Source organism: Lactuca saligna, chromosome 5, assembly GCF_052625555.1.
Source record: "Lactuca saligna cultivar CGN05327 chromosome 5, ASM5262555v1, whole genome shotgun sequence".
NCBI classification, from domain to species: Eukaryota; Viridiplantae; Streptophyta; class Magnoliopsida; order Asterales; family Asteraceae; genus Lactuca; species Lactuca saligna.
The window spans coordinates 224065613-224137701 of record NC_136421.1 but is presented as its reverse complement, the minus strand read 5'-3'; the positions used below and the strand labels follow the sequence as shown (position 1 = coordinate 224137701).

At 36.8% G+C, this 72089-nt stretch overlaps 1 protein-coding gene and 4 long non-coding RNA genes across 6 annotated transcripts; 2 read left to right on the top strand and 3 right to left on the bottom strand.

Annotated features, from left to right (window-relative positions):
• The first annotated feature begins 34929 nt into the window (after positions 1 to 34929).
• LOC145045404 (uncharacterized) lies at positions 34930 to 40198 on the top strand. 2 transcript variants are annotated; one of them, XR_013681817.1, is made up of 3 exons: positions 34930 to 35033; positions 35128 to 35229; positions 39704 to 40198. It is a non-coding gene; the product is annotated as an uncharacterized LOC145045404 (long non-coding RNA). The 2 variants fall into 2 exon arrangements; XR_013681816.1 differs by lacking the exon at positions 39704 to 40198 and adding an exon at positions 38317 to 38884.
• On the bottom strand, positions 35601 to 37157 carry LOC145045405 (uncharacterized). The gene is made up of 3 exons (XR_013681818.1): positions 36465 to 37157; positions 36096 to 36375; positions 35601 to 35922 (listed from the first exon to the last, which is right to left on the bottom strand). It is a non-coding gene; the product is annotated as an uncharacterized LOC145045405 (long non-coding RNA).
• Positions 37326 to 37998, bottom strand: LOC145045406 (uncharacterized). The gene is made up of 3 exons (XR_013681819.1): positions 37867 to 37998; positions 37635 to 37734; positions 37326 to 37533 (listed from the first exon to the last, which is right to left on the bottom strand). It is a non-coding gene; the product is annotated as an uncharacterized LOC145045406 (long non-coding RNA).
• A 587-nt stretch (positions 40199 to 40785) lies between the features above and the next one.
• On the top strand, positions 40786 to 42018 carry LOC145045786 (uncharacterized). Its single transcript, XR_013681883.1, has 3 exons — positions 40786 to 40903; positions 40974 to 41349; positions 41649 to 42018. It is a non-coding gene; the product is annotated as an uncharacterized LOC145045786 (long non-coding RNA).
• LOC145045784 (flavanone 3-dioxygenase 3-like) lies at positions 40874 to 42312 on the bottom strand. The gene is made up of 3 exons (XM_078994102.1): positions 41867 to 42312; positions 41519 to 41766; positions 40874 to 41447 (listed from the first exon to the last, which is right to left on the bottom strand). The coding sequence occupies exons 1-3, from the start codon at positions 42293 to 42295 to the stop codon at positions 40874 to 40876; spliced, it is 1251 nt and encodes a 416-aa protein (XP_078850228.1). The 5' UTR covers positions 42296 to 42312.
• Between the last annotated feature and the right edge of the window lie 29777 nt (positions 42313 to 72089).

Below are 72089 nucleotides of genomic sequence, written 5' to 3'. Positions count from 1 at the left end.
TGGAGTTGGATCTTGATGTAGTAGGCTGTCTGTGTAATACTGGTACATCATACTCACGAACAAATCGTCTTTGTCGTTATCATCATTGTACGGATGGGCCGGATCAAATTCATTTATAGTTGGTTGATTTTTGTGTTTGTGTTTTGAGTGATATAGAAATAGAGATAGATATAGAGAAATATGTGTAGTAAAAAGAATGAGGTGTGTGTGTGTGTGTGTGTGTGTATACTAGCAATGTACCCGCGCAAAGCGGCGCGGCGTGTAAATTCTTTCGGTGATATGTTTCCTCTACAAAAATGTTATATTACAAAAGAAAGTACATATCAAAGACAAAATAATCAAACTATGTTGTTATTTGTTACATGATACATCAAATAACCGATAAAAACAAACTGGTCAAGAAGACATAAAATATGAAATGTTTAAGCCATTCAAACAAAAATAAAGAATTATAAGAATACACAAAATATGAAAATCTGTAATAACACATGACTAATTATATATTATTAATCGTGCAACACTTCTTTATACACCACATTTGATGTATAAACTTCATCACCTTTTAAATTTTCGTTAGACTTCATTAATACTTTTGTGTCCCTAGTATAAACAATATTATGTAAAAAAACTTAAAGTTTGTCTTCTTTATGATTTAATTACTAACTTTTGACTTTTATGCTATAAATTTGGATATGACGGTTAGTTTTTTTCACTATCATCGATTAGTTTCAATAGATGATTAGCTTTCTTTCCGCAGACGTCAAATATATTTATTTGAGTGAACACTTTTCTTTTGGCAATGATTATCTTCCTTATTTTTAATATGAATGTCATCAAATCAAATGAAAGTCTTAAACTCTTATATATTTAGCTTAGTCTTTTCAATAGTTTAACATCATAATATCAATGTTAAATGCTATATACATACATATATATATATATATATATATATATATATATATATATATATATATATATATATATATATATATATATACATTCTCAGTTTCATTTCGGCAACTAAATTGTCTGTTTTATTTCAAAAAAATATTAGTTAGTTATAATTTCTTTTGCGGACGGTGAATAATTTTCTTTCGAGGAATCATCTATTTTTGTGAATTATTTGACCATTCATAAAAATATCATATCTCAAATAAATATACAATAAATAATCAAATATGATTTATAATTAAGATTAATATTTATTAGTTACGTGTTGGTGTTAATTTTATTAGATGGAGAAAAGAAGTGTAATAATAATAATAATAATAATAATAATAATAATAATAATAATAATAATAATAATAATATAAACTTGGTATTACTTTAACAAATAGTAAACTAATGGAAATAAATACAATTGGACTATATATTATAATTTAAAAGTATACATTTATTTGACAAAGAAAACATTGTGAAGATTGCATCCTTTGACTTTGAAACAATTATAATATTTATTTTTTTATAACTAATCTCATACATACTATAATCACAATGTGTCGAAATTAATTACACCATATTTGACATAATTAAAGTGGATTAGAGATGCAGTTACACAATAAAAAAAAATTAATTCATACATTATTCTTTACATACGAGCATGTTAATATTCATGCTATGGAAAGTACCATTTTTAATATATTTTGACAACCTTTAAGTTATAGGCTTATCAAATGTCTTATATTTATGTAATAACTATACATTCACAAACCATATTTTTACAATTAATAATATAAAATTATTTTTGGTCCGTAGTTTGCAACTTCAACTCACAATGACCGGATGCTTTTGATACAAAATTCATATTTAAAAACCTCAATTAAACAATATTGATCCTATAATCAAGAATTCACAATTTAAATTTTTCAATCTACACTCTACTAACAGTTTAACATCATATATTGCTAACTGTACCAGTATTATGATGAAAATAGTTGAATATCCTACAAACTAAATCATGATCTGCAGAGAGCGCTAACTCCCTTCCAGGGATGGTTCCACTATGGTGCCCATAGTGGCATCGGCAACCCCTTATTTTTCCGGATACAGTGTAAAAATTTTCAAATTTTTTGTTTTTTTCTACATTTGTGCCACTACGTAAAAGGAAAAATGTGCCACCGGTAACACCTACTACGAAATCTTGGGTCCGTCCATGCTCCCTTCAACAATATAGGTGCAAGTTTCCCACTTTCTTCTTGGCTTATACATTATTTCGACTTCGTCCTTCCTGCATTTCACCCATCTTATCTTTAAACACACACACACACATATGTACATCGACAAATACACACACAAGAGACACACCCACACTTGTATACTTAATACAAACACCACACACACACATCAAACTTCATAACCCCGAAAAACCAAAGATCATCAAAGACTTGTTAGTGGCATCAAAAAAACAAAATCAGCTGATAGAAATACAAGTGACAAATACAGCATACGCCCTGCACAATTCCCCAATTAGCAGCGAGATTTATCTAAAAAGCTAGTGAGACAGTTGATACATATGCTAAATGCAAGTCAAAGAGCACTACATTAGTTAATGGCGTTTAAATTATTGAAAAATATGTAAGATGCATGAAAAATGACTACGCAAACTTACAGAAGGGTAACCATGCCAAATGTCCACTTATAAAGTTACATGACTATGCAACTTTATTCGATTGTCCAACATGCATAAAAAATGAGAGATAACATTCGAGTTCAAGTAACCCTTATTGCTTCCTAGAATTTTTCATCTCAGAATTCTTCGATGAATATTTGCAAATTTCTAACCTGGGAAATCAAACAAAACATTACAAATCAGATTTTTCTTCTTCAAATCGAAATTTAAAAAATAAAAATTGATGGTAAGGCAAAAAAAAAAAGGAATTAAAAGCTGAGATACTAAAGGGTAAAAGTGATGATAATCATAAATGAATTGAAAAGAACATGCTTACAAGTTCAATGCTTGGTCTTCATTTCAAAATGAACCAGAACCCAAAATCCAAAGCATCTACAAACATGATGAAGATTCAAAAGCTGGAAAATCAAACAACATATTTACAGATCTTGATTGTTCTTCTTCACTTCAAGAATCAAAAAACAAAAATGATAGAAAAAAAATGGAAATCTAAACCTAGAATATCAGAGAAAAAGTATATGACAAATCAAAAATAAACCGATAGGAATAAACTTACGGGTTAAAATCGTGTTTCGTTCATCATCCATGGGATGTTACGTTCCAAATTTTTGGACCTAAAAAGAAACCTCCAAAATTAACACAGTAAGAAAAAAAATGAACCCCTCAAAACATCGATCTTCTTCATGAAGTTTAGATCTATTTTTTTTATAACTGTTAGTCTTCACTGTAGCACCTGGTTCCTGGTATGTAAATCTTAATTGAGTATTTTCCATTTTAAGCCTTGGACTCGGCGAGTCATAGGTCCGACTCGCCGAGTAGGGACGGGACCCGGGACACGTTTAAGTTGGCGACTCGGCGAGTCACCGCTGTTGGATGAAACCCTAAGTTTCAGGGGTTTGCACCCTATTTAATCCCCCTTTCCGCCCCCAAGCCAGCCCCCATTCACCCTCAGAGCCATACACCTCGTTCTAAGCCTTGTTTTGTGGATTTGAAGCCATTTGTTGTGTCCTCTTGAAGATTGGAGTGAGTAGGAAAGGAGATCAAGAAGAAGAAGAGGAGGTCAAGCACTTATGAGCTATTTTAGAGTGTTCATTAAGGTATTGATCGTTTTCCTCCTTGTCTTCATGCTTATAGCCCCATTAAAGTCCTTCATGACTCATTTTCCAAGCTTGTATGTGCATCATATTTCAAAATAAGTTGATTGGCCTCTAGATCTAAGCATGGTTGAGCTCCAGGAGCTCAGATCTACTACCTTTATGAACTCATATTGCATGAAAACCTTAGATCTACTCTTTTGGTGCATTTTGAACCCTAAAAACCCCATAGATGGATATTTACACGTAAAGTTGGAAACTTTACGTGTTATTCATGCTCTAGGAGCCCAGATCTACGAATGGCATGGACTGGATTTGAGCAAAATCGCATTTATGGCTCTTGCATGGAGCGGACTCGGTGAGTCGCTCATCTGACTCGGCGAGTCTAGTTGCGAGTCTCCGAGATTGTCCCCTTTTTGTTGTGTCGAGTTATGTAGTGAGTCCAGGGTGGACTCGGTGATTTGGAAGCCAAAACTCACCCATAATGGAACTCGACGAGTCGATGCCCAGACTCGGCGAGTTCAAGGCAATCTCCTTAGATCAAGATCAGACTCGGCGAGTTATTCATACAACTCAGCGAGTCACAGTATAACTTGTTCATCGGATGAAGATGAACTCGGCAAGTAGTTCATACAACTCGACGAGTAGGATGAAGGACTTGAACATCAGTTTGGAAGGAGAACTCGTCGAGTCGACGCCTAACTCGATGAGTAGAAACAGAATTTAGGTCAGTCGTTTGGACATGGACTCGGCGAGTCGGGTCAACTGGAAGTTGACTCTGACTTTGACTTAGGGCATGATCAGGGGTAAAATGGTCATTTTACCCAAAGTTCAGTTAGCAGTTTTTGCTTAAGTGTTTAGTGGGAATTACAGCCGGAGGATTTCCGGAGCAGCAGCAGCAGCAGTCACACTACTCCCACGAAGATCAGCAGCTACTCCGAGGTGAGTTACCTTCCAGTAGCGGTGGGTCTAAGGCCACAATGTCGGCCCACCAGTAGGAGTTGTATGTTAGATGATTGTCTTTATGATATCATCTAGGTTTGCTACTACCTAATATGTTATATGTTGGCATGATATGTTGTATGTGATAGTAGTAGAGTTCGGTTGTTAGGACCGAAGGGTAGTCAGACACCCCAGATATGTCTGATATTACGTTTGTGTTATGATATATGTGATGGTAGTAGTAGGGGTGAAATAGTCCCCGAGGTTCGGTTGTTAGGACCGAAGGGTAGTCAGCACCCCAAAATAGCTCGACATGGGTAGTTCACCACCCCAGAATGGCTTGACACGGGTAGGACGACACCCCAGAATGGCCGCACGGGTAGTCGGCACCCCAGAATGGCCGTACCGGGTAGTCAGGCACCCCAAAATAGCCTAGCAGTATGTATGACATGTATTGTATGGTATGTGGTACGATGGGGGAACTCACTAAGCTTTGTGCTTACAGTTTACAGTTTTGGTTTCAGGTACCTCTTCATCGAAGGGGAAGGAGCTGGCACGGTAGCGGCACATCATGCACACACACTGGTTTCCGCATTTATTAGATTTCTCTGGAATTTATACTCTGATGTTTCGACTGGTTGTATGACTTGACTTTTGAACATGGTTTATGTTGTGATGTAGTTTGATCAAACAATGTTTTTATTTATTAATGTTTTCTAAAGTAATGTTTTAAAAACGAAATTTTTGGATGTGAAAATTGGGTCGTTACAAGTTAGTATCAGAGCCCTGGTTTGAGGGATTCGGACACACCTTCGGGGGTGTTTGAACTCAAATCGAGGGTTTAAAAGATTTTGGAAAGAGAAAATGTTTTCTAAAAGGGTTAAGTAAAGGGTTTTAAGAAAGAACAATGTGTGTGATGTGCGCGACCGGCCAAGCTCAAGTAAGTATTCCCCAATGTACCCATACAAGTTATTTATGTTCATCAGTTTATGTAGAACAACATGCTAGAATAGGACTAAGGATCTAGGAGTGATGCCTTATGTGCCTGCTTTATGTGCTTCAGTATATGAAAGAGCTGCATGCTAGAGTTGAGTAGACAGCAATAGGGTAGCCTGTTAGGGTTATTCCTGATAGTACGAGTTTAGCATTGTATGCCAGTTCAGTTCTCTCTTCGAGGATAGAGTTGCTTGAGATTGTTTTCTTATGTCCAAATGTTGTTTGCTTTGTGCTATGTGGGCCATGAAGTGATGGGAGTTAACTATTAGGTGAATACGTTTAAGTCACATGTGATCAGGGTTGAATAATCTCAGAGTGTTGGATTTGACTTTATTGCGTAGCTCTTGTTTGAGTCTTAACCGTTGTAGAGATGAGTCCCTTACTCGAAGGATTATCCGAGTCTCAACACATGTGATTGTATTCAGGTAATAGTTAATTGGCATCACCAAGAGGCCTTCAGCAGCTGAGGACTGGGTTGGGTGGAGTTAAAGGTTTCCTAGGGTAAGCCTAGGATAATGAGTAGCAGTGATCAGCGGTAGGGGAAGGGACCTGGTCGAGTCAAGGCGGTCCTTAGGGAAGGTACGGATAGATGTGGAAGGTAGTATGGGCCCGTACTACTGAAAGCAGAGGATCCGTACCGAACCGAGGAAGGCTAAAATTTATCTTATTGTGAAGATAAATTTTCTTATTACTTGTTTTCTTTCGTCCCTCTAATTCCTTTCGTCATGGTTAAGAAAAGTATTCATTCTCAAGGTAGTGTTGCTACCTCTCCCGAGAATGATTTAAGCGATCAAGCAATTTTAACTTATGATGAGGTTTGCTCTTTTGACGATGAGGATATAGAATCGTTGAAAGTCATTGGGGCTTTTCCTTCCAATGTAGTTTTTCGTCCTTTCGAGGCTACCGTCCAACCTGATTTTGTGTCTCCGACGTGGGTTTGTTTTCCTAAATACTCATTTACTCTAGGGTTAACCTATCCTTTTACGGGCATCGTTCGTGATTTCTTTCTAACTACCCAGATTTCTTATATCCAAACTATGCCTGTGGCTGGAGGATCCTTTTTTGGATCGACCAATTAAATCAGTCCAAAAATATGGACATTGGATCATCTGATTTGGCTCTCATTTATGATCTTTCGACCTTTGGTTCTTCCCGTTTCCTGCTATGAGTTAAGACGAACAAATCCCACATTATTCTGAAGTCTAAATAAAATGATGGCGCATGGAAGGAAAAATACTTCTTTATGAGACGTGACTCTGTAACACCCATAAAAATCATGTCAAATTTAAACTTTTTAAAACATTTAAAACCAACAGTCATTACAAATTTGTTTTCAAAATAATCTATATCAGAGTCTCCTAGAAACAAAGTCATAAAAAGTGAGAAGCGGTACGGTCACGCCTTTGTCTTGCCACGGTCCCCTGATGTACCTGAAACAATAAAGTGAAACTGTAAGTCTGAGAGATTAGTGAGTTTCCCCAAAATACTCATACACACAATAATACACATATAATCATAAACATACTATGGATCCAGTCAACCATCGGGTTGGAATACCCCAGGCCCTCAACCATTTGGTTGGAATGCCAGCATACTATGGGTCCAATCATCATCGGGATGGAATACCCCGGGCCCATAACCAATATGTTGGAATGCCCACATACTATGAGTCCAATCATCCTCGGGATGGAATACTCACGGTCCACAACCAACAGGTTGGAATGCTCAGGTCTATTGGCTTTCGCACAAAGTAGATAAGCCTCAATCACAAACAAACATGTGCACATATAACAAATAATCATATAACAGTCTATAGACAAACAAACCAAACTAACAGATCATAATAGCATAGCACATCCTATCTACCAGGATACTTATTTAACGGATCATATCAACATATAGCATCCTATCTACTAGGATACTGATCTAACGGATCATAACGACATATAACATCTCATCTACCAGGATACTGATTTAACAGTGTTGGAATAGTGTCTAAGGCTGCAACTATATTTGGAAAGTACTTAACCCGATTGAGCATGGTCCTTTTGGGTTGCCTTCACCATAGCAACTTGATAGGATGATTTACAATGAGAGTTGAAATATTATAAGGAATAATAATATTGTTATTTGATTAATATAAGTCATAAATTAATTAGGAATTAATTTGGTGACTTAAGGAGATTAGTTAAATAGAAGGGCATAAACTATCAAGTGTATGATAGTTGTACTTTAGGCTATAATTCCTTATGGATAATGAGGTGGACGATTTTAGGGGCTTAGGATAGACCTAAAATCCATCCAAGGCTTATCATGAAGGGGATTAGGATTGCTTAGGGTCTAAGTTATCCAATTAGGGTTTAAAGGTAAAACCCTAGGAGCCTTACAAGTATAAATAGACCCAAGGTGTCATGGAAATCGGCACCCCTTGTTACTAAAGGAACCCTGGCCGATTTCTAAGTCCCTCCCCACTCTCTCAAATCATCCACTTCCTAGTTGGTGTTTGTATGCCATTAGAGGAGTGACAATTGTGACTCTAAAGCTCCAAGAACAAGAAGATCAAAAAGTGATTCAAGGTAAACTTATAACTCTGATTTCTCTTTGTAATTATGGTTGAATAACCATTAGAAGTCTTGGATTCATGCATGTTCAATTAGAGAAACCTAGATTCAAGCATTAGGGTTTGTATGTGCACATAGGAATGTTCATATGGCCAAAACCCATTAGTGGTATCAGAGCCTAGATTGGTTTCTATTGAATTGATGCATTGGTTGCTTGTTTGATGCTTGCAAAATTCGAACTTTGTGTTCCTGCCTGATGAACTCGGCGAGTCCCATAGTGGACTCGGCAAGTAGGCCTCAACTCAGCGAGTCCATTGTGGTACTCGGCGAGTTCGAGCGTCAGAAAGAGATAATTTCGGGATTTCTTGCTGTTTATCCTTTGGATACTTACCTTAATCATATTAGGTTAATATAAATCCAATTTTAAGATATATTTGAGTATATCCTTGACCTAATTGAAGATATTTATCAATTAATTAAATATTAGTTTCCTTATGTGATAATTGATTAATTATTTTAATTAAATTGATAAATTGTTTTGCAAGAAATAATTAAATAAATCAAATATGGATAATTATGTGATTAAATGTTAATTTAGATTATTTGTTATTTGATCCCCTATGTTTTGAAAAGTTTAAAACCTGCCCTCAAGTTTTGAAATTTATGTTTTGTGATTAAAAGTTTAATTTGGACAATTTAAATTTCAAACCCTAGAATTTTACAAGTTTAAAATTCAACCCTATACTAATATAATATTACAAGATTAATATATATATATATATATATATATATATATATATATATATATGTATGTATAATTAAAATGCTAGTCTTACCGTTAGTAGGCCTCATTCACGAAGTCGGTCTATAAGGTGGGTATAAGGTTGTTGCCTATAAAATGGCGCTTAATGGGTGTACACTCACACCCACCACTTGCTTGATCGGTGGAGGGTCGTTAGCCGAACGGGTAGGATATGGAAACCTCATCTCCTCATTAAAAGTGTAATATGAAATACAAAGTAACTACATGTTTTCAAAAATTCCCAATCCTAGTTACTTTAGGAAAAGTGAATTGATACAATCCCATGAAATTACACTTTTCACCCTTGCTAAGAAGTTAGTGGAGCGTGTGTGGTTTACCGGAACACTAATTGGTTCTAAGCAAAGGTGGCAAAGGATGATTCATTGTTTATCATAGTTCGATGGAGTGTGTGTGGTTTACCGACACATCGAATAGGTGATTGTTACAATAAAGGCACCATGTGGATTTGCATGGTAATTCACACCCACTTTGTGATCCTCGGTATCCCAGTCACAAACGAGAGGGGCATATCGAGATTTAAACATGCCATTGAAAAGTTTCAATGAATCTCATCCAAACCTAGGAATTCTCAATACATTTAGAACTTAAAGTTATGTTTTCATGGTGGAGAATTAGTGAATCGTCATTCACTTACCTTCAAATTGTTTGCATGTTAGATTACAACATTCTTTTTCTAATATGTAAATATTGTTGTTGGATCCTAGCCCTAATTTTCTTATTGGGTGGTAATTAGGGATCCAAATTCTAATTTATCTTTGTCCTTTCTATTTGTAGATGTCAAATGCGAACAACACTGCTGCTAGCTCGTTCACATTGATGAGCCTTTTCCAAAAGGTGATTTTCAATGGAACGAACTTTAGCGAATGGATAAGATACATTTGCACGATTGCTCGCTACGAGGACAAGGAGTATGTCCTCGATGAGAAACTCGAGAAGATCAATCCTGAAATCACTACTCCGACTGAAATCACCACTTTTGAAACTCATGAGCATGATGCAACGAAGGTTCATTGCATCATGATAGCCACTATGAACTCCGAATTCCAAAAGTCCTACGAGGACATGTATCCGTACGAAATGCACCAAGACTTGTTGGAGAGATACCACCAAAATGTGAGGCAAGAACGTTACGAGATCTTCACTAACATGATCTCCGCTAAAATGGGTCATGGTGAATCTCTACCCCGTGCACCTGCAAAAGATGCAAAGGTATGTCGATCGTCTTCGCAAGTTAAATGTTGACTTTGGGGAAGACTTAGCAATCGACATGGTGCTTCACTCCTTGCCTCCGTGTTACAACCAATTTAGGATGACCTACCACATGAACAAAGAAGAGGTCACCCTAAGTAAGCTCCAAGGTCTCCTTAGGGTTGCTGAGAGCAATCTCAACGACAAGTCCGTTGCACCCACTCCCAATCCACCCGTTGCTCCTGTTTTGGCCATTGGGCAAGGAGGAGGCAAGAAGAGGAAGGCTCCATCTAAGAGCCACCGCAAGGGAAAGTCCCGAGATGGTTCCTCCTATAGTGGGACAAAAGTTGATCCCGCTAAGCCTACTTCTAACCCAAAGGAGGCAGAGTGCCACCATTGCCACAAAATAGGGCATTGGAAGAGAAGCTGCCCAGAGTACCTACAAGCTATCAAGGAAGGAAAGATCAAGCCGTCTTTCGCAGGTATATATACAATGGAATCTAATGATGCATCTCATGCTATTTCTTGGGTGCTCGATACCGGGTGTGGTTACCACATTTGTTCTGAATTGCAGGGACTAAGAAGAAATAGGGATGTGGAGCATGGAAGAATAAATCTAATCATCGGGAATAGAAGATCGTCGCCTGTGACCAAGATTGGAGTGTATTCTCTAGTTCTTAGGAATGGTTTATGTTTAGATTTGAACAATTGTTGTTATTCACCAGAAATGGCAAGAAACGTCATTTCATTTCATGGTTTGTTTAGACAAGGATTTAGATTTTCTTTTAATAATGAGAATGGTTCTATTTGTGCTTATCTAAATGGTGTCTTATATTTTGAAGCAATACCATGTAATGGAATTTATGAAACTGTTATGATTGTAGATAACCTAGGAAATGATGTTTTATGCATGGATTCTTCCAATAGTATGGATAGAGCATCCTTGTGGCATTGTCGTCTTGGACATGTCAACAAGAAGCGCATAGCCCAACTCCAAAAGGATGGAGTGTTGGAGTCATTCGACCTTAAGGAAGATGACACATGCGAATCTTGTTTACTTGGAAAAATGACCAAGTCACCCTTCACTAGCACATGTGAAAGGGGTGAGGGTTTATAGGACCTAATACATATCGATGTATGTGGACCGTTTAGATCAACCACAAAGGATAACAACCGCTTCTATGTGACTTTTACCGATGACTATAGTAGATATGGGTATATCTACTTAATCAAGCAAAAGTCAGAAACATTTGAAAAGTTCAAAGAGTTCAAGAATGAAGTGGAGAATCAATTGGGTAGGAAAATCAAGATTCTTCGATCCGATTGAGGAGGAGAGTACCTAAGTCTTGAATTCCATGACTATCTAAAAGAGTGTGGAATAGTTTCACAATTGACGCCACCTAGGACACCACACTTGAATGGTGTGGCAGAAAGGCGTAATCGAACCTTGTTGGACATGGTCCGCTCTATGATGAGTCGTGCTTCACTATCTATCTCATTCTAGGGGTATACCTTAGAGACTGCCGGCCATATCCTTAACCAAGTCCTTACTAAGAAGGTTGCCAAAACACCTCACGAGATGTGGACAGGGAAAGCTCCCTCGTTAGCACATATCAAGGTTTGGGGTTGCGAGGCTTTCGTAAGATGAGATACTCATGACAAACTCAAACCTCGTAGTGAGTGACGTATTTTCATCGGCTACTTGTAGAAATCCTTTGGATATCTCTTCTATAGACCGAAGGACAATGTTGTCTTTGTTGCGAGGAGAGGAGTTTTCCGAGAGTGAGAACTCATAAGCCAAGGAGATAGTGGGATGCAAATCAAGCTTGAAGAGATTCAAGAGTCGATAGATGAAGGAACATCTACCGCTAGCCCTCAACCCGAGGAGGAAACTCCGGTTGAACCGATTGACGAGTCCTTACCTCTTTGACGTTCCAAAAGAGTTAGAGTTTAACCCCAGTTATATGGTTTTCATATTACTACCGAAGTGGACACGTATATTAGTGATAGTACACTAATAAATCTAGATGAACCTAATAGTTATAAGGATGCCATGGCAGGCCCGGAGTCTGCAAAATAGAAAGAGGCAATAGACAGCGAGATCCAGTCCATGTATGACAACCAAGTTTGGAATTTGGTTGATAACGTGCTCGGACGTAAGACCGTTGGGTGCAAATGGATCTTCAAGAATAAGACCGACGTGGATGGAAACGTACACACATATAAGGCGCGATTGGTTGAGAAGGGCTTTACTCAAACTCCTGGAGTTGACTATGATGAGAGCTTCTCACCAGTTGCGAAGATAAAATCTATTAGAGTGATGCTAGCAATTGCTGCATTTCATGATTATGAGATTTGGCAAATGGATGTCAAAACCGCTTTCCTTAATGGAAAGTTGGCTGAGGATGTTTACATGGCTCAACCAGAGGGTTTTGTCGATCCGAAGCATCCAAATAGAGTGTGTAAGCTTGAAAAGTCCATTTATGGACTTAAGCAAGCATCTCGCAGATGGAATCTTTTCTTCGATGAGAAAGTCAAAGAGTTTGGATTTGTACGAAGTGAAGATGAATCATGTGTATATGTCAAAGCCAGTGGGAGTATAGTTAGCTTTCTTGTTTTGTATGTCGATGACATATTGCTCATAGGAAACGACATCCTGACACTGCAGGAGATTAAGTCCTGGCTCGGAAAGTGCTTCGTTATGAAGGACCTTGGAGAGGCTTCCTATATTCTGGGAATAAGGATAGTGAGAGCACGAAGTAAGAGACTAATAGGACTTAGTCAGAACACTTACTTAGATAAAGTACTAAAACGTTTTAGTATGGAAAACTCGAAGAAGGGAGAATTACCGATACAATATAATGCCAAGTTGAGTAAGACTCAAAGTCTGAGTACCGAAGCCAAAATAGCAGAAATGAGCCGAGTACCATATGCTTCCGCAGTTGGCTCAATCATGTATGTTATGACTTGTACTCGCCCTGATGTAGCCTTTGCTTTGAGCATGGTTAGTAGATATCAAGGGAACCCTGGCAGAGCCCATTGGATTGCGGTGAAGAATATCCTTAAGTACCTTCGGAGGACCAAGGAATGGTTTTTAGTCCTCGGAGGGAGTGATGACTTGAAGGTGCGAGGGTATAGTGATGCGAGCTTTCAAACCGACAGGGACAACTACCATTCGCAGTCTGGCTGCGTCTTTACCCTGAATGGAGGAGCAGTAACTTGGAAAAGTTCCAAACAAGAAACCGTAGCTGATTCAACGTGCGAATCAGAGTACATCGCAGCGAGCGAAGCATCGAAAGAGGCAATATGGTTAAAGAACTTCATTGGTGGTCTTGGAGTTGTACCTACCATAAAGGAGCCCATGGAGATTTTCTGTGATAATTAAGGAGCGGTTGCCTTGACCAAGGAACCAAGGGATCATGGTAGATCTCGACATATCGACAAAAATATCATTTTATAAGACATCATGTTGAAGAAGGACAACTCGTAGTGAAGAGGATATCATCAGAAGATAACCCAGCAGATCCGCTTACGAAGGGACTGATTAGGGTTAAGCACTTGTAGCATGCTAGGAGCATTGGACTGAAGGATGATATTTGTATAGATTAGATAGTGTTAGAAAAGCGTGATAGATAAATGTAATTAACATTTGATGATTAAATAAAAGAGTATTATTTGTGAGTAATGTTACTGTCTTATGTTAATTGTTCAACTATTGTTTCACTTTGCATGTTTTGACTTCCAGAATAATTGAGTCTATTAAGAATAATCGAATTATTCAAATTGTCCACAATCGTTCATATGTTGGAAGTAGGTATGATTGAAGATTGTCATGAATTGGTGTGTAGATTGTCTAAATGGTATTAGACATAGAAAAAGTTTGCTGCAACGTTCATGAGTGTTTATGAACTAGTTTTGAGCATTGGAACAAACCCGCGCTTGCTGGAATCACCTTATGGAATGTGACAAATGTTGATCGCAAGACGATAATATCATATGGTCTTAAAACCTAGATATATGGTTTGTTATTTGTTAAGTGGTTGTACATTGATGGTGCGAAACCGCATCAGTAACTTGATGTTGTAAAACGCATTATTGTGTATAGTTGATTAATGAATAAGTAAATGCATATAATTCAAAGTTTATCTGTTACTTTTATCCTAAGAAGGTAAAAGCGATATCTCGGCCGCTCGATGATTTGATTAGACTTATGTGTCGGGCCCGGTCAGAATTAAATTGATGTGTTCGATTAAGTTCTATGTCGAATAAATCTGAGATTGAGAAACCAAATGCTAGACAATTGGTTCCATATGAATGTCTGCATGATATCTATACAGAGGACTATACGATCCCTTATCTAAAGGAAAAAATTGATTAGATCAAAGTTTGACAGCGTCTTTGAGAGCTACGATTGCTAATCGGTGTATATAGTTACTAGACTTATCCAAGTGGGAGATTGTTGGAATAGTGTCTAAGGCTGCAACTATATTTGGAAAGTACTTGACACGATTGAGCATGGTCCTTTTGGGTTGCCTTCACCATAGCAACTTGATAAGATGATTTACAAAGAGAGTTGAACTATTATAAGGAATAATAATATTGCTATTTGATTAATATAAGTCATAAATTAATTAGGAATTAATTTGGTGACTTAAGGAGATTAATTAAATAAAAGGGCATAAACTGTCAAGTGTATGATAGTTGTACTTTAGGCTATAATTCCTTATGGATAATGAGGTGGACGATTTTAGGGGCTTAGGATAGACCTAAAATTCGTCCAAGGCTTATCATGAAGGGGATTAGGGTTGCTTAGGGTCTAAGTTATCCAATTAGGGTTTAAAGGTAAAACCCTATGAGCCTTACAAGTATAAATAGACCCAAGGGGTCATGGAAATCAGCACCCCTTGTTACTAAAGGAACCCTGGCCGATTTCTAAGTCCCTCCCCACTCTCTCAAATCATCCTATTGCTAGTTGGTGTTTGTAAGCCATTAGAAGAGTGACAATTGTGACTCTAAAGCTCCAAGAACAAGAATATCAAACAAGTGATTCTAGGTAAACTTATAACTCTGATTTCTCTTTGTAATTATGGTGGAATAACCATTAGAAGTCTTGGATTCATGCATGTTCAATTAGAGAAACCTATATCCAAGCATTAGGGTTTGTATGTGCACATAGGAATGTTCATATGACCAAAACCCATCAAATAGATCATACAATACTCGAGCATACAACATATCAGGATATCAATCCAAATGGGCCGACCTTGGTGCCTTAGACCCTTAAGTATAGTGAGGATAACTCACCTCGTAAATCGTGCCGAAGTACTGAAAATCTCTTATTGCTATCTCACTGGAAATCCCGAACTACAACATAATAGATACTAAGTCAATACAAAATAACAATCTTGACTACAGTCCACACAATCCATCATGTCTTTTTTCTCTATTGGGCCAAGGCCCAATGCCAAATCTAAAATCTTGAAAGTCCTTATGCAAAGCCCATTATTGGCCAAATTTACCAAAGTGGGCCCAACTCCCTAGTTGGGCATAATCCTAAGATCCATTATCAAAATTTGGCCCAAAACATCTTATTCATAAAGTCAAGCAAAGGTCCAAACTCAATTAGCCTATAAACAGCCCAAACCCGAAGCCCAAATGTCAAAGGTCCAATAGAGGATGTACGCGGGGCGTATACATATGGTACGTGGGGCGTACTCATCCAGATGTTTGACCACCATTAGGGTGGTTGACCCAGTACGATGGGTGTACTGGATTTATGTTGGGCGTACACCAAGTTTTGCCAAAATCTTATTAAGTGCTTAATGGCTTAAGCACTTAAGCCAAAATTTCAGATCCAGTGACCTAACATGCCTAGGACCCATAAAGTAACGAACGTTATCACTTTGGACGTCCAGAAAACTCTTAATACTTGGTCTTAATTCATTAAGACCCTCTTACTCCATGCATGGGACACATTAAGCTGTTAGGACCTCATTTTTATCACTCAAAGCCCTTTCAAGAGTCTCAAAGGACATTCATTTTCGTCCAAATCACACCATGCACCATCTTGGGACTTTTTGGGACAAGAAATGGTTCTTTAAAGCAAAATGGAAAGATCTATACATATATGCATAAAGTTTGAAGCTTTTTACCTTCTGGAGCTTCTAGGGCACAACCTAACTTTAGATCTACAAGCTTAATCCTCTTCTTGAACTCCTTGATGCAACACCTTCTTCTTAAAACACTCAAGAAACACTCAATAAGCTCAAACACTCAAGGAAATGGCTAGGGTAAGGAAAGGCTAGGTGCTCATAATGTTGCTTATATAGACCCCAAACCCAAAATATTAGGGTTTCATCCTGACATTATTACGCCCAACGTACACAACTTTACGCCCAGCGTACTAAAGTGGACCTTAGTACGCTTAGCGTACTCTTATGTACGCACATCGTACTCCTTCTTGGCCCAAGGTTGCAACTTTGGCCCTTAAACTTATCTTGACTCTACACATCCAACCCCAAGGATTATAAATGACATGGTAATGATAGAGGAGGGTTTGGAAATACATGCAAAAATCTTGGGATGTTACAATTCTCCCCTACTTGACCTAGACTTTGTCCTCAAAGTCTGTTGTGGTAAATAGACCCGAGTAATGTTCCCACATCTCGGACTCGGGCTCCCACGTACACTCGGATCCCCTCTGATGCTCCCACTGTACCTTTACCAAAGGTATCTCCTTGTTTCATAGAAACTTCATCTTCCTCTCTAGTATGGTCACAGGCCTCTCCACGTAATTCAAGCACTCATCAACCTGAATATCATCTAATAACACTACTGCCTCTTGATCCACAACGCACTTTCACAATTGCGAAACGTGAAAGGTGTTGTGGATCCGACTGAGATCCTCTGGTAGCTCTAACGTGTATGCCACCTTGACAACCCTGATAACGATCTTGAACGACCCAATGTATTGGGGACCCAATTTCCCCTCTTCCTGAAGCGAATCACACCCTTCCAGGGCGAGACCTTCAGGAGTACCATGTCACTAACATGTAACTCTAACTCAGATCGGCGTTTGTCGACGTAACTCTTCTACCGACTCTGAGCGGTCTGCAGTCGCTATCTAATCTGTTGAATCTTCTCGGTAGTCTACAAGACAACCTCCATTCGTCCCATCACCCTATGTCCAACCTTACCCTAAAAAACTGGGGTGCGACATCTCTATCCATACAACAGCTCAAAAGGCAGGGCACCAATGCTGGAATGATAGTTGTTGTTGTAGGCGAACTATGTAAGGGGTAGGTGGGAATCCCAGCTCCTACCGAAATCAATGACACATGCCCTCAACATATCCTCGAGGGTCTAAATGGTCCGCTCACTCTGACCGTCGGTCTGTGGATGAAATGTTGTGCTAAACTGCAGCCACGTGCCCAGTTCCTTGTGGAACTTCTGCCAGAAATGGGAGGTAAATCTAACATCTCGGTCCGTGGCGAGCAACGATCTCGTGGACTGTAAGGGTATTTTGGGATTGTAATGAGTCGAAGTCTTTTTTACCCTTCGTATGGATTATAATATATTTTACTAAGGAATTGTATTCGAAGCTTAATGTTTAGTCCTTAGTATATTTTTTTGTGCGCTTTTCTCTCCTATAAATAGGAGTGTTAACTAGAGTTAGATAGAAGTCTTTTGATAGAATTATCTTTTGTACTCTGTAAAAACATAAGAGCGTAATAGAGTTGAACCAGAAATCATATTTACATCGATGTTCTAATCTTGAAATCTTACTTTGATCATTAAACTTTGATTCATTACATACTTGATTCCTTGTTTCATCACGGACATACATGTCGGCCAATTTCTCGGCCAATGAACTCTCCCGTATGTCCAAGAAATAGGCACTCTTGGTCAATCAATCCACGATGACCCATATAACATCAAACCCCTTTGTCATCCTCAGGATCTTGGTAATGAAGTTCTTCGTGATCTGCTCGCATTTCCACATGGGAATCTCCAGGGGCTGTAGCTGGCCATGCAGCCTCTAATGCTCAACCTTGACCAATCCTACAGATCAAGCACCTCTTGACGTACTAAGTGATTTATCGCTTCATGCACGACCACCAGTAACTCAAACTCAAGTCCTGTTACATCTTGGTGGCCCTCGAGTGAATAGAAAAGTGAGACTTATGAGCCTCCTCTATAACTATCTGTCTGACACCACCAGACATCGGAACCCATACCCGACCGCATCAGGTCAATAATCCTCGGGTATCCTACACAAATCGGGTGTTCTCACCCCTAATTCTCTCCAATTTCCAGTTCTCTGGTCAAATGCCCTCAACCTAAGCATCTCTGATCAAACTCACCAACAGAGAATCCACCCCTATCCTCGTACATATCTCTGGGATGGAAGACCATGCTGACTTGCGGCTTAGAGCGTCCACCACCACATTCGCTTTACCAGGTGGTAAAGGATCTTGCAGTCGTAGTCCTTGACTACATCCAGCCACCCGCGCTGCCTCATGTTCAGGTTCGGCTGATCCATGATGTGTCTCAGGCTCTTGTGTCCGTGTATACGGTATAACAGACCCCATAGAGGTAATGTCTCCAAATCTTGAGAGTGAATACCAACGCTCCTAACTCCAGATCATGCGTAGGGTATCTCGTCTCATGCGGCTTCAGCTGTCGCGATGCATATGCTATGACCCGTCCTCTCTGCATAAGGGCCACCCCCAAACCTGTGATGGATGCATCACAGAACACCATAAAATCCTCAACTCCCTTCGAGAGAGTCAAAACTGGAGCCTCGCACAAACGCTATCAGAGGGTCTCAAACACCCTCAGCTACTCAGGGCCCCACCAGAAATCCACCCCTTCTTCTTCAGATGAGTGAAGGGTACTACAATCTTGGAAATATCTCGTATAAATCTTCGGTAGTACCCTTCCAGTCCCAGAAAACTCCTGATATATGAGGGAGATCTCGACACCTCCCACTGCATGACTGCCTCGATTTTGGTTTGGTCGACCAAAATCCCCTCCTGGTTAACGAGATGCCAAAGAACTGGACCTCTCATAACCAAAACTCACACTTTGAGAACTTGGCATACAATCCTTCTCGTCTCAGAACTCCCAATAACTCCCTGAGTGCTCCTCGTGTTGTTCTCGGGTCTTGGACTATACCAAGATATCATCTATAAATACGATAACCGAGCGATCAAGCATCGGTCTGCAAATCTAATTCATCGGGTCCATAAATACGGTTGGCGTATTGGGGAGCCCAAACTGCATCACCACGAACTCGTAATGTCCATAACGGGTCCGAAATGCGGTCTTCTCCACGTCCTCACTCTGACCCTGAAAGACCCTCACTTTCATAATATTAAAACAATTGTTACTCATAAACATGCTACATGCATATTCACAAATAGTATTTTACATTGATAATTTATTTACAAACGACTGGATACAAACCGACTAAGTTTAAGTTTATTACAAAACTACCCAGGATATTGTATATTTTATACATACTAAAACTTAAATACAAAAGTAATAGTATAAAATATTTTAATTCTTCCAACAGTATAAAGCTATATCGGATGCTTATTGCCTGCAATATATTAAAACATTGAGAGGGTAAGCGGTGACGCTTAGCGAGTTCAATAATAGATACAATATAACGTTATGCCATATATATATACTTCAATACGGTAGAAGCAAAAAGGAACAAGGAACAACAAAGGCATATGTGAATCATGTGTCAAACTTTCCATATCAATCAATGACTTGATTCAAAGATATACAATCAATGAGACATAACAATTTCAATACTTGATATACATCAATAAAGCTTCGACCCAAATGGAACAGAAGACATATAATTTCTGATTAACATTTTTGGTAGATTTCAGGCTTATAGCCCTGTCTAACCATTTGCCAACACCATGAAAATGTGCACTCTTAGTCAGGCGGTCGACAATTACCCAAATGTTATCATGCTATCTAGCAGTCTTTGGTAATTTGGTAATAAAATCCATCGATAGTTCTTCCCATTTCCATACAGGAACACTAAGACTTTCTGGAGTTCCGTAAGGTTTTTGGTGCTCTATTTTGACTTGTAAGCATACTAAGCATTCCTGTATATATCTTCCAATGTCTCTCTTTAATCCTGGCCACCAATAGTCATCCCTTACCTCATAGTACATTTTACTTGTACCAGGATGTATTGACAGCTTAGACTTATGAGCTTCATCTAAAATCTTCTGTCTTAATCCACCAAACTTTGGAATCCATAGTCGATTCTTAAATACCTTCAATCCTCTTGGATCATCAAGTAAAACATCAATATAATGTACCATCCCTTCTTTCTTCACATTTTCTGGTTTTAAGGCCCCTTATTGCCATTTCTCTAGTTCATCAAGAATAGTGAACTTTACTGTAGTGTGAGTAATAGTATAACACATACTATTACGATAAACTTTTCTGCTAAGAGAATCAACAACTACATTGGCTTTTCCTGGATGATACAAGATTTCACAGTCATAATCCTTGATTAGCTCCATGGCTCGTTGTTGTCTCATATTCAAAGTTTGTTGACTGAATATGTACTTGAGACTCTTGTGGTCAGTAAACAATTGGCATTTTGTACCAAAAAGGTAATGCCTCCAAAGTTTTAAGGTGAATATGACAGCAACGAGTTCGAGATCATGAGTGGGATAATTCTTTTCATAACCTTTCAGTTGTCTTGAGGCATAGGCTATCACTTTACCATGTTGCATCAACACACAACCGAGTCCCAATCTTGAAGCATCACTATATACGGAGAAATCATCATCACCTTCTGGGAGTGATAAGATTGGAGCATGAGTCAAAAGATCTTTTAGAGTTGGAAAAGCTTTTTCTTGGGCTTCACCCCATTCGAACTTTACTTCCTTCCGCATAAGACTCGTGAGAGGTACGACTATACAGGAAAAGTCTTTAATGAATCTCCAGTAATATCCCGCAAGACCCATGAAACTGTGAATTTCAGAAGCATTACGGGGCACTTCCCAATTTTAAATAGCTTCGATTTTAATGAATCTACAGATGCACCGTCACCAGAAATAACATGGCCAAGAAATTGAACTTGGCGAAGCCAAAAATCACATTTCGAGAATTCAGCGTATAATTTCTCTTTTCAAAGAAGTTCTAAGATTTCACGAATATGAATGGCATGATCAGATTCATACTTCGAATAGATTAGAATATCATCCATGAATATGATGACAGATTTATCAATCATCGGGCGACATACGCGATTCATCATATCCATGAATATAGCAGGAGCATTTGTCAAACCGAATGGTATAACAAGGAATTCATAATGCCCATATCGAGTACGAAAAGCAGTCTTCGGTACATCCTGCTCGTGAACTTTCAACTGATGATAGCCAGATCTCAAATCAATCTTCGAGAAATAGATAACACCCTGAAGTTGATCAAACCGTCCTTCATCTTGACAAACAATACCGGAGCACCCTAGGGAGAGGTACTCGATCGGATAAAGCCTTTGTCAAGTAATTCATGTAGTTGGATCATCATTTCTTTCATCTCGGTGGGCGCAAGATGATAAGGAGTCTTCGCAATCCGAGCAGCACCAGGCACAAGGTCGATTCGGAATTCTAATTGGCTATCCGGAGGAAGTCCAGGCAGATCATAGGGGAAAACATCAGGATATTTGTTAACAACGGGAACCTCATTTACAGTTTTCTTCTCATCTTTCGAGGTATCAACTGTATAGGCCAGATAGATAGAACATCCCTTCGATATGAATTTACGAGCTTTTAAGACATAGATTATTTTAAGCTTTTAGGTCTTTGTTCATCGTAGATGTAAAGAGGATTCTTCCCTTAGATAGGAATACGTAGTATCTTTTCATAACATAAGATTTTAGCATGATTCCTTGACAACAAATCCATGTCGAGAATAATATCGAAGTTGGGCAAGGAGATAGGAATCAGACTGGCAAGAAAACTATAGCCTTCAATTTCTATGACACAATCCATATAAATTTTATCCGCAAGTAATGATATACTTCCCGCAATATCTACGTGAAATGGTTGCGAAATTGCATAGCAAGTAATTTGAAAAGAATGTGCAAATTCATGAGACACAAAAGAATCTAAAGCACCGGAATCAAATAAGATGTGAGTAGGTCTAGAGTTGACAAGAAATGTACCCATCACAATATTCGGGTCCTCGCGTGCCTCCTCTGTGGTAATCTGGAATGCACGACCCTTAGCTTTTGGCACCTTTTCCTTTTTAGTTGGAGTATCCTTTGATTGTTGAACAGGGACTTGACTTCTCGCCGGTTGTTGAACAGAAGCTTGACTTCTCGTCATCTGACTAGTAAAAGTAGGGCAAAAACGCTTCTTGTGACCAATATTACCACATGCATAGAAAGTAACATATTTTTCTTGGGCAAGATGGCTTTATATGACCCTTTTCTCCACATCCATAACATACAATGGATTCCTTGTCTATTTTGCATTGACCCAGATGATTCCTTCCACAAACATGACATGAAGATGATTGAATAGAAAAAGATTATGATCTACCGCATCCACGAGAGGGAATTTGAGTTTGCATTTGATTACCAGGATTAGTCCGAATGGATTGAGCTTGTAGAAAAGAAGGAACAGGAACAGTTCATTCAGTACGTGGATGCTTCGGAATAGTAAAATGGCGCCACGTATTTCTAAGTCATGCTCACGCTTTCGAGCATACTCTATAGCTTAATCAAACGATAGAGCATCCAGGTTTATCACAAAATCACTGATTTCATATCGTAACCCTTCCAAGAACAACTGAATTTTATCGTTTTTGGTTGGTATGTACTTTGCAGCGAATCGTGCTCGTTTATTGAACTGAGTCTCATACTCATTCACAATCATTCCTCCCTGTTTAAGCTCGAGGAATTCCTTCTCCAATCTCCTCTTCATGTCTAGAGGACAATACTTCTCTAGCAAACGAGTTTTAAACATTTCCCAGGCTAAATTCTCCTGGTCAAACCCGTTGAGAGCTTTATATGTTGCTTCCCACCAGACCAAGGCTTCTCCGATGAGCATTGCGAAAGCATAATTATCCTTGTCTTCATTATCCATATGAGAAATACGAAACACTTTCTCTGTGTTCTAGATCCAAGTAAGAACAATAATGGGATTAAGAACACCGGAAAACTCTGTAGCACCACTACTCTTGAAATCTTTGAACGATGGATGCTTCACCTCTCCTTTCGAAGATTCTCCAGTGGCTTTCTCTTTTCCTTTATCACCATTCTTTTTTTGTTCTTCGAGAGTCTGTCGAATAACATCGGTAAGTTTACCCAAGAGTCGCTCCTCACGAGGAGATACTGGAGTATTCACTTCCTCGGGTTGAGACCTCCACTGACATCAGGGGTATGGCTACTAACCTATTCAGCCATTACTCTGCAATATGGAGTAACATCGTATTTTAGAATATTAGGGTTATCATTATTTATTATCCTACTTAAGTATTTCCTAAGGTTTGTATCCATATAATTACAATGAACTAGTTCGTATATTGAACTTCCAATAGTTTAAGTCTAAATTCTAATCCGTGGTACTTAGTTCGCTTAAACTAATGCTCTGATACCATGGTTGAAAGACCCTCACTTTCATAATACTAAAACAGTTGTTATTCCTAAACATGCTACATTCATATTCACAAACAATATTTTACATTGACAATTTATTTACAAACGACTGGATACAAACAGACTAAGTTTAAGTTTATTACAAAACTACCTCGGATATTGTATATTTTATACATACTAAAACTTAAATACAAAAGTAATAGTATAAACTATTTTAATTCTTCCAACAGTATAAAGCTATACCGGATGCTTATTGCCTGCAATATATCAAAACATTGAGAGGGTAAGCGGTGACGCTTAGGGAGTTCAATAATAGATACAATATAACGTTATGCCATATATATACTTCAATATGGTATAAGCAAAAAGGAACAAGGAACAACAAAGGCATATGTGAATCATGTGTCAAACTTTCTATATCAATCAATGACTTGATTCAAAGATATACAATCAATGAGACATAACAATTTCAATACTTGATATACATCAATAGAGCTTCGGCCCAAATGGCACAGAAGACATACAATTTCTGATTAACATTTTTGGTAGAGTTCAGGCTTATAGCCCTGTCTAACCATTTGCCAACACCATGGAATAGAAATCATTCTCTTATGGAGACATGTTCTACATGGCCAGAGGCTACATACCAGTACCAATGTGAATCTAATTCTTTTCACTGATCACATGGTCAAAGGTATTTCCTTGCTATTAAAATTAACGAATAAAAATAACACGGAAAAATAACCCGGAATAACAACACTGAAAAGCACATATCACATATAACACATAACATACAATTGTTCCTATATATTAAACTCACCTTAAAATAACCGGGGGTTAAAATAGTAATTTGAGCAGCACTTCGGCTCTAAATAAGACTTTCTTCATTAAAAACCGAGATATTTATTGAAAAATAGACCTTGTGAGAGTAGAGCTTCAAACCGAAAAGATAAATTTCTTGGGCTCTTCGGTCACTTCGGGACGTATTCTGGGCTTTAAAAACAATACTGGGGCTTCGGGGGATATGGAAATACTCAAAATATGGAAAGAAGGGCCAAAAATGGCAATTTATTGAAATTAGTTGGAAGGTCTCGCAGGCAGGCATCCCTTTTATAGGGTGGAATCCGAAGTCGACCAAGAAGTGAGTCCGCAGCGAAGCTGCTCGGTGGCAGCCTTATGCGAGGCATCTTACGGGACGTCTTAGACGTCTCCTAGGATGCCGAAAGGCACGTCGCAAGGTTACTTGACCGAAGTTCGGTCCAATCAAAAGGCAACACGTGGCTACTGTTCATGCGAGATGACGCGACCTATCCGGATAAGAGCCTTATCCTTGTGAAAATTCTCGAAAAATGTGCCAAAATCTTCTAAAATTCATAACTTTTGCATACGGGCTCCGTTTTTGACGTTCTTTATATGAACGCATAGGTAAAGTTATGCTCTACAACTTTCAATTAGAATTCGTCGGCTAATTTTGAATTTATTTTTAATATTATTATTTTAACAAACTGGGAGAGGAAAATCCGCTAAAAATTCATAACTTCTTCATTCGACGTCCGTTTTTCTCAGAATTTTTACTGTTGTACTAATATGACGAGATCTTTGATTCTCGTTTAGGTTGTGTCGGCTAAATATCACTCGATCTAAAATTCGAGTTTTTAGCTATCTACTGCTACGCTAAAACTTAGAAAAATCATAACTTCCTCATACGAAGTCAGATTTTGGCGTTCTTTTTATTGAACTTCTCGGTTTAACGAATATTAAGACTTTCATTTAGATTACTAAGGCTAAAAAGTATTTTATCAAAAACTTACTTTTTATGTCATTCGGCGTTGTGCCGGTTTTGTCGCAGATCTTTGATTGGTCATAACTTCTTCGTTATAACTCGGATTTCGATGAGGTTTTCGCCAAAATGCTTCTAACGAGATTATCTACAACTTTCAATAATAAAATTTTACTTATTTCAAATTTTATATTTTTGCTAAATTTCACTATTTGGATTTTAATTGGAATTTCACAAGACTTCCAATATTTTCTGAGTAATTCTAAACATAGTTTTACTTCATTTCTAGTAAAAACTATCTGTTAGAATTCAATACTCGAATTCACATAGTATTTCACAATATTATTCATTATAAAACACGATTTCAAAACGTGTATGTTACAAGCAAAAGATATGGAGTTGTTTGTATAACCATGGAGTTCAATCTAACCTTCGTTTTGGGGATGAGAAAGGAATGGATAAATAAATGTCTCATGATCAAGACTCAAGAGATTGTTGAAGTGAAAACAAATGAATTTTGCATGTCTAATGGATCTAGTCTCCAAGACAAATGTGAAAGAGAATAAGTGTGACGAAGAAGAAAAAGAAAGTGAAGAAGGTTTTCTACTAAACTCTGATGATGAAGTTGTTGCCTATTATTCCAATAATAGGGTGAAAAGGTTCTACAAGAATCCAATTAATGGGAATTTCAAGAACAATTCAGATAAGAAGCCGATAAAAAACACATGTGCATGACAAAAAGGTGTTGAGAAAGTAGATAAGAAGGAAGAAGAAAATAAGATTGAGAAGAAGTTGAAAGGTGATTCCGGTTACAACTGTAAATATTGTAACGAATACACTCATCTTGTGAAGGACTGCATGTTAAGGAAGAAGGATGAGAAGAAGGAAAAGTAAAGGATGAGGCCTACTAGTCTATGAAACTAGAAGAACTTCGCACAAAGTCCAAGAATGTTCATTAATGGAGAAGGGTGCTAATGATAATTAAGGAACATATCAAATTTGGTCCTCTAGCTCTGATGACGTGGAGATGCGTCATCCAACACATGGAGCCTTGTTCGCAAAGTATGAAGAGGGTCAATCTAGAGGAATGATTTTGGTTGGTGATGTTGAGGAAGATGTTAATTGGGAAAGCATGGAGAATGAGAAAGGATAAGTGAGTGAAGAAGATGATGACGAGCTATCTGGAAGTTGTTTTGTTATGATTGCTCCAAAGTCACCATTGACTGCAAAGGTACGTGATCTTCTTATTTCTATTAATTTCCCTTTGAATTCTTATCATGCTATTTTATATGTGACAACCCGAAATTCTGCATTGTAAAATCAATCAACTCAATCCAAAAGTTAGACTTGTTTCTGCTAGCTTTTTGCCATAGTAAAGGTATGTTTAAGAGTTTCTAATCTTAGTGTAATGTATGAATGGGTGTTAGAATGTGTTTACTTGAGGTTGGAGGAATTGACTCAGTCTGGAAAACCACTCATAAGGTGTGTACGACCGTACACATGGTTCACGACCGTACACCACCTTCCATATATATATTGGAATGACCTCTTTTCTCCTCACTTCTTCTACTCCCAGCCGTGAACACTCCAAAGCTCCAAAAACATAAGTATTTCAACCTTAACCTTGTTATACCTGAAAGACCACTAGATCCAAGCCCCGATTCTTCATGTTTCAGCATCACCTTCATGATCTTGAAGGGTGTACGGTCGTGAACCCTTCATAGGTTCATTGGCTGTACACACCCAAAAAGGGTTCCAAATCATAAGAAATCCACCCTTGACTTGTTGTTTACCTCATTGCACGACTAGGCCTTGATTTCCCATCCACAGAACCAACATTTCACGGCCTTGTTCAAGATCTTCAAGGGTTCACGGCCTTAAACCCTTCATAAGATCTTAATGGCCGTAATCACGTCAAGACCTTCCAAATTGAGTGCTTTGTTCATCTTCTTATTGTACATTAGACACACTAATTTCCCCATGGATCAATTATCTCTTTTCATGTCTCTTACATGAGTGTACGACCGTACACTCATTAGCTGTGAACCCATGGCCGTAAATTCAAGTGTGGCCATGAATACACCTCCCTTTGGCTGTAAACTCCCTTTAGTCAATCACATGTGATTGTAACACTTAGTTTCAAGTGTTCCTTAGTCCCTTAGGTTGTTTCCCTAAACTCCCTTTAGCCATTATATGTCATTTAGGACTCGTTTATGTCTCAGGAATTCATTTGTGGAACTTCTTATCCTTACTCAAATCTGCAATTGAATCACCTACATAAGGTGAGTTCATACCCTTATAATCAATCTTTTAAATGTTTTAAATGCTTTTAAGGGGGGAATACAAGTTAAACACAATGATAATTGTGTAAATGTTTATTTGTGATAACCATCATTTCAAAGGATTTCTTATGCTTTTATAAGTGATCAAATCATTTCAAAAACTCTTTTAAAGTTATGTTTTATTGTTTATAAAACTCCATTTTTAAAGTATAATTATAAATCAGTAGTTAATTGAGTCTTTTCTACAAATCAGAGACAGTTCAAAACAAACATACTAGTAAGCTATAATAGGTATAGTTTAGGGGTTCAGAACATACTATAACGAGAAACAGAAAGAACATACTATAAAGAGAAATAGGGAGGAACATACAATAACAAGAACAAGATAACATTAGTGTGAGTTTACTTCACGACTTAGCAATATACTTGTTAGGTCGTGTTTTGTAACTAGAGTCTCCTGGAGGGAGAGTATGAGTTTGTGTATAGATCTATACGAGATTGACACCCACACCTTGTTGCTAGCTACAGTAGGACTTGCAAGTCTACGAGTGATAAATATGTAACACATGATTCCTGGTATGCCTATTATTCAAGTATTTTGTGCTTTTCTCTGGGACTCGACGAGTTAGAGGCCCAACTCGTCGAGTAGAGTTGTGACATGCGGACAGTTTAAGTGACCTACTCGACGAGTCGGGAGACTGACTCGGCGAGTAGGTGTTGGTTGAGTGAAACCCTAAATCTGAGGGTTTGCACCCTATTTAAGCACCTTATCTCAGCTTCCATCTCCCTTATCACTCTCGGAAGACATCATATCGAAACCCTAGCCGTTCTTATTGTGTTTTTGAGCCTTATGGTGCTACTTCTTGTGTTTGAAGCTTGGAAAGGAGAAGGAGACGTGTGGGGCCAAGGGGAAACAAGAAGATCCAGAGTTTGGAGCTCATTTTCAGCTTATTGGAGGTATGAAGCCGAACCTTTGTCTATAGATCTTGATTTTGGGCCTTTTCCTTACATATTTCTAAGCCCTAGAGAGGTGGTATTCAGGATTAAGTGTTGGAGGCCAGTGTATGCTTTAGATCCAGGGCTATTGGGGGGGGGGGGGGGTAGGGGGTTATGTCACAAAGGTGCCCACCTTGCTGCCATGAACACCCCATGCACCTTGGAGGCCATCTTTTATGGCTTTTTGGGCCAAAGACCTCTTGCATGTGCACCAAGTTTGGAACTTTACTTATGAAATGGACATTAGGGGGCCATATCTATGTTTTTGAGGTGTTAAGGCCCATCTAAATAGATTGTATAGTGTTGGTCAATGATGGACTCACCGAGTTGTTCTTGGGACTCGACGAGTAGCGGTGTAATGACCACCAAATCCTTTCTGTGGATGGACCAGTTTTTTAGGAGGAAAGTCCCGTAGATGCTTAGACGCGAAAAGGGACTGGGAATCATGGGACTCGACGAGTGTATGAGCTGACTCGGAGAGTCCAAGGCAATCTCCCAATCTTTGAAGATGGACTCGACGAGTTGTTTATACAACTCGGAGAGTCGTAGACTGGACACGTTCTTATGAGGGAGATGAACTCGCCGAGTTGAAGAAAGAACTCGGCAAGTCGAATGAAGATGGTCCTGATGGTTTGAATGAAGGAAAACTCGACGAGTTCTCACTAGAATCGACGAGTGGCTTCGGGATTGGATCGGTTTAATGGAGTATGGACTCGACGAGTTGGTAGACCAACTCGGCGAGTCAGGTCAACTAGGCGTTAACTTTGGCCAGTGTTAACTTTTCCTGGTTTTGGTATTGACCCTGGTTAGGGTTGTATGTTCTACTTGATGATTTGAGGGTTATCATGTAGGGATTGAGAATTCGAGGAGAGCCGACCTTCACGCTAATGACAGTTCAGACACTACACGATATCGAGGTGACTTACCTTCTCGTAGGAGTGGGTCTAAGGCACCAAGACCGACCCACTAGCAATTATTTGTTGGGATGGTTATCTTTGTGATAACTGTCTGGTCTGATTATTCGATATGTGAGTATGCTAGACTGCTAGATATGTGACTATGCTAGTTTTCTAATTGCCATGTTATATGAGATATTATCAGTAGAAGGGGACCAGTCCCCGATTCGATCGTTAGGACCAATGGGTAGGTCGACCACCCCAAATATGTCTAACAGCATGATTATGATATGATGTTATGTGTTAGTAGTAGGGGTGAAATAGTCCCCGTGTTCGGTTGAGATAGACCAGAGGGTAGGTCAGCACCCTAGAATAGCTTGACATGGGTAGGTCAACACCTTAGAATGGCTTGGCATGGGTAGGTCAGCACCCCATAATGGCTTGACATGGGTAGGACGGGCGCCCTAGAATTGCCCGGTAGTATGTATGCTATGTGATTATATGGCATGTGGTATGATGGGGGAACTCACTAAGCTTTATGCTTATAGTTTCAGTTTTGGTTTCAGGTACCTCTTTGTCCAAGGGGAAGGAGCCGGCGGTGTAGCAGCGCTTCACACACGCACACTTATGATTTCCGCTTAGAGTTTTCTGGGATTGTACTCTGATATTTTGTTATTTAAGATGATTTGGTTTTGAAACATGATACTATGGTTTTATGTATTGGCATGATTTTGGCAATGTTTTGATGAACCATTTTATAAATCACCTAATCAAAAGTGAAATATTTGGCCTCGAATTTTGGGATGTTACAAAATATCACATCAGTTTTGGCACCAGTAGGTCGTCATGTTAAACACGTGTCATATCAGTATGGTTACAACCACATCACATCTTAACCTTAATTAACAAACTGGTTTTTAAGGTAGTTAGTGGTCAGTAGTTACTTTTTACAATACTACTATACACTTTCTTTTTCCCATTTCCTTCATATAGTAATCACCTCACATAAAAGGTTATGCAAACTATTTTCTAGTACAGATAGTCTTAAGCTTGGGAAAACTTACATAATTACAAAAGACAATCAAAACAGTCGAGTCTTAGTACGTCCAGTTAAAAGAGGGTCTATAATGCTAACTTTATGATTCCTCAGTAGATACATCAGGGATATATATTAATCAGATCCTGCAAACGGTAGAATGTGTGCTTTCTGCTTCATTTCATGTTCCTTGTTTGGTTGTGGGCTTAGAGCAGATGCACCCAATCTACTATCTACTCGATCTTAGCTATATATATACTCACTATACACCAAGTAATCATAAGGGGTACCAGGTACAGGTCAGGTCATAGTATACAAATTCAATACACTGTTTTCTAGTACAGAAACATACTTTTCAGATAGAAGACTAAACTAGAAACTTATCGTTAAAAGGGTTTAATCCATTTTATTAAACCAGAATAACTTAAAGGACCCTTAGTGGTAAATTCTATAATACCTTAGTTTATACATCATCATTATATGTAATTAAAGTCCGATAGGTAGTTGGATGTGTGCTTTCCGCCTTATTTCCTATTCCTTGTTTGGTTATGGGTTTAGGGTAGATTCATCCATTTAACTGTCTGCTCGATATTAGATTATATATAGCTTGTATAAACTAAGTGATTATAGAAGGAACTATTGTGGTTACCATTTTTACTAAAGGAAATATATGATTTTCTTAAAGAATGTTTTCATCAAATATAAAGAACTATTCCAGTTAACTCCGTGAGTACCAAATGAATACACCAGAGTTTTATACAATAGATCTAACAAACAATGGGATGTGTGACTTCCGCCTCATCTCCTGTTCCTTGTTTGGTTGTGGACTTAGGGCAGGTTCACACAATCGATTGTCTGTTTACTCGAAGTTCTATATAACTTGTATCCATTTAGTACTCATAGAAAGGATTGTAAAGTGATTTTTACTTATCACTCATCATATCAGAAAATATAGGATTTTCTGGAGGAACATGCGAACTTTTCTAAAAAGAACTTACAACTTACTTTACATCACTTAAATCTTATGAACTCACCAGCTTAAATGCTCATCTGCTCTTTCAAAATAACTTGTATTCTGAGGAAACTAGTAGACATGTACTCGCGCTTGGATTCAGAAGATGAAGCATGGTAGCTTCATTTCTTGTTTTGTTATTTACTTTTGGAGTCAATCTTTTGTGAAACATATCTTTGTAAACACTTAAATATAAATGCAATGGTTGTTTGTTACTTTGATTACTATGATGCATGTGTTGTGATACTAAATATAACATCCTCCGCCCCCAAATGTTTCTGCCGTTCCGGTTTGGGGGTGTGACCTTATCTGACATTGATGATACATGCTCTAACCTGAATGATATGTTGATCTCTATGAGTAGCGAAGTGGAGAAATCAAGGTCTTTACTTTATAAAGCTCATAATAATTTGGAGGAGAGGAATAATAAGATAAAATGATTAGAGTTATGTAAGTCCCCAAAAATGACTGTGTATTAATCAGATCCGATTGATTGTGCGGAATCCCAATCAAACGGATGATTTCAGATCAAATAGAAGAGAAGGAGAAGAAGAATAATATGAATCTTGTATGTATTGATATGAATGAAGATCCGGATACAAGATTCACACACACTCTCTTTTTCTCTCTTTTTAGAACACCTTCAAATGCACACACTTAAGCTCCTTGGTGTTCATCACTCTTTTCCTCACACCCCTCACCCCTATATATACATGAGAATATGGGCCAGGTAAACATGGGTTGTAAACATGGTTTACGACCGTAAACACCTCCCTGGCTGTAAACTTGACCGTAAACACATAAGATATTACATAAAAATACAATTTCCTAGAAAAGCAAAGTATAAACCATAATATTGACCCAACAAGTTAAAAATTACGAACATTATGATTGATAGATATTCGATTCGTATGGACAATAACATGTTAATAAAACAGAGAAACATTTACTATAATACAGCTAATCGTCTGTATGGAAAGTTGATAGAACTTTATCATTAATCAGAAATATGTAAAAAAACAACATAGGAAGCTACTCTCATTTATTACTTTCAAAAGAGAACTAGTAGACGAGACTACTTTTGGTTGTGAAAGTAAAGTAGCTGATTATGATATTATTCCTAATGATTTGTATGCATATGGTGTTGTGAATATTAATGATTGTTTAAATACTGATGAACCTATTGACATTGTAAATGAGACTTTGACCAAAAATGAACCAATCAAAATCCTAAAGGATTGAGAATTCGACAGAAAGTACCAACAAAATTTTGCTGATATTGAAGGTGAATCTGACATTATCAGTGAAATTGAGGAAGAGGAATGTGTTGATTGTTCAAAAATGTTTGTCATTAATGTCACTTCATTAGCTAAAGGTAAAGAAAATGTTGATTCAACAATGAATAACTTTTGTGAAATACCTTGAGAAATCTCCGAATCCTTGATGAACCGAGTATAATTGTTTCTGAATTTGCTATATCCATGCTTCATTTGATTGTTCATACCTTTGATTCAACTCAAACCAAATATCTTGCTTCGTTTGAATAAAGAAGATGCTATCAGCAATTTTTTTGTTAGCGAATTCAAAATCCATTAAATCACCATTGAATTGATTTGATTCCAATTTGAAAAGGAATTGGAATTTCTGTTTAGAGGATTACATGATAAATAAACAAAACACATCTTGAAATCTCAAGATTTTCCATGAAACAAAACTTGTGCCATTCAAGATTTTTGAGACAAGAATTGTGCTCGGATTATTAGATGAGGTGAGATAAAAAGGACTTGAAATCTCAATTTTTGATCCATTAAATCCTACTATATGACCTGATGAGCTAGCCTCAAAATTGACAACCGAGGTGAAAGAGAATCAAAGAAGAAGAGAAAAGAGTGAAGGATCAAAACTCTCGCTCTAAAATCATGCATGTAGAATAGATTGAAGATCAAAGGAAAGCGATATGAAATAAAGTCTTCATTTTATTCAATAACATAATAAATTCTACATCTATTAATCGAAAGTTAACAAATTTACAACTAACTTTAACTAACATTGATGACATGTCATTGAAAAGTTTGACTTTATAGTCCAATATAATGGACGATAATAAGGCTATGTTTGACGTACTAGCTGAAAAGCTGACTGATATCTGAAAAACTAGCTGTTAAATAAAAAGCTAGCTGATAGCTGAAAAACTAACTGATAAAAAATAATGGTTGGTAAAACTACTTGAAAAGTTAGCTGAAATATATAAAATTACATAAAATGACATTTAAGAGTATTTGTTTCTATAATTAATTAAGGGGTATATTTGGAAAATTTAAAAAAAAAAGCTCCTAAAAAGCTAGTCTAAGTAGCTTTTCTAAACGTTATCTTATAAGTTAGCTTATAAACTACTTTTTGGTCTGCCAAACACGACAACATAAAAAAGCTCGAAAAATAAGTTAGCTTATCAGCTAGCTGTGACGCGCCAAACACAGCCTAAGAATGTGCAACTACACATGAACAAAAGGACATGTCTCGGACTAGTATCAAAAAAACCCGAGATCAATCGATCTAAAACGCGACCGGACAAAAAAATTGTCTGATCATCTAGGATCAGGAACAGTAAAAAAAAGGAATAGACCATTTTGAGTCTCAAAAAAGACGGATCATTCGGAGAGAGGTCTCAAAAAAATGGAAGCAACATTTTATAAAAATTCTATTTTTGTGTTAATTACACATTTTTAATCACATTTTACCTAACTTTTTCCTTTCTTTTTTTATTAAATTTTAATATATCATTTTTAGTAAATCCTAATGTATCATTTTGATGTTTATCATATATTTATTAGCTGGAAAACTCAAATTCAAAATACATTGAAATTCAACCTCAAAAAACATGAAACTGAACCGGAAAATATGCATGTAAAGACCACGAGACCGGATCGAAAAAAATCCGAAACTAGTCTAAAAAAGACTTGATCAAAGAAAGACATTTCGAAAAAAAAAAAACAAAACTTTTTAAAATGGTCCGACACAAGTGATAAGACCGCAAGTGTGCATATCTCTATGTGCAACTGCAATTTGCTCGCCCTCACAGGGTACAAAAGTTTCAAGGACGCAAGAACGTAACCGAGAAGAGGGAAACTATGAAACTATGCATTAATTCCTGTAAAAAGACGCATTCCTCAATCTTCCGTCCATGTATGATATGTCAGTTGTCTAATCTACGTTGTTTATTTGTCTTCATTATTTTCTAATTCAGAAGTTACGATTGAGAGAAATCGACACTACTGCTGGGCGCTGGCTGCTTTTGATACCTGCAACTCCTCTTTCGCTCCACCGCTGCTCTTCTTTGCCGTATCCTGTAAGTTCCTCGACTTCGTTTCCTTTGCTTTTCGTTTTTTCTTCCTTCCAATTTCCAGTTGATCGCTTATTATTTGGGATTTAAAAAGTGATCGGAAGTAAAACTGATGATGCCCGAATTGAACTGCATTTTCTTTTATATTATATCTACTTTTCCTTAAATTGTCCGGTTAAGATGGAGACAATTCTAGATGGTATTCTAAAACCTAATAGTTTTACAAAGACTTGTGCAGGACAACCAATAAAACAATTTTTTGGGCTTTATATAGATTATTTTCATTTTTTTACTTGTTAATTTGTTTGTACACATGGTTTCATAGTAAAGGCATTGCATTTTGGCTTTTACATGCATATGCTAAGCTTCAATTATAGATTTGTATGAATTCTAGATTATCGGATAAAAATTACAATTAGGTTAAATAATAAAGTAGAACAACATATTTAAGCTTTTCGTATTTAGTAATCTTATAATTTAAACTTGACTTACGCCATTGAAAGCAACTTGTTCATTCTTTTCCTAGATCGGACAAAGTGACAAACATATCCCCTATCCTAATAAATAAATAGAATCTGTCCACGTGTCAATCTCCCAGCAGCCTTAAATCGTGTTTTCCCGCTTCTTTTCCTCATCTACATTTACGAAACTGCCCTCCAGATCATATTCATATACAGTCAATCAATAAATCCGAAAAATCTGCACCAATAAAAAATATACCGAAGATAGATTTGTTAATGTGGATGAAAGATTTCCAAATAATAATTCAAAATAATATGCATAAATCGTAAATTCAAATTTCAAATTCATCATATCCAATAAAATATGGAAGTTTGGTTATTCTAATTGGAACAAGCATTGGGTTGATATACCTCCTTCCCGATTTATAAGATTGTAAGTTGTAAGATACTTTGTATACATCATTCCATTCCAATCCCTACAAAAAAAGAAACTCATAAGATACCAAATTTAATATTTAATACTAATATAATTTGATAGTAAAGTAATATAATCATCTCAATTTCTTCATCACGCATTGAAATCCCGCATCCTCACTGAAATCATGCATCCTTCTGCATCATCTAAATTCTTCCTGCATCCTCTCAATTCATTCATCACGTAGTCATTCATCCCATCCATAATCATAGTATCCTATATATCAACATTTTTAGTTTTCAAACACATTTAATATATTATATCCCTTAAAATCTGCAATTATTTTTTGAATTTATTCCTCTTACCTTATACCAAATACGCATCTAACATAAAAGGAATGCAACCCTGGACTGCGTTTAAATTCCACCACAATTAATGAAATTTGTTGACTAAAATCTCCTTTTTTATTTCGGTTATAAAACCCGAACACCAAATAAAGATTTTTATGTTTGAAATTTCAAATTCCTTTGGCTTCTTTGTCTTTTTATTCCGATCAAGTTTGCACATGAGGAAAATACACATGTTCGTTCCTTAACAAAAGTTCAATCTATCAGGTAAGTATATGAAAAACTACTTTAAATTCTTTCTTTTTGTTTTTGTTTCTTTTTGTGTTCTTCTCTTTCTCTGTGTGTGTGTGTGTGTTTTCATATTACATTGTTCGTTTTACAGTGTGTGATTTTTGTGCGTTTTACTATGTGTGGTTTTTTTATCTTCTCTTTCTATGTGCGTAATATATTTCCTCATAATTTATTATATTTGTTATTAATTTTTTAATATTTGTGTGTGTTGCTTTTATTTCGAAAAAAAATTAAAATTGTATTTTATAACATCTTAATATTAAACATATCCAATTTACAGCAATGTACTTTAACAGTTAGCTCTTATGTGTTTTACTGTGTGTGTGTGTTTATGTTCAACATCAAAGTCTTTTAGCATCCAACTTTAATTTTCTGCCACTTTTGGACATTTTAAACATTTTTTTAACATCAGACACTTCATATCATTCTTTTTTCAACATGTATGATTTTTTTTTTCAAATTTAAGAAAACCAGTCAAAAAAACTTTATCGTTTTTCGAATAATCAAATAAAATTTACTTTATATCATATAAATAATAATATATATTAAAAAAATAAAAAATAAATAAATAACTTATGAAGCACGAAAATCTACACCAACAGGTTTTGGGAGTTGTTAGAAGTTTCCTGAATGCAAAACTGTTGCAAATACTATATGCATAAAAAAAATTATAGTCTTTAATTTAGTTTTTTTAAAAGAAATGTCAGGGTGGAATATTTCAACATATTGTTAGATACTAGAACAATCCATCTATCTGTTGTGGCTTCAGATATACAGCTCCAGTTATATAAGAAGCCTGCAAATCATATACCAGCAATATATATTCAAGTAAGGGCATAATGGTCATTTTCATAAATTTAGCAGATAAACAGAGGGACAAATTTGTAATTTACTCACCTGTTGCAGGAATGCAGAATGTTGTGACCGAATAACACATGAATGTATACGCACCATTGATCTTTGAGTAGAAAAAATTGAATGCATAATGGCAACATATCTGAAAAATATAAAATCTTTTTGTTAGAATAAAAGGAAAAAGAAATTAAAAAAAAAAAAAGAAAAAGAGAGTGAGAGAGAGAGAGAGAGAGAGAGAGAGAGAGAGAGAAAGAAAGTAAGTTGAGAGACATACTGTCGAGGTCCATCTTGTGATCCATGTAAACACAAAATATGTCATTACTTATCCGAGTAATTAAATTAATAGGTAATTTTTATATTATAATTTATAAACTAATTGATGAATGCAGAAGAATTATGAATTATACCCGAGATTGTGGATGAATTGATCTAGAACGAAATACTCTTTGTATGTCTAATCATTGTTGTTATTTTAAACAATCTTTTTATATATTAAAAATAATAAAATGTTGTGATAAAAAGAAATGAAAGTAGGATGCATGCTAAAAAAACATAAGATAAACACAAAATGGTGGAAATTATGAAAAAGGATACAACAAAGTGCCATTGAAAGATATCCTGAAAGCAAAGTAGATCCAATTCTATCAACTGATTCTTGCTTATTAAGCTCTTCATCTTTAATCACAAACTCTTCTAATTTTTGTAACAATGTTTCAACTCTTAGGTTTCCATGATCCAATGAAGAATCATATGTGTAATCACAAGAACTTAATCCAATTGCTATCACCATCGGCACAGTTTGCTCATCAGGAAAATGAACAACATATATTTCATCGAATACAATGGAGATATCGGTGAATGTATGGCTAGACCATCGACAGGGAACCATTTACAGAGCGCATGCAAATCACACAAGCAAGTCTCCGAATTTGATTTTAATAAGCAGACAAAAAGCCCTAAAAATAGATGAACAAAGAATCGCTACTAACCCTGACTATCTTTTGAAGGAGGTTCCCACTTTTGTCTCTATAAATGTGAATAGCTTATTGGAAGACATGAACTGCAATGCAGTGGTCGGTGTAAAAAGCGGTGGTCGTCAAGTACCGATTTTCCCAAGCAACTGCACTAAAAATCCAACAGATTAGCAATTCCCAAAATCTAACAGCCAATATCACGTCCAACAACCAAAGGAATTGAGAGAACCCACCGGGAAAACTGGTGGCAAGAACTGAAGTTGGTGGCTTGAAGAAGTTCATGAAGCTTGTTCACTACTGGTATCATGATGGAGCCGATTGGGGGGGGGGGGGGGGGGGGGGGGGGGGGGAGGATGAAGAAAAGAGTAACAGTGGAAGAGATAGAGCATAGAAATCCAACAGATTAGGAATTCCTAAAACCGAACAGCCAATATCAGCTCCAACAACCAAAGGAATTGAGAGAACCCATGGAGAAATCTTGTGGCAAGAACTGAAATCGGTGGTTCCACTGGGGGACGAAGGACGAAGAAAAGAGGAAAAGTGGAAGACAACATAGAAAGTAATGATGGATAGTTTGGAAGAGCATGTGGTGACATGCATAGATTTTTGGAGCGGTAGATGTACACGTATACAGAAAGACTCACAAATCAATGACATAAAACAAACAGATTATTAAAAAAACTAATTAAAAATAGAAATAGAGCCAAATTATTAAAAAAAAAAAGTATTTCAATAGAAAAACAAAAATCTATTCATTAAGAGACTTCAAAATTAAAATATTAAAATATAATGTATCCAGATTAATGTCTTTCACTGAAATGATTATTATTTAGGAAACTCAAACAGCAAATCAATCAAATTTACGAAAAATCTTGCTAGATTTGAAACGGAAATCCTAAAAAAAAATCAGAGTATAAGACTTGATTAAAATACGTTAATATTTAAAAATATATATATGTAGCAGCTTAATCCTAAATTCCTCTTCTTCTCTATGTTATCTGTATCGTGTTATCTTGCTGAACAAGTCGCCTCAGAATAGGTCATGGTTTTTTGTAAACCATTGTCATCTTCTAAATACTCATCTCAATTAGATCTTGGTTTTATTAATCTTTCATTTGTGTTGTTTGTCTTGCTCAGAGATCAATGGGATTTTGAGGAGTTGGAAACGACTAACACATTACCCCCAAATCTGAAGTTATCAATCCCAAAAAGAACTACTCCACAATTACATATGTAACACCTTCAATTTTAAAATATTTACGTTTATAAATCCTAATTTATTTCCATTACCTGGTTTTGTAATCAAGAAATATGAACAATAGATGGAAGGATGTGTTGAATTTTATTAACACTTCCAATTTCACAACCTTTGTCTCGATTTGCAATCTACGCTAGCAAAAGGTTTTTAACCTAATTTGTTTGAACCAGAATCTCATGATTTATCTGATTCTTATAATTGATTTTGCATTAGGCTTATTGGTATGCGAACTCTCCATAGACATTTGGAGGTATCTTCTTAATGCAACAAATTGGGTACTTTTCATGCTAACTTACGTGTTTTAAAGTTGTTACTGTACTGTTAGTGATAATGTTTTATGTATTTCACTACAATTTAGAATGCCATTTAAATTTATTAATATCATTTTATATATTATTGTCCACAATTATAAGTAAATATAACTTATATATCATTACCAAATATCAACATTTTTAATCACTCTTTTTTTTCTAAACAACTCATCATAAATATCATCAAAACATATTAAATATTGATTACATTATAGAATTAAGTTATAAACTTAAAGACAAATAACATAAATATGTAAATTATTAATTGGCATAATTTTAAATTACCATTTATTTACTAATTGATTATTATTTAATTTTTCAATTAATATTTATTAGAATCACAGGAAATAACAATCGTATGTAACTTAAGGGTTTTCAAAAATCTACATTTCTAATTAAATAGTTACCATTTACTTTGTAATTAAATACTTACGAATCAAAATGTTATTTAAAAATACAATATTAAAATTCGATAAGTTTTCTAAATTAAAGAAATATTATTTTATTAAATAATTTATTTTTAAATTCAATTAAAAATCAACACCCTAAATTCCACGGGTTTTAACCTAGTTTAACATAACAAGGGAAAGCGAAGCCTATAATTTTAGACTTTTAGGCCTAAACTTAATAAAAGAACAGGGCCCAAAGGTTGTCACGCCCACACCACACCCTGTATCATCTAACTTCTGTAAGCTCCATCATGATAAATCCTCCTTTGAATTTCGACGCTTGTTTATATCATGCTTCATGGATTTTTAACGCGTCGAGGTACGTATCTTCTGATACAGATTTAACCGATATGTGATCAAGAAATCCACTGAAGCTCCCTTCTTTGTAGGCAATGGGGTGTTGCTCATCAATTAACTCAGGCGCTGGTCCTACTTTTTTCTCCATGGGCATACTATGAATACTAGCAATTGACAGGCGCTGTTTATGCGTGTCAAGAATGGCTCTATGACGTATGCTCTTGTATCTTCCATTACTCAACACCTCAAATTGATCTCCCAACTGAACTATTAGGGCACCTTGAACAAATGGAACCACGTGCCATTTTTTATCTTGGTCCATAATTTGAAGTCCTTGCTGGCTTTGATTTAAGATGGTGAGGGTACCATAATCCGTGTGTGGTGGCATCCCTAGTGCAAGATCTGGTTCCGGGCAGGCCGGGTAGCAGTTGACAGCCATGACTTGTGAACCTTCTTCTATGTCATCATGTAAGTAATCCGCATTCAGTCCTAAGCTTTCCATGATCACTTCCATTAATTGCTTCTGTAATGTATTCACCGCCTTTGCATAGCTTCCCATCTTCTCTCTGTGTAAAAAAATAAGTGATCAAAGTCATGCTTAATTAATCGTATTCAAATTGGTAAAACAATTAATTACCTGTAACTTGGAGGATCCGATGGCCATAGATGGATCCATTCTGATATCGGATTAGCATAATGTTTGATGAAGTCTCTCCAAAACAGCACCTTATCTATCACATGATTCATACTAGTGCCAAATCTTACAGGAGCGTGAACATCGGTAGAAGCAAAACACATCTTCTTGTCGCTTGGCAACCTAAAGAATTCTTCAGCAGAGTCCATTGCATCTTTTATGACCCAACTAGGAATTCCATGGTTTATTACCTTCAAATACACACTTTTCTTTATCCGGGAACAAGAAAATCTCAAAATACAATTAATTGCATGCACAATAAAATAGGATAGAACAAGTTTTAATTACTACTTGGGCGTGCGTTTGATTGGGACTGCAACTCATGTTGATGACAAAGTTTTTCCCACTTAAAAGGGCTGGACAAAGATTTCCTCTTGAGTATTTGTTTGTGAATGTAACGCCCTCTTTATCGAAAATAGTTGTAGAAAGCTTGTTCCATCTACTCCAGTGTTGCAAATGCATCCTAATAGATACCTGAAAGAACCCAAGTTTCTTGTAGGCAGCACCAACTTCATTGATTAGTTTGGGCATATGAGCAGGGTGGTTGAGCATGGAAAGGTCGATGATTGGAAATTCAGTAGATATGTGATTAAGAAGGCTATGGTTTGATCGTTGAAAAGAAGGAAGAACATATTGTTGGGGAATATTTTTTGGACCTTTTAGGGTAAGTGAGGTGACACTGGTAAATGAACTATCCGATTCATCTTCCTTTGCTTCCATTCTCTCCGTCTCTCCTTTTATTGGAAGTTTGGGATAAAAAAAAAGTCATGAATCCTGTGTATTTATAGGCTAAAAGATTGAAATGACCACATTTATTTATATTAATTAAAGTTTGTGGTTATCTGATATATATGTACCAAGTACTTTGAATGCACAGCACAATGTATATTCTTATGTATTTAAAGGAACGTGGAAAGAAGAATAGAAGAAAACTTGAAGTAACAGAAAAGAATTCCAAAATCCAAACTTATCTTGAAAGAAGAATAGAAGCCATATAGCACATACGTAGTAAAATCCAAACTTTATCTTGAAAGAAGAATAGAAACCATAGCACATACGTGAACTACATGAGTAATTTATTTGAAAACAAAACTTTCTAATATAATAAGCAATCGTTACTCCATTAGTGACATAATTTTCAGTGCCATCGGTCCTTATTAAAGTTGTTAAATATAGTCGCAAACTATTGGCGTCATTTGTAAATATTGATAGCCATGGTGCATTAAAAGACAAAATTTTACATTCTTTGAATCCTGATTTCTTTTAGGTTTCTGGTTTTTTGAGAGATTTGTATAAGAAGCATAAAATAAAAGAAAAATGACTTTTAAGAAAATTATTTTTTCGTTTTTTTCACATTTAACCAACTTTATTTTTTTCGTACACATATGATTATTTAACTTGTTACATGTATTCCCATATTACCATTGTCATCTCATATAACAGGTATCAATGATAATATGTGAATACATTTAACAAATTAAATGTTCAAATGTGTACAAAAAAATAAAATTGTATGAATGTGAACAATATTTTTTTTACAAATTTCTTAAGACTTTTGATAATTTCTTACAACATTTTAAAGATATTTTTTCCTATAGGTTTCCTAATACAATGTTTTAAACTTTGTGTGTGTGTGTGTGTATATATATATATATATATATATATATATATATATATATATATATATATAACTTTTTTTATACTTTCATATAATTTTAATGCAAGTGCTTTTAAACCAAATATTTTTTAAACTAAATGTGATACCCGTTTACTACATGGGTTTCTTAAAAATTTAAATTTATCAATATTTAAAGATTAAATATTTTATAAAATAACATTTTTACATAACATAATGTAATCTTTTAGAACATTTATAAAAAAAAATCAACTATTTTTTAGAGTATTTATGAGACTTTATTATCAAATTAACAGAATGATTCTTTTTCCTTATAAAACTTGTTAGAATTTTGTGAAATTTTATTTTAAAAAATGAAAATTCCCAAAATATGACAAGTGGAAAATAATAATTCTAAAACTCCCAAAAAATTACATGTGGTAAAACTCTTGAGAATTTGACAAGTGGCAAAAAAACATCCATTTATTAGAAATGATACTTTAAAATTTTCTTACAAGTTTTTAACTTTTTTTTTTTACATTTTCATACAATTTTTTTATAACTTTCATACAATTATCTTTAAATTTTTTTTTACAATATTTTTAAAGTGTTTCACAGATTTTATATGACAACTTCATATTTTTTATAACATTTTAAAATACTTTCGTTAACTATTAGTTTAAAATATTGTATTAAGAAAATTAAAAGTTTATAAAACTTCTAATTAAAAAGTATTAAAAAGTTTAATAATATAAAAATATTTACATTATATAGATTTTTTTATTTGCTAAGTAATATTTTCTTTTTATTTTTCAAAAGACTCTCTATACTTATTGTTACATATTTAATTTATTTAATTTTATTGTTAGTTACTATTTACTATAAAAATATTGTATATATATAAAAACAAAAGAATAGAATTATAAGAGGTTATATAAAATATTTCACAAAACAAAAATATATTTATTAATTAAAATATAAAGTTTAGAATTGATCAATATTTAATTGATATTTAGGAAATTATGGATATTTAAAAAATAACGTTTGAAAAAAATAATACAAACAAATATGAAAAATAAAATCGCTATTAAAAGTGGGGAAAATGATTTATCAGAGTAATTAATTTTGGTTTTGTTCATGTTTAGGCAACTTTTTTTTTTATATACATTCAACCATAATTTGTGAACACATATAAAAATTTAAATTGTTAAATGTGTATAAAAATAAAGAAGTTGCCTAAATGTGAACAAAACGACAAAAATGATTCCTTGGTAAGTCATTTTCCCGTATCCCTAAAATAAAACTATGATAAAATACAAAGACGCCCTTGCATGCAAGTGCAAAACCAAACTAAACATTAAAATGACTATTCTACCATTATTTTCTTTTAAATGTTACTTAAAAGAAATGTATTTACACTATCACTTGTTGAAAACAATTCTTTTGGAGGGAAATATGAATATTTTTATTAATACCATATAACTTAAATTTTGAGTGATTAACATTTTGCTTTGTTGACTTGTTTCTGGGTGATTTAAGTTTGATGTAATTATTTAAAAACCAACTTTTAGTTGAATCGGTCTAGTGACTACTTTTTGGTTCAACAGGTTTGACATCCAATTCAACCTGATTCTTAGAATTTATATGTATTGTTTATTTCCTTCACTCACTCACTCACACTCTCTCTCTCTCTCTCTCTCTCTCTCTCTTTCATTCTTTCTCTGTGTATGTATGTATGTGTGAGTTCTATAGATAACCAAATAACATACTGTAACTACATAACCACTTCCATCACCATTAGATTAAATTGAGGGCAAAAGGGTATCACTACAAGAAAAAAAAAAGGAAATAGCAGCGACAGAAGTCACTGGTAAAAGTTAGAGATGTCATTGGTAAAGGCAATAGCGACGACATGTCGCCAATAAAAAGTTATCGGTAGTGCTCTGTCGCTATTGCCCGAAAGCACATACTTTCACATAAATACATAATAACATTCTACTTATACAAAATACACAAATAGTCACAAACATACACCAAATTCACATACATATATCAAATCTATATAGCTTCATTCATCGACGATATTTATAACTTAAGTTATCATATAACCTTATGAAAAACGTTATTGATTTACAAGAGTGTTTTCATTTAGTTTTCACATATTAGACCATATCCTAACATAATATAATTTCATATCTCGATTTGAAAATAAATATCCCAACATAATATAATGTGATATCTCGATTTGAAAATAAGTTATTTATGTATAAACATTTAGTACATTTACTCTTAATATTACATTGTTAATGATGATAATTGATAAATTTATGAGTTGGTTAAAATTTGAACTAGAAAGCCAGTGAATTTAATTAAAGCTTCCCCATGTGAATTTTCAAGTCCACAATCTCCATATTTTGTATAAATCTTTATTTGAAATAATGCTCTTTAATATTCCAAACTATAAAAATTTCAACTATTCTACTTTGTTTCAAATAAACAAAATAAGTGTGCAACAAAATTATTAAGTTTTTATAAATTCTAAACAACAAGTTTTATGTTTAACCACATATTCTAAACAACCACATACACACCAAAAACATATATTTTCACATACATACACCAAATTGAAATACATATATCAATTACACACATATTTTGCAATTAATTTCGAAAATCATAGTAAGTAGAACATGAAATCAATAGTTGGTGCAGTGGTGGTGGTACTTGTCGCCGCTCACAGCAACAACCGACGGTGGGGCTATGACAGTGGAGGAAAAACCTTCTTGATTTTTTCTCTTACAATTAATTACAAACGCAAGTGGAAATCAACATTAAATTAGAAAGAAAAGCACAAATGAGGAGGAATACACGAACTGACAGGGCCGCAGATTCGGTGGCAAGTGCGGCAAGATGCACGAGGGGACGTGCAGGGCAGGTAGTTCGGGCTGCTTTAAGTGCAGCTGAACTGGTCATGTCAGCAGGGACTGTACTGCTACCATCACCACCATGACAGTATCTGATCTGATTTGCTTTCAGTGCAACCAGAGGGGCAACATGAGATCCCAGTGTCCGAGTTTAGCAGCAGCAGGAGAGGTGGCGACACCCGCTCCTGCTACATTGAGGATTACCGATGGCCGTCAGGCCAGACAGAGGTGTCCGTGGCGAAGAGCAGAGCCTTCCAGCTGACAACATAGGAGGCACTTGCAGCTCCCGATGTTGTGACGGGTATGTATCTTCTCTTTATCTCTTTATTTATATTGATTTATTGTTTATGTTTATGTGTTTCATTATAGGATCGTTCCTTGTGAACGGTATATCTGCTCTGGTATTATTTGATTTGGGGGCTACCTAGACTTTTGTATCACTCGCACTCAGCAAGCAATGTGTGGGAGCTCCAGGAGAGCTGAACCGTCCACTTGATGTAGAGATAGCGGATGATAGGACCGTTCGGGTTGCGGGGGTTCACCGGGGATGTACACTGAGTTGTTCGATGAGCAGTTTTTCGTGGATTTAGTCCCCATCACCTATGAAGGAATAAAGTTATCATAGGTATGGACTGGTTGAGCAGCAATGGGGCACTAATCGACTGCGACCAGTAGCTAGTACGAGTTCGGACCCCAAGTGGGGGAGGCTTGGTGATTCAGGGCGAGAGGCCACAGTGTGGACCGACTTTGTGTTCAGCCGCGAGGGCGAGACGCTACCTACAACATGGTTGCGCGGGTTATCTTGCCTATGTCATGGATACCCAGGATAATGGTAAGGCGAATGTGGATGATGTATCGATCGTACGTGAGTACCCATATATGTTCCCAGAGGATTTTCCTGGGGTACCTCCGAAGAGGCAAGTAGAGTTCAGGATTGACCTTGTTCCTGGTGTGGCTCCGATAGCCAATGCACCATATCGGTTGGCTCATCTCGAGATGCAAGAGTTGTCTACACAACTGTAGGAGATGTTAGACAAGGGATTTATCAGGCCGAGCAGTTCGACATGGGGAGCCCTAATGCTGTTTGTGAAGGACGGGTCACATCGTATATGTATAGATTACCAAGAGTTAAATAAGGTAACGGTGAAGAACCGTTATCCCCTCCCGATGATTGACGATCTATTCGACCAACTTCAGGGTGTATCTTGGTTCTCCAAGATTAATCTGCGATCGGGTTATCATGAGATGCGATTCAGGGATGAGGATGTATATAAGACAACCTTTCGGACTCGATATGGTCATTACGAGTTTGTGGTGATGTCGTGTGGGCTCACCAATGCTCCTTCTCCGTTCATGGATCTCATGAACCACATATGCAAACTGATGTTGGATCAGTCTGTGATAGTCTTTATTAATTACATCCATGTTTACTCTAAGATGCAGGAGCAGCATGAGGAGCACCTGAGGGAGGTGCTAGAGACATTGAGGAGGGAAAGACTTTTCAAAAAGTTCTCCAAGTGTGAGTTCTAGTTATGGGAGGTGCAGTTTTTGGGGCACCTTGTCAACTAGAAGGGTATTCTAGTCGATCCAGACAAAGTAGAGGCCATGATGCAGTGGTAGGTTCCGAGGTCTTCATACAAGATTCGATGTTTTCTTAGTCTAGCAGGTTATTATCGGAGATTAATCCAGGATTTCTCTAAGATTACTGTCCCACTGACTCGGCTGATCAAGAAGTCGGTGACTTTTCGTTGGGGGCCTGAGCAACAGGCAGCTTTCGTGACTCTTAGACAGCGGTTGTGTGAGGCACCACTTCTGAATCTACAAGAGGGTATTGATGATTTCGTGGTTTATTGTGACGCTTCGTTGTGACATCCCCAAAATCTCGGCCAGAAAAGACCGATTTTCATTTATGCTTTTAAAATAAATTCAGAGTAAATCCTTTTGATTTGAAAGAGTTACGGAATTTGTTCCCAAAAACAAAACATGATAAAACAATGTTTACCAAAGCATTTCATAAAAGAAATGTATTTTTCATTATATTATCAAAACTCGGGGTGTCATGTTCCGATATAGACCAACAAGCATAAACGATAACATTACAAGTCATTCAACAAATATTTACATATACAGACTTGTAAACAAAACAACTTGATGGTTCATCCATCTTACGCCCTTGCGCCACTTCCTGTAATACAAATAAAACTGAGTGGGTCAGGCTTGGGAGCCTGGTGAGCATATAGGGTTTTCAACCCACAATAAATAATTAAATTTATTATTATCAACCAACAATAACCTAGTTACCCATTCCCGTTATTCTCACTTTATGTCCCTAAAATAACTAACACAAGGGACCTAATCTAAGAATATTTTCATCGGGGTGACAATACATGCTGCGGGGTTTCCTCAGCAATATAAGTCAAATAAGGCAACCATGAGGGGGATGGAATACAGCAAATGAACACCCAAGTTCATTAACACCTACAGGTTATGAGCCTGCTAGCGTTCCACTGGACTGTCTAGAAAAGTCTGTGGTCGTCATCTAAATTCCGCTAGATGACTGGATCAAAACAACAACGAGGCCTCTCATCTGTTTATTACACACCAACTATCTACCCATGTTCTACCCAACATATTAGTAGATAAAAACATACATTTTTATACATATTTTCAAAACTTGTATAGCATGCTTGATCAATACATTTTCCATATAGCAGATGAGGCACACACACATAACACGTATTTCATATAGAAATAATCAGATCTGTAAGATAGAAGAAAGTGAATATACATTCACACACATAACAACAAAATATACACATAACACGTATCTCGTATAAAATACTTCATAGTTATACATTAGGAGAAAGTAACAACGCATTCACACGTATAAACGACAATAAACTTAATACATTCAAATCATACTTGTATTATTATTGCGTTTATGAAAGGTAGTATACACTCACTTGATCAGAAGATGATCGGACAGCACTACGACTTGCAGAGGTAGTAATCCACAACAGATCTGGAAGATCTCCACAAAAATCGAACTTCTCGCGGGCAGAGCTTCGGCTCGGAAACCGCACTTCTCGGGATCTTCGGGATCTCGGGACTCACTTCGGGACTCGGGAATATTACCGGGGCTTCGGTATGGCTTCGGGGGTAAAAACTCAGAGCTTCGGCACAAAAACGAGAGGAAATTAGCAATTAAACCCGGACCCCTCGCATCCTATTTATAGGAGGCTGGAAGCCCGAGTTACGCAGCGCGTACTGCTTCCGAAATGCGTCATCGCATGCGTCATCCGAAGTGTCGACACTTTGGCTGTACGCGGCGCGTACCTCGGATCAGATCTGTGACTCCCCCTTCGGATAATGCCGGAATTTTGATTTAAAAATTAATACAAATTATTTATCAAACTTCGGAAATTCATATCTTCTTCATACGAACTTCGTTTTAGACGTTCTTTATATCCACTGAAAGGTGAGACTACGCTCTACAACTTTCGTTTAGACTCCGTTGGCTAATTTTGACTTTATTTTTATTATTTATTTTTAATAGGCCTGGACAGAAAATTTCGTTATAAATTCATAACTTCTTCGTTTGACGTCCGTTCTCGCCTAACTTTTTATCGTTTTGATACTAACAACGAGATCTTCGATTCTCGTTTAGATCACTAAGGCTAAATATCGCTCTAACGTATATTTCACTTTTTACGTAAATCAGCGTTACCGGTTCTATCGCGAAACTTCGACAGGTCATAACTTCCTCGTTATAACTCGGATTTCGGCATTCTTTATATCTTTGGAATCCTTGTTTCAACTACTACAACATTATCTAAAGATATCAAGTTTATTTTACACTTAAATTTTGACGCTTATTTTTATTCTTAATTAATCAAACCACATAATTAAGCAATTAAGCACAAAACACATAATACTCAAATAATACAATCTTATTATTTCAAAACGGGTTACAAAGGTTAACCTAGACCATTTCATTGCTAAAAATGGCAAGCCCAGAAACACAGGCGTTACAATTCTCTCCACCTTTGAATGATTCCGTCCCCGGAATCACACATCAACAAACAAATGCGGATAGCGACTCAACATGTCACTCTCCGTCTCCCAGGTGAGATTCGGCCCATTCGTGTGTTTCAATCGGACAAGCACTAACTCGACCATCTTGCGTCGCAACTTCTTAGTCTTTCGGTCAACAATTGCCTCTGGTTCTTCAATCAACCTTTTGTTCTCATCAATTCTCAATTCGGAAATTGGAATTATGTCGGGAACTTCCCCCGTGAACTTCATCAAATAACACACATGAAAAGTGTTATGAATTCCATTCGGTTCTTCTGGTAGTTCGAGCTTGTAAGCTTGGTTCCCAATCCTCTGAAGAACTTTAAACGGTCCAATAAACCTTGGACTCAACTTTCCCCTTTTACCAAATCTTATAAGTCCCTTCCACGGCGAGACTTTAAGCAAAACCGAATCCCCAACTTCAAAAGTCATCGGTCTTCGCTTTTTGTCAGCATAGCTCTTTTGACGATCCTGAGCCGCTAACATTCTTTCCCTAATTATTTTCAACTTTTCAACAGTTTGATGAACCATCTCCGGTCCTATAAACTGCTTTTCCCCAGCCTCAAGCCAACAAGACGGCGTACGACACTTTTGTCCATACAAAGCTTGGTAAGGTGCCATCTTAATGCTCGAGTGAAAACTATTGTTATAGGAAAATTCTACCAAAGGTAAATGTTCATCCCAATTACCTAGGAATTCCAAGGTACATGCTCTCAGCATATCTTCAAGTGTTTGTATCATTCTTTCACTCTGACCATCAGTCTGCGGATGGTAAGCTGTACTTAAACATAACTTGGTACCTATTTCCTCTTGTAGACATTTCCAAAACCTTGAGGTGAAACGACTATCACGATCCGACACAATTGTTAACGGAACACCGTGAAGTCTCACAATTTCCTTCACATAAGAATTCACAAGCTTTTCCATAGACCATTTCTCCCTGGCTGCTATGAAATGCGCACTCTTAGTGAATCGATCAACGACCACCCAAATCATGTCGTGACCATTCTTCGTTCTGGGTAGTTTAGTGACAAAATCCATAGCAATGTCTTCCCACTTACCCATAGGCACAGGTAAAGGTTCTAAACTCTCATACGGTTTCTGATGTTGTGTCTTGACTCTCGCACAAGTCACACACTCGGCCACATACTTTGCAACATCAAGCTTCATCGTCGGCCACCAGTAGTAGGGTTTCAGGTCCCTATACATTTTAGTGCTACCGGGATGAATCGAGTACATGGTCTTGTGAGCTTCTTCCATCAGAAGATCTCTAATTCCTCCTGACTTAGGTACCCAAATACGATCTTGGAATACCTTCAGTCCATGACCGTTTGTACCAAACACCAACGTTTTACCCAAACGTTCCTCCTTTCGGTCATTTTTCTCAGAAGCTTCCTCTTGAGCTTTCTTTATACTTTCCACAATGGTTGAGACAACTTCAATTCTCAACGCTCTTGGCCTTTTCCTTTCAAGATTGACTTTCCGACTGAGAGCATCAGCAACAACATTAGCCTTACCGGGGTGGTAAAGTATCTCGCAGTCATAGTCCTTGAGTAATTCCAGCCAGCGTCGTTGCCTCATATTTAACTCTTTCTGATTGAAGAGATATTGGAGACTCTTATGATCAGTGAAAAGTTTGCACTTAGTGCCATAGAGGTAATGCCTCCATATTTTCAGAGCAAAAACTACCGCTGCCAACTCTAAATCATGAGTCGGGTAATTCTTTTCATGCTCTTTCAGCTGTCGAGACGCATATGCTATCACTTTTTCTCTTTGGGTTAAAACACAACCCAATCCAACCCCAGACGTATCGCTATAAACAGCGAAGTCTTCAACTCCATCGGGTAGAGAAAGTATCGGTGCCTCGCATAGTTTCTTCTTTAGCTTCTCGAATGCTTCTTTATGCTTCTCACTCCAAGCATAAGTAGCTCCTTTGTGGGTCAAAGCTGTCAATGGAGTAGCAATCGAAGAAAAGCCTTGGATAAACCTTCGGTAATATCCGGCTAATCCTAAAAAGCTTCGAATCTCCGTGGGACTTTTTGGTTGTTCCCACTTCATCACAGCTTCGATCTTCGTTGGATCAACCATTATCCCTTCTTGGTTGACCACGTGACCCAAGAATTGGACTTCACGAATCCAAAAATCACATTTGGAGAACTTAGCATACAACTTCTCCTTCTTCAAGACTTCTAACACCTCTCGGAAGTGTCTGTCATGCTCTTCCTGTCCTTTTGAGTAAATCAGAATGTCATCTATGAACACTATCACGGATTTATCAAGGAACGGATTACAAACCCTATTCATTAAATCCATGAATGCTGCTGGAGCATTGGTTAGTCCAAACGACATAACCAAGAACTCGTAATGTCCATATCTAGTTCTGAATGCAGTCTTCTCTATATCCTGCTCTCTTACTTTCAGCTGATGATATCCTGACCTAAAATCGATCTTCGAGAAATAGCTCGAACCTTGCAATTGATCAAATAGGTCATCAATCCTTGGCAACGGATATCTATTCTTTATTGTTGCCTTGTTCAGCTCTCTGTAATCAATGCACATTCTCATACTTCCATCTTTCTTCTTCACGAATAACACCGGAGCTCCCCAGGGTGATGAACTAGGTCTAATGAAACCTTTGTCCAACCACTCCTGAAGTTGCATCATTAGCTCCTTCATCTCCGTCGGTTCTAATCGATAAGGTGCTTTTGCTATTAGCGTGGTTCCTGGTAACAAGTCTATTCTGAACTCTACTTGTCTATCAGGTGGTAATCCAAGAAGATCTTCGGGAAATACTTCCGGATAATCACACACCACATGAATACTCTGCATCACCTTCTTTTCCTTCTTAGCATCAATCACGAATGCTAAGTATGATGTACATCCCTTGGTCAAACACTTTCTGGCTTTCATTAGAGAAATGATTCCAGAATTTACTCGGCGTTTGTCCCCATACACCATAAACAAATCTTTTCCAGGCGGGTTTACTTTAACTATCTTCTTCTTGCATAAAATTTCGGCATCATTGGCGCTGAGCCAATCCATTCCCAACACGATGTCGAAACCATTAAGTTCGATAGGCAATAATTCCTCGTGAAACTTATTCCCATTAAGGTCGATTAAGATGTTTTTCATGCGATGGCTAACAGGTACAAACTTGCCACTAGCAACTTCGACTAATAAAGCATTATCTAGTCTATCAACAGGCAAAGCTAGTTTTCTACCAAATTCATGCGATATAAAGGAGTAGTTGGCTCCAGAATCAAATAAAATTTGGGCAGACAAATTGTTAATGAGAAAGGTACCTGAAGCGACATCAGCTTCATCCTTAGCAGCTTCCAGTGTCATCTGGAATGCTCTCGCCTTCGGCTTTGGTGGAATGCTGGGCTTAGCTGCCTCCTTCTTCTTCGGACAGTCTTTCAAAATGTGCCCCTCTTCATTACAACCAAAACACATCCTTTTGTTGCTTGGACATTCATTGGAAAAATGTCCAACCTTTCCACACTTGTAGCAAGTCACATCCTAGCCACATTTCCCAAAGTGCTTTTTCTTACACTTATCGCACCACTTTGCTTCTCCCCCTTTTCCCCCACCAAACCTTTTCGAATCAGATTTCGAAAATTTACTTTTCTTACCGAAACCAGATGTTCCCTCAAACTTCCTCTTCTCACCAACCTCAACCTTGTTGGTGGTTCTCCCCTTGATCATGTTCTCAACAGACTTGGCAGCCCAGATAGCTGCCTCTAGAGTAAGTGCCTGACGTACTGGCACCTCATACTCCCATGGAAGTCCCTTCGCATACCGATCCACCTTAGTCAGCTCGTCTGGAATGATACGCAAGGCAAACTCCATTTTATCGGTGAAGTTATTGGTGTATTCATCAACTGACATACTGCCGTTAGTCAATGTCAGGAACTTGTTCTCCAACTCCAACAGATTTTGAGCCGAGCAGAACTTGCGCTTAAACTGCACCAAGAACTATGCCCATGACAATTGCAGTGGCTCATTAGGGCTCAAAGTCTTCCCTAGAGTGTTCCACCAATGAACGGCTCCACCTCGGAACTGTCGCACTACATAGATAGTTTGCAACTTACCTCTGCAGCCACAAGTCATGAAGGCTAACTCCATTTCGGAGATCCAATCCATCACTCCTATCCGATCCTCCTTTCCATTGAAGGTCGATGGTTTGCAAGTTAGAAAGTCCTTGTACTTGCATCCCATTCCATCATTCCTTCCATCGCGGTTATCTTGCCTAACTATCGGTGGGTTGGCTTGACCAACAGACCCACTAAAGTTTCCACCTTCCGAGTACCCTTCATTCAGTTCAAGCTCTTCCACACGAATCGACAGTTCTTCACGATTTTGTTGAAGCAACCGTCTAGTTTTATCCATCTGATGATCCAACATCGTCTGAATCATCAATTGCACACCAGCCATGGTTATTGGCTCAGGTGCTGCTGCTACAACAGGTCTTTGTTCAATCACTGGTGGTTGATTCCTGTTTTCATCAGCATTTCCAACTCCACTTCTTGTTCTCACCATGATCTACACACCGAATAAGGTGAAATTAGATCCTTATTCACGATAGATATTCAAATCATCCTTATCACTCCAAAACGTTTACATGCTAGTTCTAATATCGTAGACGTACGCTTAGAATCCTACACACATAAAGTTTCTAGATCCGGTCGGCAACAGACCATAGATCCGAACAAATAATATCATATATGGCAACATACAACATTTAGCACATAAAGCATTTTAGGCAACTTTCCTAAAATAAACTAGTGCTCGTGTCTAAAACATAACAGACACACATCTCAAAATTCCACTTAGCATTCTAAGTTTAAGTCTAGAAATCCTAAAAATTCCTAGTTCGCTTAAACTAATGCTCTGATACCAACTGTGACATCCCCAAAATCTCGGCTAGAAAAGACCGATTTTCATTTATGCTTTTAAAATAAATTCAGAGTAAATCCTTTTGATTTGAAAGAGTTGCGGAATTTGTTCCCAAAAACAAAACATGATAAAACAATGTTTACCAAAGCATTTCATAAAAGAAATGTATTTTTCATTATATTATCAAAACTCGGGGTGTCATGTTCCGATATAGACCAACAAGTATAAACGATAACATTACAAGTCATTCAACAAATATTTACATATACAGACTTGTAAACAAAACAACTTGATGGTTCATCCATCTTACGCCCTTGCGCCACTTCCTGTAATACAAATAAAACTGAGTGGGTCAGGCTTGGGAGCCTGGTGAGCATATAGGATTTTCAACCCACAATAAATAATTAAATTTATTATTATCAACCAACAATAACCCAGTTACCCATTCCCGTTATTCTCACTTTATATCCCTAAAATAACTAACACAAGGGACCTAATCTAAGAATATTTTCATCGGGGTGACAACACATGCTGCGGGGTTTCCTCAGCAATATAAGTCAAATAAGGCAACCATGAGGGGGATGGAATACAGCAAATGAACACCCAAGTTCATTAACACCTACAGGTTATGAGCCTGCTAGCGTTCCACTGGACTGTCTAGAAAAGTCCGTGGTCGTCATCTAAATTCCGCTAGATGACTGGATCAAAACAACAACGAGGCCTCTCATCTGTTTATTACACACCAACTATCTACCCATGTTCTACCCAACATATTAGTAGATAAAAACATACATTTTTATACATATTTTCAAAACTTGTATAGCATGCTTGATCAATACATTTTCCATATAACAGATGAGGCACACACACATAACACGTATTTCATATAGAAATAATCAGATCTGTAAGATAGAAGAAAGTTAATATACATTCACACACATAACAACAAAATATACACATAACACGTATCTCGTATAAAATACTTCATAGTTATACGTTAGGAGAAAGTAACAACGCATTCACACGTATAAACGACAATAAACTTAATACATTCAAATCATACTTGTATTATTATTGCGTTTATGAAAGGTAGTATACACTCACTTGATCAGGAGATGATCGGACAGCACTACGACTTGCAGAGGTAGTAATCCACAACAGATCTGGAAGATCTCCACAAAAATCGAACTTCTCGCGGGCAGAGCTTCGGCTCGGAAACCGCACTTCTGGGGATCTTCGGGATCTCGGGACTCGCTTCGGGACTCGGGAATATTACCGGGGCTTCGGGGGTAAAAACTCAGAGCTTCGGCACAAAAACGAGAGGAAATTAGCAATTAAACCCGGACCCCTCGCATCCTATTTATAGGAGGCTGGAAGCCCGAGTTACGCGGGGCGTACAGTAGTACGCAGCGCGTACTGCTTCCGAAATGCGTCATCGCATGCATCATCCGAAGTGTGGACACTTTGGCTGTACGCGGGGCATACTCGAGTACGCGGCGCGTGCCTCGGGTCAGATCTGTGACTCCCGCTTCGGATAATGCCGGAATTTTGATTTAAAAATAAATACAAATTATTTATCAAACTTCGGAAATTCATATCTTCTTCATACGAACTCTGTTTTCGACGTTCTTTATATCCACTGAAATGTGAGACTACGCTCTACAACTTTCGTTTAGACTCCGTCAGCTAATTTTGAATTTATTTTTATTATTTATTTTTAATAGGCCGGGACAGAAAATTTCGTTATAAATTCATAACTTCTTCGTTTGACGTCCGTTCTCGCCTAACTTTTTATCGCTTTGATACTAACAATGAGATCTTCGATTCTCGTTTGGATCACTAAGGCTAAATATCGCTCTAACGTATATTTCACTTTTTACGTAAATCAGCGTTGCTGGTTCTGTCGCGAAACTTCGACAGGTCATAACTTCCTCGTTATAACTCGGATTTCGGCATTTTTTATATCTTCGGAATCCTTGTTTCAACTACTATAACATTATCTAAAGATATCAAGTTTATTTTACACTTAAATTTTGATGCTTATTTTTATTCTTAATTAATCAAACCACATAATTAAGCAATTAAGCACAAAACACATAATACTCAAATAATACAATCTTATTATTTCAAAACGGGTTACAAAGGTTAACCTAGACCATTTCATTGCTAAAAATGGCAAGCCCAGAAACACAGGCGTTACATTCGTTCACTGGTATGGTTGCAGTGATGAAGCAACAGGGTTGCGTGATTACGTACGCTTCGAGGCAGTTGAAGCCTCATGAGGTGAATTACCCGACACACGATTTGGAGTTGGAGGCTATGGTTTTCGCCCTCAATATTTGGAGGCACTACCTCTATGGGGTTCGTTGTACGATTTACACGGACTACAAGAACCTGAGGTATCTGATGGACCAGTCGAACCTGAATATAAGGTAGCATCGGTGGTTAGATGTGGTGAAGGACTACGACTGTGAGATACTTTATCACTTGGGGAAGGCCAATGTGGTGGTCGATGCTCTTAGCCGTAAGGCGGATGAAGCTCCGATACGAGACATATGCCTGAGGATGACAGTGATTACTCCATTTCTGGAATGGATTCGGGAGGTGCAAGTCGATGGTATGAAGGAGGGGTGCCAAAAGTGGGAGCGGATCATAGGCCAGGTGGCCTCATTCGATTACGACAGTCGTGGGTTGTTGACCCTGCATCGGAGGGTCTGGGTGCGGTGTATGTATTTATTTTATTAATTATTCAATTTGTAAGAGCATCTCGACGAGTTGGAAGCCCCAAACTCGTAGAGTAGAGATCATATGGGTCGCGTGATTTAAGTAACCTACTTAATGAGTTAAGAGGCCTCAACTCAACGAGTAGGCTGGCTCTCAACTCATCGAGTAGGCTGGCAGAGGAAAAACCCTAATTTCTAGGGTTTGCACCCAATTTAAGCACCTTAAACCTTCCATGTTAGCCTCATTTCCACCCTTTTAGTCCCAAACCCTAAATCTCGAAACCCTAATACTATTGTGAGTGTTTGTGAGCTATTCCAAGTGATTTAGTGTGTGTTTTGTAGTTATTAGGAGAAGGAGAAGCTTGAGAACACAATAAGGAGTTTATAGATCCAGGACCCTTGTTTCATCCACGACATTTTGTTGGTATAAAGCTTGAACCTTGCTTTGTAGTTATCTAGATCTTCTTTTGGGATGATTTTACTTAGTTTGGTCCAAATATCATAGTCTTTGGGAGTTGGACGACCCAAATGGATTTACACTTCAGATCTAAGGTCTTGAGGGGTTTTCATGGCATAAAGGTGCCAACTTTATGGCCATGGAAGTCCCATGCAACCTCTAAGCTTCTATTATGGCATTTTAAGCTCCAAATGGCCATGCATGGGGTTAAAGTTTGAAGCTTTACGTGATCTTCTTGTCCCTAGAGTCCAGATCTATGATCTTATGGTCTATCTTGTAGTTTTGGTGAAGTTGGGATTAAGACTTTGGCTTTTTTGGGTTAGGGTTTGAGCTTAATAAGTTTAGGAAAGGCATTAATGGGTAAAGTTGGAAACTTTACTTTTCTAGAGGCATTTTTAGTTTAGATCATGAATATGGGACTTGGGTTTGAAGGCTAAGGGTTGAATGCATTAAGAAGGATTGACAGACTGATGAACTCGACGAGTACATACGGGAACTCGGCGAGTTGGTCTGGAATTCCTGACTTTGTTGAAAAGAAGGAACTTGATGAGTCTACAAGGGAGCTTGGCGAGTTGTACTACGAAAGTCCCGATTCTGATGAGGAGAAGGAACTCGGCGAGTTTGAGGAAAACTCGACGAGTTGAATCGCAATTTCACGATTTCGTGATTTATGGGAACTCGGCGAGTTGAGGAGTAAACTCGACAAGTTGAGTCAACTCGGAGCATTGACTTTGACTTTGACCACAGTTGACCCCAAAAGGGTATGAGTATAAATGGTATCTAAGGGGTTGTTTTGATTCAGGTAGTGTGTGGAGCTGATTTCGGGACAGAGACATTTCAACTATCATTCGACATTGGAGGTGAGTTTCCTCCTATAGGAACAGGTCGAAGACACCAATGTCAACCCGTTTATGTATGTTAGTATGTTCTAGATTAAGGTCTGATGTCGGGCGGTGCCCAATGAATGTTTATATGCTTTCTGGATTTTAGTCCGATGTCGGGCGATGCTTGAGGAATGTTTGTATGCTTGATGTCTTCATGATTCTTGCATGTGTCTGTATTTGTATGTTTTCGAATTTCGGTTCGATGTCGAACAATGCCCGAGGAATGTTAGTATGCTTCTAGATTTCAGTTTGATGTCAGGCGTGGCCAGAGGAATGTTTATATGTATATGTTATGTGATTATTTTTGTGTATTTGTTGATATGTTTATATGTATACCGAGCTTTGCTCGATGCCGGGCGGGGCCCAATGTCGGACTCTGTCCGATGTCGGGCGGGGTCCGATGCCAGACTCTGTTTGATGTCGGGTGGGGCCCATGGTATGTTATTTTGTGATTATGTGATTACGTGTATCATATGTGGTAGTTTGGGGAGACTCACTAAGCTTCATGCTTACAATTTTCAATTTTGGTTTCAGGTACTTCTGGTAGCAAAGGGAAAAACTCGGAATGACTGCATTACACACACCATGGTGTTTAGTCTGGGATGTTTTACTCTGATATATTGACATGTGTTTTTGATACGATGTTTTGAGATAGTATGACTTATATTTTGATGAGATGATTTTGTTAACTATGGTTTACTTCATAATTAAAAACGAAAATTTTTGATCATGATTTTTGGGATGTTTCAATGCCCATGTATCATACACACGTAAGTTAAAGAAATGTTACTTCAAATGAAAATTACCAACTATGGGTTCAGAACTTCAGATTATGAACAATTGATCTGATTTTCCCAAGTCAGACCACATTTGTTGACTCTTGACAAGCTACTGAGAAATTATAATTTTCCTCAAAGAGCCTTCCTATCACGGTAAGAAAGTTTATGTGTACTGTGATCATATAAATAAGATATTTTATAAAGTTGATGAAATAATTAGACCAAAAAATTGTTACATTATTGAGAATTTTAAAAAAAAGAGAGAAAGATATCCCTTCTATGATATCCCAACTACTTCTTGTCTAATTATGACAAATGCCCAGGATCTTCAGATACTTCGATAACGGCGGTTGATATTGACGGTCTTATAATAGAATGAAATAAAAATAGCTTAGTTTATCGGGTTGCCTATTGGAAAAGCTATTGGTATTCGTTTCTTAACACTTCTCTCTCTCTCTCTCTCTCTCTCTCTCTCTCTCTATATATATATATATATATATATATATATATATATATATATATATATATATATATATATATATATATATATATATATATATATATATATATACTTATGAATTTGTTATAAGATGAATAGAACCTTTTTGATTTAGTTTTATCTCGACACTTTTTACTATTCTCTGTTCATCATAATATATCTATAGTTCAAAAATGTATTTTTTTTCTCAAATCCTAATTCCTTTTGCATTAGTTGATTATAAAATTAATTATTGTAATATATTAACAATAATATGGCTTTAAAATCTTGCTATGGTGTACTTCTTCACCATATGACATCACTTCTTTCATCACATGCTTTGATTTTTTCTTCAATCATGTGATTTTTAGTGATTTAATTAGATGAATATTTATAATCTGTGAAAGGCATGAGATTTAATCCCAAGTCGAGAATGCAAGTTATTCCTCTTGTACTTAAAGGCTAGGTAAATTTAGATGAAGCACATATTCGCCTCCATCTTCATTCAAATGGGTATAATATTACTATTTTTTATATGTTTCGAGGACATGTGTGATTGCAAATATATACTTCTCATACTGTTTTCACAGAAGAGAGTATATCAAATGGGTTGTAGAGCTTTTATATCTACATAAGAAAGAAGAAACATATTTTTATGAGGCTTATAGTTTATTTTTTAGTGAACATTTTTGTTCTCCGAGCTCTTCCTGTTAGCATCATATGTAAAATTGCTTTTATAACAAATCGTCCGCCAAGAACATCCGCATTTCCATATATGAAGCCTCCCAAAGAATGTTTCTTTCAGAATAACATGACAATTTTTAGGATGTTTAAAAATTAATGTAATGTTACTTGATATGATCTAAGATGGGTTCGTTGAATATTGTGTGCTCTGGCTAGTAGTACACGTAGTTGCTGGAAGTACGGAATTATAATTGTTCCAGAATGGTTGTATATAACGAGAAGTGTTTAGTTAATACAAATGGGTTCAGATTGAATAAAGTTTTGCATTAGACCAATATAGTAGACTTTCAACATTAAATGGTAAATCGTTTAAAAATTGTTTTGCTTTGTAACAACGCACTCTCCAAAGCAACTGGTAATTGATGTTGCATGTTGAGTAAAGCATAAATCCATATAGCAGATCCCCTAAAATTTATAAAATTTAAATAGATGATAATACTGTCTTTATGTCTGAAAATTAATTTAAACAAATATGTTCCTATTGTAACATGCATATAATACACTAAAAAGTTATATAAACAATTGTTATTTTGGACTTAATGAGAAACGTCTCGTTCTTTGTCACCTAATTTGTTAAGATACTGGGTCGTCTTTAGAACGACCTTAATACTTCCCAAGTATATATATATATATATATATATATATATATATATATATATATATATATATATATATATATATATATATATATATATATATATATATATATATATAAGAAATCCTACTATTTCTATAAATAGATCTAATAAAATAATATTATTTTTTAAGACGTTCAACTCTCTAAGTATAAAGTAAACTAATCATGAGTAAAATAATATTAAATTTTAATCTGATTACCTTTGAAATCTTATCTCTTCCAAAAAATTAATCCGATCTCTTATCCAATTAAAATAAAACAAATAATCCATTATATAGGCCATTTTATTTGTAATTTTTTTAAGCTTTATTTATTGTTTATGTCCTCTAATCGAAATTGACCAATCAGTTGTAAAATCAAATACTTTGTTTAATATTAAGAAAAAATATCTATGTATGATTTATGACTAATAGAAAATTAGTATTCCATTTGTTATTCATGTTTCATGAAATATAGTTGTATTAATTTTATTATTTTTCGGTTTAAAACTTTAGATATTAAAGTGAATAATAGGATATATATATCCGTTTAGACTAATCTGTATCAAGCAAACCTGGTTGTTAAGATTAACTTTGATTCTCCCTTTTATTAACTTTATCAATACTAATAAAGGTATAAGCAAGTCACTTCGTATGGATGTGTCATGATTTCTAAAATGAAGGACTATAAACGTACACTACACACCAAATCTAAGGCTATTATTCATCGGGCCATTTATGTACATTCTGAAATTATTGGTATGAAAATGTAACTTTTAAATGGAAAAGGGGTATAATAGTAATTAAATAATTATTTAATTCTATAACCTCTCACATACTTTACTATCTCTCTTTCTCCTTCCAATTTCCCGTATCTCTTTCTCTTCCTCGATCTCTCTCTTTTTCTCTCTATACCTAGGGCACGCCTTCATCATCTACACACCACGAGAGCACCATCAGTTCATCTAGATCATCTCATGCCGCTCATACTACTGAGCCTCCTCACTAATGTGTCGAGACCGATTGCGAGAGAGAGATATATACAGTGATTGATTGCTACATCAAAAGCGACGGAGGCCAGGGAGTTGTCGGCGACACAATCTAATGTTCCGACAACAACAAATGTTGTTTGTAATCCGGTTGGATAGCCAGATTAATTCCCGTTGTTTTCTTGTTCCCAATTTCACGGTAACCCTAGAATTTTTTGGCTTTTGATTTTTGATTCACTGTCCCCCTTAAAGTTCAGTTTTTTTTATAGTTTCCTGCAATATTAATATGATATATCTTGTTTTTATACTTAGATTTGTGGCATTAATATGTATATAAATGGAGAATTCGACTATGCACCGAGTTTGTTTATTGGGTCAAAAGACAAGACATTTGAATTTGTTTCAATTGTAGTTATTTTTACACTTTGTTAAATTGCAAAAACAACTCCGATAATGTATCAACAAAAGTCGTGGGCATATCTCTACTATTAATTATGTTTTGTTGACCTATTCGTTAATGAATATATAAAATTGGCTTAAGCGTTAAGCTCTTTTTTTAACTAACACCTTATTCATTTATAAACAGTGAATATCACAGTTTGGCTTACTATATTACATTATTTTTTTTCACTCACGTCTTATTTATTTATAAATATTAGGCTTTATGTTGATACAGATACAATAGCTTGATCAGACAAAAATATACACATAGGAAGAATGGAAGATTTCTATGGAGAAGGGAACTCGGGTGACACAATTACGTTTTATTCAAATATGATTATAATTGTATTGGATAGAAAGAATGGAAGAATGCTATGAAAAAGGGAAGTTGGGTGACACAATTACGTTTTATTCAATTGTGATTATAGTTGTATTGGATTCGGTCTTAGCATATTTAATTACGATTGTAGTGTTAGTATACTCATTTATGGTTTGTTTAGTATAAATGTATGAATTTGTTCCCTAGTATAATCATTTATTAACAAATTAATATGAACATATATGTATTTAAATTTTTCATATTATAGTAAAACATTATTTTATAAAATTATAAACCATATTATGATTTATAATCATATATGAATGAAATCACACATAAATCAAATGGTAGAAGGAAAAAGCGTGACGTTTTTATTTTGAAAGAAAAAAAAATTAATAAAATTTTTTTTACGGTCTGTTAAAAAAATCAATTCTTTTTTTGGTAACAGAATCCCTAGATTTCAGAAAGTACAATTTAATTTAACTTTATTATGGTTTAATTAAATTACACATTTACAAATATACCCTTATATATTAATTGGTCTAGAATTGTGCTCGCGTTCTCAACCTTTTAGATGTTCTAATTTGATCATTTCCATATATATATATATATATATATATATATATATATATATATATATATATATATATATATATATATATATATATAAGCATTTAACCTCAAATGCTGAATTTTAAGAGGTATAAAGGTTTATGCAATATGTACAACAATTTTATGCATGAAAATATTATTTAGTCAATAAAAGTCAAAAGTCAAAGTAAGGGCGTCTCTTAAATGTATCATCCCTGAACAAACTCTTCGAAAAACATGAATAAGTAAAAATCGAATCAATATTTTCTCACATTATTCAGCCGATTGAATCGGTCAACAGAGATGCAATCTATACGACATCTCCTCTCTTAGTTCTGTCAACATTGTTTACCACTCACCATCGCCATCTCTTTCTCTAAAAAACCCTTATAATCCATCAACACCATCACTCATCTTCTATAAAAAAAAAATTACCATAAACCCTGGATGAAGTCACATTCTTCGCTACCACGTACCTCTATTGTTGATGTTTCCATAGGAATAGACCACTCGCGTAGAGTGAAGTCCCAAAATTCTCTCATGGCGTGATTGAAGCACTTTCATATCTAATTAGTTGCATTATTTCTTCTCAAGTTGATGATTCTTCTTCTTGTATGGATGGGATTGACCACATATTAAGAGGTACATCAGTTGGGAGGGGATTTTTCCATACTTACAAAACACGATTTTGAATTGTTGACCATAAAAATGTTGAATAACATTTCATAAATCTTTGGGTTTTTTATTGCTCAATTTCTATGACCAATTTTGTTCTTTTAGGCGATTTTATGATAAATTTCTAAATTTTTTTTTTCTATTTTTTATTTTGTGTTTTTTTGTCTGATATGCAGATTTTGGTAAGTAATCTGCAAATGAAAGGTTGAAATTGTCATTTTTTGTTTATCTACTCATTACTTGTGTGCAGGGAACCAAGAATGGTGGGATATCAGGACGTTAACGGCTAAGAAGAGTGAATTCGGCTTCAAAAAGGTGAAATCAGCCAAAGAACCTTGAATTGGCTTCAAAATCGATTTCAGTTGCAAGTATTTCCTATTGTTCATTATTTTAAAATATTTTTCTTGCACCACCATTGGGTCCTAATCCTTACTCTCTATCTTGATTTCAATCCCTAATACTAACCTCGATCGTGAGTTTTGCAGCTAGGAGACATCCTATTATTTTTCTCTACATACCAACCATCTCTTTGTAAATTCAACTCAACTTTGACTTATTCCATATTTTCTATTTTCATGCATTAGTCTCTTTAATATGTTCTATGTTCAGTTGTTCATGGGTAAAGTTGTCAAAATCCCCCAAATGAAAAATGACTTCATGCTTCAGCTGAACCAAAATATAAGGGGATAAATCGCCAAAACTCAGGTATATTTTAAATCATTCATGACAAAAAAAAAACTGAAATGTGATATGATATTATGTAAATGTTGTGTGATGTTGAAGTGGCCACTTTGTTGACATGTCTTATTGGTCATAATTTTGGGGCAGCAGTCATTCATGTAGATAAGTCTCATTAAGAAATAGATTGGGTTCTGAATCAATTCCTTTTAGTAAAGTCACATCAAGGATGTAAGGTCAAGTTCCATGAGAAACGGAAATAAAAACAAGAGTTTTGAATAATCTTCTTTTGAAGGAGGTAAAATGATGCCATTTTTTTTATCAAGGATGTTAGACGACTGGCTTCATGTAACTTATTTAAAATATCAAAATATTTTAGTAACTTTTTAAGTGTAAAAAGAAGATTTTGCACAAAAAAGGAATTCATGTTGAAATTTGTTTTGTAAAATGGCTTATATTGGGCTTTGAGAAGTTGATGGCAGGAATGACAAACACACTATTAGAAGTGGAAATTTACCTATACCAAACACACCACCTGTAATAATTACATATATAAGAGTTTATAATCATGAGTTGGTAATTGTTATATTCCTTGATTTGCAGAAAATTTAACCAGATTGTCAGAGTTTCTATTGAGTTCTTGATCTCTGAGAGTGTTTTTGAATCAATAACCATCAATTAAGGCACCAATTCTGAAAGTACAATGCCATCCATAGCAGTTCTGAAAATGCAATGTCATTTTAAAGTAACCATTTTAACTTGATATATTTTAATCTATTTTTTGTTGGTCAATTAGTTAATTTTTTTAATTAGTATTTTAAAATGACCATTTGTACCCTAAATAGAAGCAACTTTTTTGTTTATTCAAGTGATTTTGTTTATAATAGAAGCAACTTTTTTCTATATGTAACACTGTAACGACCCAAAATTCAAGACCAAAAATTTCTTTTAATAAAACATTACTTTAAGCAAAGTCATCATTCCAAAACATAAACAGAGTATTAATTTTCAAAACACATGGTAATTATTAGAGTAAACATTCTCAGGCTGTCTAAACTATGGTGTGTGCCATGCGATCACCCCGAGCTCTTCCCTCCGCTACCAGAAGTACCTGAAACCAAAACTGAAAATCGTAAGCACGAAGCTTAGTGAGTTTCCCCAGCCTACCACATACCATGCATAACCACATACTGCACATACTGGGCCACGCCCGCTATCTTGGGCCTCGCCCGCTATAACGGACCCGCCACTCCAGGCCCCGCCTGGCTTCGAGCCCCGCTCGGATACATATCTGTTTCACTTAGGCCTCGCCTGTCACAGGGCCTCGCCCGCCAACAAATAATAACACATAAACATATCACAACACATAAGCTTAACTCATACGACTGATCATGTCCTAAGGCCTCGCCTATCCTGGGCCTCGCCCTTGTCCTGCTACTGATGAGTCATGGAACCCCGACCATGCTCCTACTGATAGTGAGATACGGGCCTAGCCCACTCTCACTCCTTCCATAACTTGGGCCTCGCCCGTGTTCTGCTACTAATGAGATGTGGAGCCCCATCCACACTCTGCTATTGGTGAGATACGGGACCTCGCCCACACTCACCTCCCTACCAGGCACATACATGTATCACACAGACAACAAGTATAAACTATCATATAAACAAATCCTTGGGCACCCGCCCGCTATCACTGGACCTCGTCCGGAATATCATACTAGCATACTGTGCCTAGGGCTAACCCCCGGGCCTTCTACTCATAACTACATGGGCCGGCATTGTGGCCTTAGACCCATTCACACAAAGGGAAACTCACCTGCACTGGCTGAACTTGCTGATGATCTCACTAGCTGCTGCCCGGCAACTCACTGAACTCCTGCTCCCCGAACTACCAATATCAATGCAACAATGAGTCTAACTGACCCCCAAAAGACAACCAAGTCAACCCTGGTCCAAGTCAAAGTCCTGGTCAAGGTCAACCTCTCAGTTCAACCGTACTCGCCGAGTTCATATATTCAGAGTCCTTCCTTTCGCATCTCGACTCGCCGAGTCAGTCCATGATTCGCCGAGTCTAGCGATTTATGAGTCCTCACCTGTCCAACTCACCGAGTCTCCACTCGACTCACTGATTCGAGTCTCAACTCGAAGGGTTTGGGGTTTCGCAACCTGACTCGCCGAGCACAAGGCAATCTTCATTTGACTCGACGAGCTGTTCATCCCACTCGTCGAGTTGCTCCTCACCTTCATGCCACTCGCCAAGTCCACTCAAAGGACTCACCGATTTCATTCAGATCTCCTTACATGTAGAAGACTGTTGAGTCATGCATGGACTCCAAACTGTAGATCTACCCTTCCCAAGCCTATTCCTCACGTAAATTTGCAAACTTTACGTGTAGAGAAGGAGATCTAGGCAAAATACACCATAAACTAGGGTTTAAGGCAAAGAGGCTCCATAAACAACTCAAGGGATGATAATTTATGCTTCTCAAGACCATAAAATGCTTAGATTTGAAGTAGCAACTTCAGAAGTGGCTTCTAACTCAAATGAATAGCATTATGGCTAAAAAGCCCCAACAACCACACATAGATCTAAGTGCAAAAGAGTCCAAGAACTAGATTATTACCTCCAAATGCTCAAAAATATACTCAAAAATCCCAGATCTATAGTCCTTTCTTGCACCTCCAAGTTCCTTCTTCCTTCTCCAAGCTTTAATGCACCCTTCAAGGCAACAAATGGCTCAAATAGAGGATATGGCGGCTAGGGTTTGGTGATCTGGGTTAGAGAGGCAGTAAAGGAACCCTAAGGCGGATAATGAGGCGCTTAAATAGGCTCCAAGTCCCGAATTTAGGGTTTTCTCTGCACAGACCAGACTCACCGAGTCCCTTTTACCGACTCGCTGAGTTGGCCACTTACTCCTCGACCCGGATCCCGTTCGGACTCGCCGAGTCTCCCTTTAAAATTAGGGTTTTCTTTCCTTTCTTGGCCTTCCAGACTTCGGGTGTTACAAACACCCAAAAATTTCAAACCAATTTAATTTTAAAACATGTCAAGTTCATCAAAACATTACAACTTTGTTTTCAAAATATTATTGATCAGAGTATTCCCAGTAACATAAACTTAATATGAGGAGTTGTACGATCATGCCTTGGCTTTGCCGCGATCCCCTGATGTACCTGAAACAATAAACTGAAACTGTAAGCCCGCAAGCTTAGTGAGTTACCCCAAAAATATCAACACACATGCAGGGTACATAACCATGTCAGCAATAACATATCATAACAACTGAAGAGAACAACACATAATGGATCCACAACCCTACAGACTGTAATACCCACGAGCCCACAATACGAGTCTCCCTTAGCCTATAACTGGAATGCTCCTGAGCCCACACTACGAGTCTCCCTTAGCCCGTAACTGGAATGCTCCTAGGGTTTGTTGGATACCGCACAAAGTAGTACAACCTCAACCCATCCCATATGAAAAACACATAAATCATAAGAATCGAGCATGCAATAACCATATAACATCACAGGTAGTCCTACAGACCTACCTAACAGGCATAACCCCTAGCATGCAACACTAAGTCATACTCAGCATCTAACACATCTTAAGATAATATATCAAATGGGCCGACCTTGGTGCCTTAGACCCCTTAGTATAGTGAGGATAACTCACCTTGCAATTGTCGTCTGAAACTAGAAAGCTCAACTCCCGGATCACCAACACGAACTCCACCACCTATAGTTACCATAAAAACCTTTTTCATAAATCTCCAAATTACCAGAATAGCCTGAGAAGTCAACTGGTCAACCTTTAGTCCACAGTCAAAGTCAACAGTCCATGTTGACTCAACTCGCCGAGTGCAGTTCACCGACTCGTCGAGTCCTTTTTGAACTCGAGAAGTCGTGAAATCATTGATTAGCTCATCGAGTTCCCTTTTAACTCGCCCAGTTCATACGTGTCCAAGAATTTGGAGAAACCCTAGCCGACTCTCCGAGTCTTCGAACGACTCGCCAAGCTCAAGGCAATCTTCAATGGACTCGCTGAGTTGTTCATCCAACTCGTCGAGTTCGTGACCATATTCAACGGGCTCGCCGAGTCGTTCATCCAACTCGCTGAGTTCTTGCAGACCTTTATCCATGTAAACGCATTTTAAGCCATGACAAGGTTCCAGATTACAGATCCAAGCTTCTAGGGCATGTTCATCACGTAAAGTCGCAAACTTTACGTGCATGCAAAGCTTTAAGACCCTTAAATGGCAAAAATAAGCTTGCAATGAAGTTCCACACTTGAGGGAAGGCTCCTACTAGGCAAGGCTGATGACTTTATGGATCTAGAGGTCAAAGGGAGTCCAGATTTGAAGTTACAACTTCAGATCTTAGCTTAAACATGGGGATCCTTTCATAAAACCCATCCAAAAGAGGTAAAAAGAGAGATGAGCTTAAGGAACAGCTTAATACCTTCCAGAGAGTGACAATTGATGAATCTCTTAGCTCCCCACGAGTTCCTAGCCTTGATTTCCTTGCTTCCCCAAGTGTTTCCTTCTCCAAAGTTCCTCTTCCAAGCTTGCACACACCAAAAGGACACACACACACACGATTTAGGGTTTGAGAGGGGCAAGGGGCAGTAAAGGGGAGGTTGGGTGTTAGGTGTGTCAGATCCAACAAATAAAGGGGTACAATAGACTCCAAGTACACTGCTTTAATGCACTAAAAAGTAGTACAAGGCAAGCAGGGTCGAACCACAAAGACACGGGACAAAAGTCTATACCTTTTTGCACAAGGTACTTTGGTCACAAAGGGGGGTTTGTTTGCAAAAGTAAATAACTAAATAACAATCTACTTTAAAAAAAAACATGCACAAAATGAAATAGATTTGTAAACAAATTGATTGAATAGTTCTAATTCTAGTTCTCAATGTTGTTGTTCAACTTGATTATGACTTGATGTAATTCAAGATTGCTATTCTATGTTGGTACTGAAAGATATTAACACGCTCTAATAACTCTCGCTTGCCAAATTATCTAACCAAAACACGCTCTTTGATTAGACCTAGCTTTACTAATTCAACCTAAACACGCTCTTAGATTGTATTGAAAAACTGCATTAAGTTTTGTACAAGCTTCCCAACAATGTTCATTTCTTCTCATACGCTCGGAAGTGTGAAAACATGTGATATATGTTTTACAATAAGAAAACTTATTGTTTGTTACAAATTATTAACTCAATAGAACGATTAGGTGCCCTAAAAGTTAATTAACTTCACAAAAATTCAATTCATGAAAGTGGCCAATCAAACACAAATCAAATTCAAGGATTCTAGTTTAAACAAAAACATAATCACTAGAATATAATCACAAATCAAACATCAAATCATATGCTTCAAGTCAAGCAATCAACATTTTTTTGAACAAGAACTAGAAACTAGGGTTTCTTAGCCACACATGGCTAAGAACAAATCAAACAAGAAAAATGATGGAATTGGAATGTTTAATCCTTACAAAAGTAAAATCCAAATGTTTGCAATGATTAAGTCTTCTCAAAAGCTCCAAGAATTCTCCCAAAATTGGCCTAGATCGCCAGAAACTACTCCCAAAACCGTTCTCTCTTCAAAATGACGTCTCCTGCTCTTTTATTAAAGTTCACGTGACATGCCATGAGGCCATGCGTTTTTAGCATGGCCATGCCTTTTGCCCATGTGTTTTTTTTGGCATGTCCATTTGTCTTGACCATGTGTTTTTTGGCATGGCCCATGCTTTTTGCTAAAATTCCAAAGAGTCTTCATTGTTGGCTCCATCTTCATGTTTTCTGCCATAGAATGACCGGTTCATCTTCTCTTCATGTTCCAAAGCTCTACGCTCCAAGCATCCAAGCATCCATGCATCCAAGCTCCACGTTCCATGCTCCATAATGCCTGCAAAATAAATCAAAAATAGTGAAGTACCAGACATTCTTAATGAAATATGTAATTGCCCTAATAATCAACTAAATGCAAGAATTATGAGGTGGAATGCTATAAAAAGACGGAAATAATCATGCAAAATAGGTGCATAAAATGCACTTATCATTGGGGGATGCCAATGATCCTTTAAATAGGGTGAAAAACCCCGAGATTTAGGGTTTCATCTGCCAGCTCCTACTCGTCGAGTCCCATCTTGGACTCGGCGAGTAGGTCATTAAAATACGTGGACCAACCTGCTGCTACTCGACGAGTAGGGCAATCAACTCGTCGAGTAACCCTTGAAATCAAGAAACTCATACATTAAATCAATACCTGAGAATCGGAACGTTACATTGTCACTTACCGAAGGTAATGAAACTCCAGGATACCATGGAGGCTTTTTCATGTGATATTGTTTTTAATAGAAGAAAACTTTTTTGTATGTGGTATGTAGCATGGTATAACCATAAAGGTGTTTTTTTTTGTTTGTGTGGCCCAATAGCAAATTAAAACCACTAAAGTTCTATTTTTTTATGTTTCTCTGATTTTTTAGAGGTTCTAAATGTTTGAAACTAATTTCTTTTGTTAATTTTATTTTTCATTGTTTTTAAATGTGAAAATTTGAACACATGCAAACTAACTTTTGTCTATTAAACTGGTTTATATATATTCTCACTGTTTTTTTGAGGTT

Coding starts and splice junctions, on each gene's coding strand:
- LOC145045784 (XM_078994102.1), bottom strand. CDS start 42,295: ATGGAAGCAAAGGAAGATGAATCGGATAGTTCATTTACCAGTGTCACC. Junction 41,767..41,866: donor CCAATCAAACGCACGCCCAA/GTAGTAATTAAA, acceptor GTGTATTTGAAG/GTAATAAACCATGGAATTCC. Junction 41,448..41,518: donor TCGGATCCTCCAAGTTACAG/GTAATTAATTGT, acceptor TTTTTTACACAG/AGAGAAGATGGGAAGCTATG.